Source organism: Catharus ustulatus, chromosome 10 (genome assembly GCF_009819885.2).
Source record: "Catharus ustulatus isolate bCatUst1 chromosome 10, bCatUst1.pri.v2, whole genome shotgun sequence".
Lineage (NCBI taxonomy): Eukaryota > Metazoa > Chordata > Aves > Passeriformes > Turdidae > Catharus > Catharus ustulatus.
Window position 1 is genome coordinate 16562029 of NC_046230.1, and position 59313 is coordinate 16621341.

At 50.6% G+C, this 59313-nt stretch overlaps 1 protein-coding gene across 1 annotated transcript; it reads left to right on the top strand.

Moving 5' to 3' along the window:
• The first annotated feature begins 25967 nt into the window (after nt 1-25967).
• MASP1 (MBL associated serine protease 1) lies at nt 25968-48780 on the top strand. The gene is given in 12 exon segments (XM_033069233.1): nt 25968-26013; nt 26016-26280; nt 28440-28665; nt 35251-35428; nt 35670-35801; nt 36261-36457; nt 36745-36892; nt 37381-37499; nt 38359-38437; nt 42660-42797; nt 43778-43852; nt 46243-48780. Coding segments are annotated over 12 exon segments (2499 nt in total). The 3' UTR covers nt 47139-48780.
• The last annotated feature ends 10533 nt before the right edge of the window (nt 48781-59313 follow it).

Consider the following 59313-nt stretch of genomic DNA (forward strand, 5'->3'; position numbering starts at 1 on the left):
AAATGTATCTTCCTCCGACAGCAGTTATTTCAACATTATCTTTCTCCTTTTTTACTTCAAATAAGACATTTACTTTCCCCCAGCTCATAATCTCCACATGGAGGAGAGCAGAGGGCAGTGGGGAAAGGCAGAGAAATTACACTTTTTAACACAGCCTAGACTGTTGGGATTTAAATCATGGGAAAACAAATGGAATTGAACTGCCTGGCTGAAGTCACATTCATGTTGTGGGTATTTATGACAATCATCACTAACAACAGGAAGAGATTAGATGTTGCTGAGAGCCCAAGTGCCAGCTGGGGAGCAGAGACTGGCTCTGTCAATGTGTGTGATCTTAAAAGCAAGGACAGGATGTGTGCCTGTACACACACATCCCTGCAAGTACCCACGTGTGTGGGGGATTGTGCTTGGACCTTGTATTCAGCGGCCATTCCAGAAAGGCCTTTGCTGGGCAACATCAATTTCACACTTTAATCTCAACTTCCACCTGAGATTTGATGAAGAAAAGGGAGCTCATTTTATTGGAACTGGCAGAGAGTGACTACAAAATTAACTCCAAATGTAGATGTGGGTGTACCTTGAATGTCTCCACCAGCAGAGACGTGTACTCATTTTCCAGCTAAGAGTGAGTCTAAATAGGAACTGTAATGGATATGGAGAGCCTTCTGAGATTGGAAAGGCGGTTTATCTCAGATCTCAGAGCAAGCTGTTTGTCTAGTTGACACATGCAAACACTGCTTAGGATGTGCAACGTGTGGTACAGCCAGAGAACCTCACCTCTAGCAACTTCCCCAGCAGCCAGGTGAGCACACAGCATCCCTCAGCTTGTCCCTGTCCCCATGCTTGGAATGGGTCAAGACCCAGATTACCCATTCCCTGCAATGTAGATTTGACCAGGGATGCTGCAGCACCTAAATACTGACTGCTGCTATTTTACTAACCTGAGCATGTCCCCCTGGCCAGCTGAGCAGAACCCTAATGGGTCAGTTCCCCAGAAAAACCAGCTCACTCTCACTCTAGGAAAATAAACCACAAACAGCCAGAGCCATGGAATTATTTCAAAGGATAAAATTCACTCAGAAATCCCCCTTTTCCAATTCCCAAGCAAACATGTCCATGTTAATAAAGCAAAGTGCTCTCACCCAGAACAGCTCTGACAGGGAAAAGCATTTTAATGGACTGACTGGGAGGGAAAATTGACTTGCAAGAAGGAGAGTCATGGCTGGGTCCCCTGAGCCTGGGCAGGGGCACAGTTTAGAGACCTGTTTTAATCAAATTGCTTTTAAAAAGCAGAAAGGGAAAAGCTCTCTGACAAACTTGACCTTTGGGCACCTCGAAGACGAGGGCACAAAATCTATGATATACTGGCTCAGAGAAAAGAAAGTAGGGTGGGAATAGATGTTGTCTCATTTTGGGAGTGGAAAGTAAAGGAGGGAAGAGGACAGACAGATCATCTCCTGGCTGGTAATTTTGGATTCAAACCCACCTTAAGGCTCTAAGTGGGTCCCATCCCCAGTGAGAGCAGCATCAGCATCCTGTTGGCCAGCTCCCTGCTGTGATCTTACTCCACACTTGGGTTTATTTGTGTTGGAGGCTCTGAAAGGAAAGACAAACATGAGAATTCACTGCACTGGGGGAATCAAACAAAGTAAGTAGCAACAACATCAATGAAAATAAATTCAACATGCACCAAAGGAATGGGAAATCTCCAGTGCCCACCTCTGCCCCTTGAACAGCACTTCACAATGGAAAGGTTGGAGATAGTGGCTGATTTAAAACTCTCTGGTGCAATGTGGATATTGAAATCCCAGAAGCACATCTGCCCAGATGGGAAAATCAGAAGTTACAGCACTTGGGTGGTATGATAAGCCATTTCTTTGCACCCCGAAAAACAACTCAATTGTGGGAGGAATGTGTCAGTTGTAATTTTGCAACTTAATGAAATAAATCAACCAGATGGAAAGACGAGATGAAGATGAGCCCACACAGTCTCGTGGGAACACAAAGGCCACATGAATCCAGCTGCTGGGAAACCAAGAGCTTGTCTGGAAGGCTTGGGAGCCCCCTTTGTGGTGATGACAATGAATTTCCCAAGAGAGGAAGCATCTTTGAACTTTCTCCAGTCACTGGGGCTGAGGTTTCAGGAGCACATGGCCACTGAGCCACAAAAGGGCAACTGCTTGCTCAGCTGAGCAATGATATCAGGGGACTGTAGATAGAGTTCTGCTCCTCCTTACCTCCTGGGATGTCTCCTAAGGGGAGCAAAACCTGAAAACCTAGGAGGCTGAAATTTGTGGGATGAGCAGGGAGCCGCAGCAGGAAGAGCCAGAGCCATGCAGAAAGGTTGGGAGAAATGGCATGGTTTAACCCTGCAAAGCTGAGGAGACACTGCTGGCACCCTCCTGAGTTCCAGCCAACCGAGTAAACCCAGACCTGAAGAGTCAGAGCGAGACTGGACAAACCCGTGTCGCATAAAGGAGGAAATGCATGGCAGTTAAATAAGGAGCATTTTTCCACAGTAAAAGTACAAGACAGAACATCCTTTGGCCAAGGATAGAGAACACAGCCATCCTAAAATAAACTCCATAGGCCCACAGCACCCAGCTCTGCAGAAAGGAGACTTTGCAGCAGCAAATTGATTTCCAGAGGCGCCCTCATTAATTTTCATGGCACCCAGAATGTGCTTTTAGAACAAGCAGAATTATTAATGTTCAAAGTTACCTAAGCACTGTCGGGAGCACAAGGCCCTCTGAGAGTAAAAGCAGGGCTAACAAACTGAGGAAGAAAAAGCCAGAATTGAGAAAGTGCATTCTTCAGGGTTCAGCTGGGCTTGTCCTTGGAGGCAGGCACAGGGAGAAAAGCAGGAACCTTGGAGAAAAGGTCCTGTGCCCCCTTGATGGCTCTGCTATTAGGAAGGAATAAAATATAACAGACAGTTAGCTTTTAAAAGGAGAGAAAATTGTCTAATTGCACTAATGCTTCTGAGCCACCCCAGACTTTCAGGGAGTGGGACAGCAGGCAATTAGGAAGGGCAAAATATTCACAAGGGGTAGATCTCACCACTGGTTGGAAACACTGCTCTTGCCCTTGAAATCACATCTGAGCTTCAGTGACATTACAGCTAATTAACGAGAAAGCCAGCCCAAGTCTCTCTGACTGAAGTATTGGTCCAGGACAGACAGAAGCCAGTATCCCGAAACTGTCCTGAATTATTTCCTGGCTTACACAGGAGGGAGGATGGGAGCCTTACAGCTGCAAAGGTATGTCTGCCCAGCTTTCCTCCCCCTGTTTTTGCACACAGAGCCTCATTCCCAAGCACCTCAGTGCTTTTGGGCTGCCCCATGCCTGCAGCCTCCTCCTGCCTGCCCCCAGCTATTCCTAATCCCAGCCACTTCTTTGCATCTCCAAACACAGGACCCAGCCATGGTGAGCTGAAGGATTTTGCTGTGCCAGGGGATACTCTCTGGCTGGCACCACATCGCCTCTGATCTCTCCCGGTTGGAGCAAGAGAAAATAAGTACCATTTGTTAACATGCCAATCGTTCTTTACACTGGCTGATTAAAAAATAATTACCCGCAGCCATTATTGAGCACTCTTGCAAATGAGCTGTGGGAAGCTGTGACCGTGTGCTTAGCACACAGTGTGTCTTGCTTGTTTCAATATTATTTTAATTAAGTATCTGGGTAAAAGGCCTTTCTAATGTAACTTTCTTTTCATAAGCAGCGAGCAGGGCTCCGTGCTCGGCTGAGCGGTGATGGACTGCTAGAGCCCAGCATCGCTCCAGGCTGCTCCCACTCTGGTGACACAGTGGGACACCCTGCTCATTGGAATTCAAGAGGACTAATCTTAGGCAGACCCATGATGGGAAGAGAGCTCTCTTTACCCGAGGCACATGGCCACAGCATGAGCTGTGATAGCTCTGACAGCTCATCACCCTGAGGCCGACCAGCTGGGACCACCTGGTTTGGTCTGGGATGTGGGCAGGATGGAGATGATGACCCGGGACATCATTTGGGATGAGGGACTTTGGGCCACCTCTCCTGCTCTGGCACACAGGACCAGAGGAGAGCTGGCCCTTTCAGCCAGGTGAGAGGAGAGGATCTCAGTCAGAAGAGCTCTGCAGGAGCTTCATCCTACAACAGGACCACAGACCTCCAGCACAGCCTCATTTGCCAGGGACTTCTTTTTATTCTTTCCACAAAAGATTTTGCAAAGGAAAAAACAGAAGAGGTGGAGGAAAACCCACGTGTTCTGGTCGCCCATCCACCTCCTGTAGCTGCCTTTATGCATGACTCAAAGCTATCACATCAGACAATTCCACCTCTTTCTTATTTACATGTTTTCCACTTTCTGCATCCCAGCTGGAGCTGTATTTAGCAGAGCACATGGCCACCATCCATTATTTTGGGGGGTGTTTGCTCTTTCACATCAGCTTACATTCTCTCACGTAGCATTTAAGCTGCAGCACTGGTGTCAATTGTCTGTTGTTTGCAAGCAAATTAACCCAGCAAACAGATTTCTGATCCTCAGCTGGTGTAGAATGAACATGGCACTGGAGAAATTGAATTACTGCACAGGTTCAAGCAGCACAAAACAGCCCTAAAACTTCCTCTTGATCTTTCTCTTATCAGATGAAATTCCCTCTCCAGGTATTTCTGGCAGGATAAAAAGAAGACCCTGAGCAGGTGCACTCTGAAGTCCCTCTCAGACCTGGCAACAGAGAGTTTAAGTTGTTGCTGAGGCCTGGGTTGGGTCTCAGTGACAGGTTCCATTTTGGAGGATGCAAAACCTGGGACTAAATAAGATTATTGGACACAAAAGGAATTTCTTTCAGAATGATAATAATTAGGCATTGGAATAATCTTCTCAGTGGCAGATTCCACATCACTGGGCACTTTCAACATTCAGCTGGAGGCAGTGCTGGGCCATCTTGTCTGGACCCTGCTTTTGCCAAGAGGGTTGGACCAGATAATCCCTGAGGTCCCTTCCAACCTGCTATTCTCTGATTCTGTGAAGTTGTGAACAAAGGTGCAGCCATAACAGATTATTATCACCTGGTGGGCTTGCAGAAGGATGGATAAATGATCTCTGACTGATTCTTTCGGAGTCAGACCGGTCGTGTTCTGCTCCTGGGGCAGTGCAGCAATAACACGGCTTTTTGATCAAATGGACACTTAACATTTCCCCAGACCATTCCTCTCTGTGAGCTGAGAAGTGCAGTAATTCCAATAGACACTCCAGCAACCTGAAACCCTGAGCTTCAGACTTGAATAGACTAAATAAAAATCAGAGGGTTTTTCTCTTGCTTCAACAAAAACATATGTTCCCACCAGACGATTTTGATGGGAAAAAAATAACACATTTCCCAAACAGCTCTAGTTACCGCCAACAACTTCATTTCCCATCTCAGACACTGCTGTGGCAGGAATGTAAAAAGCAGAATTGATTAGACCAGATTAGGTTAGATAGGGAGCCTGGTGATGAAAAGCTGCTGCTGTTCTCTTTGCACCCATTCAGGACCATTAGCAAGCTCCATCCCTCTCACCCAGGGATGCTGCCCCATCGCTGAATTCTGCTCTAAGTAGCTATTCCATGTCTCTCAATTTCTCCCTGCAGTCTCTGTTTTCAAGCACATTTTGCACCCATGTGTCCTTCCCCCACTGAAGGTGGAGCTCCAGAAAAATAGCAAGGAATTTCTGTACACACAATTTGGCAACACACTTTGAAATCCCTTGGGATAAAGATTGCTAGATTGGTCTACTTTACTATCACAAGGATGATGATGACTATCCATTTTCCCCTGAAAGCCTTTTTTTGTTTGTTTTTCGTTTTGCCTTGTCTTTTAATGCAATAACACTTCCTTGTAGCTTCCCCCAGGAAATCGATCTTTCCAGTGTCGCTTCACACTGGGTCACCCAAATAAGCTGGAAAGAGCCATTTTACCAGCCTCTCCTGTCTTCATCATAAAACTATAAACTATAAAACTATACCTTATTTGCCAGTGCATTAAGCTGGCTGAGAGTGGAGCAGGTTGTGGATGCAGTGCAGTTTGCTCTAACTCTCTCCTTTTTTTTTCTTTCCTCGGATAATTTCACGGTCCATTAGTTTCCTGTAGCTGCTTCCCACAAGCACACGCACATCACCGTGGTGTGTGTGAGCTTCCCTCTCACTATCCCAGGGCAGAATACACATGTAGCTGCCACACTTGCTCCGGGGGCACGGGAAAAGCAGCTCAGCCACGAGCAGAGCAGGATCCCCAGGGATGCTGATGTCCAGAACACCCAGCACACGCTACGTGCAGGTGCAGAAGCGCTGAGCTGAACCAGTGTGTGAGGACTGGTCCAGACCAACACTGTCCCAGCACAGTGTGGTTTACATGAGACCCATCTGGCACCCTCTGCACAGAAAACACAGCAGGGAGAAGGATTAGGGGGGGTTTTCCCACCAGTGTTATCCCACCATCCAGCCCTTCAGCTACAGCAGGAGCTGGAGCATCCCATCACAATCCCTGGCCAGAGCTACCCCTGGGCTGCCCCAGCTCACCCTGAGAAGGCAACAGGTCCAGTGCCCACGGCACCCTGCCCTTGCAAAGAGAGAAGCTGAAGCCTCATTAAGAGTCCTGCTCTGGAAGACACAATTTCTTGTTTCTTATTTTTAAATCACCTGGAGGAAAAAAACCAAGCAAACAAACCTGAGCATGAGGATTTTGCAGCTGCATTTCACCACCCTGAAACGTGCAGATTTGGGGAACCATTTGCCAACAGTGAAGTCTGTACACAGGAGAGATAAGACTGAATTTTCAGGGAGATACTTCACTGTCCCTCCTGGAAAGGCTGAAGGCAGTGGGGCGAGCTGCCCCCTGGACAGGCATGGTGTGAATGGAGGGGGACTGATGAGATTGGTGTCTCTCCAAAATGACAGCTTTTACTAGGAGTTCACTTCCTCCCTGTGACAATTGAACTTTGGGAAAGAAAAAAAAAATGGGGGGCAGAGCAGAATGTGAATCCTGCAGGGAAAGGATAAAAATAAACAAAAATACCACTCCAAACAACCCTCAACAAAACAAAGGTGGGGGGAGATCTGATTGGTCTAACAAACAAAGAAATGTTATTCACAGGCATTATTGATTAAGTTTTCCTCACCAACACGTACATAAATACTTATCTCTCAAATGAATAAGAGGCTCTGTAATGCTGGAGGGAAGGAGGAAAAAGATTATTGAAAACATGAGGGTCAGAGAAGCATCCGGCTGCAACAGATGCACGGAGAAGATAAACGGAGATGTCTTTGTCACCACATTGGTCTGCCAAAGACCAAATGTGATAGAAGGCAGACTTTCAGGGACTGGAAACCTTGGACTTTGATAACAATGAAATAGAGACTATGGAGCAGATCCTCACCTGGGCTAATTCAGTGCCAGAGCCCTCATCACAGGGCAGCTACATCAATTTACATCACCCGAGGATCCTGCTGGCTCTGGACAGCACAGGACAGCACAGCCCATTAGCAGCAGGGCAGAGGCACAGATTTATGACAAACTCTGTAGGGCACGGGAGAAAAGAGAAGAGCAGCGATGAATGAGATCAAAGGAGAAACAGAGGAGTGATGGTTCTGACCCATGAGCACCCCAAACCTGCCTGACCCCCTGGGAACTTCCCTCTCCAGCACTGCCTTTCCTGCTGCCACACGGTGGAGCACACAGCTCCTTCTGGGACAGTGGGACATGGAGGAATTGTGACAGATCCAGTGACACTAGACGTGTGGCAAACCAGGGCTGGGACCCACAACACCCCTGAAATGAAAGGGAGCAGAGAGGAAGGTTTGCTGCTGAGCATTTGGTGATATCAGCCCAGAAGCTCTTGAGCCATCTGAAGGCTATGAGGGACCATCAGGATAATCTGTTCTGGCATCCAGCATCCCCATGGGATCACCTCGTGCATCCTGCCTGGAATTCACTTCTCCATCACCATGGCTTTCTCTCAGGGCAGCAGGATTGTCTCGGGGATATTTCCAATACACTCAGCACAGCTCAGGTTTTACCTTTCTAGCTACATCTCTGCATCTGCCACCATGCAGGGCAGAAATGCCTGGACCCTACAGGCAGGATTTTTGCTGAATAGGACATTGCAATGGGTGTGTTAACAATGAAGTTAAGGAGAAGCCAGCTTCCCCAGCACAGCAGCTTAGCAAAGGGGTGCTGGGTTTGTATGAGTGCAGGACTGAAGGTGCATGTGCAGCTGCAGACACTACAGCTCTCCCAGAGAAGCTCTGGTGCTTCAGGTCCCAGCCATCAGCTCTGCCCAGCTGTTCCCCCAAGCTCTCCCAGCAGGTCTGCGGATTTTGCTGTTATTACACACACACACAGACACACACAGGGTGTGCTCCTGCCCCTTTTCTGGCAGCAGCCACACGCAGGCACTGGGCTCTGGCTGTGACAATGTCCCCACGCAGCTTCTCGTGGCTCAGTTCCTCTGCCTGTGAGCAGGGACAGGGTACATCCCTGAGCTCCCAGTCTGGCTGCGACACCTGCCAGTAGAAGAAAGGAGATAAAAAAACCCGCAGGTCTTTTCCTGTTCCTCAGCACAGACAGCCAAGCTGCTGTTATCCCGAGGAGTGGAAGCTCAGGAGCTGGAGCAGGGCAGCCTCTAGTGGCTGCGAGCCAGGAAATGCGGTCCCCAAACCCGAGCGGGGGATGTTTGCTCCCCACAGCATCCACTGAACGAGCCACAGCCTGTGCCGCTGGACTGCCCCACAGCCCAGAAACAGAGATCCTTGGACTCCCCCTCCCTCTCTTACATCCCTGCCTCCCTGCTGCCACAGCCACCTCTCAGATGCTCCTCCGAACACCTCTGAGCCCCGGCTCTGCCCAAGCAGACAGAGGTAGCAAGAGACACGTCCCAGAGCTCAGGGATGTGCCACCCACATCCTCAGCACCTGCAGCACGCCTGGAAGCAGCTCCATCCCCAGCACAGATTTGGCCATGCAGCTGATTGTGGGTAGCTATTGGATCTGCAGCTGTCCAAGTGCTGGAGCTGGCTGTGACAGCCAATCCATCCAAATTCATTAATGTTCCATCTGGAGAAGCCTGGCCTCTTCTACTGCAGGATGCTCTGGGCCTGGGGGCCTGCACTGTGTGGGGAAGTTCTCCCCAGGAGCTCTTCTGACCAGTCCCAGTCTCAACATTTCATCTATGGCCAGAATCACAAATGTCTCCTTTGCTGTCCTGAGCTCCCTATGCCAACAAAACTTTGTCTTCCAGGTCAAAGATTCATGCTCTATAACCATCCCAGAGCTTCATCCCAGGCCTTCAGCTTCCCCTCCCACAGGACATAAAAATGAGCAGAACAGCCAGCAGGACAAAAATCCTCCTGGCTGCCCCCAGCAGCTTTTTGGCTTCATCTCAGCATAGCCCCCCTCCCAGTTTTACTGGTGAGTCAGAGCTCTCCATTTCACATCTGAGCACTGGGGCAGGGATAAGGAAGGCAAACAGGAATCAAAGCATTTGTGGGACATATCAAAGGACAGACACCCAGACAGACAAACATAAATCTGCAGATAGGGCAGAAGTGGGGTTATTTACACACCAGAGTGGAATGGTTTCTTGCCATAATTCGGACAAAACATTTTCCTGCCCCATGTTTCAGGGAGTGACTGGTAACAGAGCACAGCATCAGTGTAACAGGCTGCCTGACTGCTGACTGTCAACTCTGCAAGCTATTCAAACACAGTTTATGTCAACAGTACAAGCCTAAAATGAAAAAGGAGTGGAAGGGAAACCAAGCAAAGAGCTTGATACTGAAGATGTGTGTACCTGTTCCAATTGCAGCTGCTGAGGAACCCACATCCGCCATCAACCTGCCCCACTTCCATTGGAGAGCTCAGTCTTTGGCATAAGATTCAGAGGCATGGCAAGAGTATATCAAAAGTAGAAACAAGGAAATCCCATGAGTACTGGAAATATTGGCAGGTAAATAACTTTCAAGAGTGCAAGAAGGTTTTCCTCCCCACCTTTGCTTCGACCATTTTACAAGGAGATGCAGTCTCCCAGCTCAGCAGCACAGGCAGAGCATCAGAGACTTTGCTGCTGCCCTGGATATCACATGGAAAGCTCTTAAATGCAGCAGTGCCAGGTTTTGTAGCTCTCAGAGACTCAATATTTAAGTTAAGGAATTAACAGCTCCTAGCCTACACATGTTTATGCATATTGTAATTTCCTAATGAGAAGGAGATGCTCATTAGTGGGTCTCTGCAGAGGAGACCCTAATCCTGCACAATGTCTTCTAGTTAGGAACAGAAGTCAGCCAAACTCAGTTTTGAAATACTAAAAAGAGAGTAAAGCTGATTGTTGTTTGGGACTGGCTTGTTACAGGGCTGAGAGCATCTCCTGCTACAGGCAAAGACTCCAGACAAGCTGGGCTACATCCATGGAACATGGATCACTTGGCCAGAACCAGTCAGGGAGCATCGACATATCAGACAAACATTTGCTTCTTCTTACTGAATATCACCTTGTTTCTTTCGACTGTTTCTCCCTTTTTTGGGGCAATAGAATAGCTAGAATTTCCCCCAAAGACTGCTGGGATTATTTCTTAAAACTCCAGCTCCTTCTTGTTGCTATTTTATTCTGTTCTGAAATAATCTCTGCTCTCAAAGGAGTCACAGATGGCAATCACCCACCTCAGAAAATGCACAGGGAAGTTAAGACAGGACAATGCCCAAAACAGCACTGAACAAGTTATGGGGGAGGAGATGAAAGCAGGACAGGGACAAGATAAAACCTTTCATCCCCTGCATTCGCCAAGACATTTGTCCTGTCTCCACTGAAGCAGATCTTCTCTGACCAGAAGCACCGGCACCAAAGGACCTGAGTCCAGCTCCTCCTGGTAGCATGGATAAGACAGCAGCTGAGTGGAATGGGAGGTGTTTTCAGCCAGACTTTTGCCTCCAGGAACACTCAACATTGTGCTGGCTCCTCAACACCAAGGCAACGGCAAAATTAATGGCTGTGCTTCTGAATGGGATTTAAACATTAATCATCCAGAGGGGACACAGCTCTGCAAGGCACATAGCAGCCATCCAGGGCTTCACTCGGCTCAGAAGGTTATGAAATGGTGTGTGTAACACCAGGGTCCTCTTGTGATAGACATCCATCTATTGGGAGTGGGATGGAGATGTGAGAGAGCCTGGCACAATCTTACCTCAGCTGTACCACACTGACTCTGCCTCCCCTTCACTCCCTTCCCTTAAAGCCATAGTGGGTACCTGGTTTTTCAAGAGCATGGAAAGATTGTGTTAGATCCACATCTCCCCTGATGTTGCACTGCTTTCCATATCACACACAGATTACGTGGTGTGTCCCCAAAATTTACTGTCCTTCCAAGACTGTGTTTGGCTGTTTGAAAGCACAGAAACATTTGTCTTGATCAAAACAGGAGAGGGGCCAATGCGGTTTTGTTTCCATCAGAGCAGCTATGAAGCTGTTCAGAGGAGGAGCAGGAGTTGCATCCAACTCAGCCCATTCATCTCATGACAGCATTGGGGCACAATAAAATCAGAACTTTGGTGATCACAGGGTCTGGCAGCTCCTACAACATCTTCCCCTGATGTCAGCACCAAGTCCTTTCCCCATTTAGTGAGACAAAGAACCCACACACCCTGTTCCCCTGTTCCCAGGAAGTTCAAGCTGCAGAGGCTGCAGACAAATGAGCTCCCCAGGAGGCTGCTTTGGTCACATCAGCTCACACATCCAACACCTTGGTGTCCCCAGGCACTGAGACACATTCATTATCTCTACTGCATTGTGGCAGAGGTGTTCAAAGGCCTGGATCTGACAAAGTGTCCTCTGAGTTTTCCTTATGCATTTTCTGGTTGCTGAGCTTCTGAAGTCAATCTCAGGCCACAATTTTCAAGCTGTGTTCTATGATTATAAGGCATAAAACATCCTTTTTTTTTAACTAAAAGCTTAGAGTAACAAGAATCTGTCTGAATCCAGATTCCAAAGCTTTGGAACAAATGCCCATTCTTGCAAACATCACAATAAAATTATGTGAGCAAGCAATACTTGAAATAACACCCAATTTATCTTCCTATTTCCCCTGTGTGATTATGGCTTTCATTTTGCTGGGGTAAAGAACCTTGAAAACAAATGAGTCAGTTTGATTTTTGTTTCATGGAGGAGTTCATTTCCTGGCTCCTTTGCTCACTTGTGATGTTCAGCTGATGGTCTGCAGTTCTCTGAAAAACTGAAAGACTTTTGAATCTCTGGGCTGTGTGGGACAGGAGGGTGAGTTCCCAGAAACCATTTGCCACCCTCCAATTCTGCAGTGTATTCCAGTGCCTGTGGTACCTGAGACAAAGGAGCACTGCCCTCCCATCTTTCCTTCCCAAAACATCCCCACCACTGAACTCAACACAAGAGATGACTGAGAGCCTCAAAGTCTAGCAAGATGTACCTGACACATTTAAATGTAAATAGCAAATAAACCACCTCAGCATCACGTGTTGTGCTATGGGGTGGCAGTGAAAGCTTCCAAGCCCTTACTCCTGCTCTGTAACCCTGACCACTGCCAGGACACAACCACAGAGCATCATTTCCCCCCGGGATTTTAAAGAGGACAGAGTCTCTCACCTCATCCTGAAGAACAGCCTTGCACCCTTGGTCTCAAGCTTTTTGACTTGCTTTTCAAGATGACTCCACCAGGCAATGGAGTAGCCCAATGACTGTGGAACCTTTCCCTTCTCCAGACCTTTGGCTATTTTCCTCCCTCCACTGGGTTTGTACTGCAAAGAGAAGCCTGTCACCCTTGCCAGGAGGTTCATGGTATCTCAGAGCCAAAACAAGCACTGAGCACTGCTCTGCATACCTGCAGGAGCAGCCCTCATATCTCCAGCCAAGGAGGCACTTGAAAACCCCACTCTCCTCTCCCAAATCCTCAGCACTTCTTTTCACCCTTGCAGCACAACCACACACTCACAGTCTTGCCCAGTCCCATGAGGAGATGTGGCCAATTCTGCATTAAAATGAATGTACGTATATAGAAGTTCTGATTCAAACACTTTCATTAGATTTAGTCACTGGCTCCCAAATACAAAATGATGGTGACACCAATTCCTCCTCAGCCCGAGTGACTAATTGTCACACAGAGGCAATTAGGCTTAGTTAAATGATCCATGTCCCTTCAAAATAATGGTCTGTCAAACTGCATTCGCCCAAAATAATCTGGGATTGACTTGACAATCAAAATATCTATTTCTTCAAAATTAATACAAACCCAGAGTTCCCTGTTTCTCCATAGTGCAGCTGCAAAATGAAAGGGCTTTCTCACTGTGCTTGGGGGAGGATGGGCCACACCAGAGAGGTGTGAACAGGCAGCAGAAGGAAAGAAAAAAAGAACTATCACACACTACTTGCTGCAGGCAGAACACAGCTTGAATAAAGCTGGATAGACTGCTCTGGCCTTTAGAAAATCTCCATCCAAAGTCTCCAGCACAAAAAAGTAGCTGGAATGTAGGAAGAAGGAACAGACAGGCATCTCTGGTCACCTCCACCAGAGCCACCAAGCCACCAACATGATCTTTCCTGGTTGCACTCTGGGGGTAACATCCCATTTCTGGGAATTTCCCTCTAAAGAAGGCCTGCAAACAAAAAAAAAATAATCTGTGGCCTTTGAGGTGATCCTGCAAAATCCAGAGCCCCTTCAGTCCTGGCAAGTGCATGGGCCATCTCATGGAAACACCTTGCAGAGAACACAGCACTGACAGGGACTGTATGACACTGCCTGCCCTGGGGACAGGGACACTCAGGAGATGAGAGCAGTTTCTCCAGGATTCTGACAGCAAATTCCAGAGCAGCCTGCACTTCCCCATCCAATATCCTAATCCAGTTTTAATAAGGACCAACTCTCAAGTTTGTTACCTGTCAGCCTCCACAGGGAGCTCGTACTAATTAAGTATAATGGGTTAATTGTAAGAACCCACACAGACCCCCTAAGAAGCAAGCCTCAGGAATGAGCTCCCCCCTATCCCTGTGATCCCATACCACCCCAAAAGGTGTTTTTTTTACCACACCCCACTACTGTGGAGTCACCCACGTCCATGGGACCCCAGTGAAGGATGTCCTGGCAGTTCAGCTAATTTCTACATCACCCCCAAATTGTGCCAATGCAATTTCCATCCGCTCTGCACAGCTCACTGCATCCAGCTCTGAAAAGAGAATGACAAAGTAATTACCCATGTTAATGGAAGGTAATATTCCATCCTGCCTGTCTTACTCCCTCTCCCCACCCCCGAGGGCCAATGGCAGAAGGTGCCACAGAGCCATCTAAGCACAGCTTTTAACTTGTCTGCATCTGCATCCCACTCACTCTCACCCAGCCTTCCACAGACAGCAGATACATAAAGGTGGCTTTTCAGGGGCTTTCCCAAGTGGATTCTCACATATCTGAGGTCGTTGAGTTCACCCCTTAGAGACACCAATTTGGGTCTTTCTCTTCCACCTTTCACTGAATGGAAGAGGAATTTAACATCTCTGAGACTATTAATTGGCTAAAGGTCCCTGGTGCTGGGGTGAGAGACAAGAGGCCAAGCCCCGTAGCTCATTCCTTGGACATGAAGTTGGAAATGAGGGATTTCACATCCAGAGCAAATTACCCCCTGGGAGGTAAGAAGAGTCACTGCCTTCTCCTGAAACATTGGTCCATCCCACACGATTTCCTCCTCTGTGCAAGTGTTTAAATCAGTGTGGACTGAGGACAGATGTCCCAGGGGAGACTGACACTTATGTTTATGTGCTGGATGAGCCCTTGCCAGCAGCAGAAGATGGGGGAGAGATCCCTGAAGTCCATGTGATGATGTGCATGTGACAGAAGGGAGTCAGACCTCGTGATGCCATAGGTCTCCAACTCCTGCTCTTTACAGTGAACTCAGCAGCACAGTCAGTAATGCACAGAAATAGCAACTTACTACTGGGAGAAATTTTTCACCAAACTGTCGTTTCATCTGTGACTGTCTGGGCTGATCTGCAAATTATGAGTGTAAAATACCTCTGAAGAGATGTGGGAATTGAAACAACTGTAAAGCTAAAAAGTCACTGACCTTTTAAAGGATAGTGAGTTATTCATGCTAGTGCTCATAGCATGTTATAATCACTCTCCCCCAGCATTACCTCCATGCCACAAGAAGATTAATTACTTGTATTCTCATTTTTCAAGGAAGAAAACTGGCCTATTACTTCTGTTCTAGCTAAGCCTCTCTGCTCCACAGGTACCAGCAGCTTTAGCTCTTAGGCTAAATGGATCAACATGCCCACGTAAGCTCAGGCTGGTTGCATTCAATTTACTCCTAAATCCAAGGCTTCCTTAAAACACACACAGTAACTCAGCCAGGCCTCCTAGCTCTGGGTCTCCAGCCCCTGACACCCTGGGGCTCCTACATCCTCCTCCTGAAGTTCCCAGACTTCAGCAAGGGGAAGAACCTCAGCTCCAAGCACAGATGGAGGTGGGCAGGAAGGTGTTAAATCGGGAGCTGTACTAGCTCTCCCCCTCCTGCAGTGGAGTCTTCATCCTTTATTTATGGGCCAGCCTTCTCTAGATACAAGACATTTAAATTTTTCAGCAAGGTCTATGTCCCATCACCCAGGGCAGTTTAAATTTTCACTCATCATGCACAGACATTGGCACAGGCATCAGCAGGGGGATAGTAATTACAGCAGGAAAAGGATGAAAATAAGAGTCAGTTCTGCAATGATTATCCCCTATGTAAAATGGAATGATGTACATTTTACAGGGTGAAAATGATCAGCCTGTTACACTCAGCCCTGTCTGAACAGAGCAGAGATTTTAAAGGAGCTCCTCATTAAAGTGTTGTCTCAGCCGAAGGACATCACTGCTGGAACGAGCCACTCAACATGAGAAAGCCCCAGGTAGCAATCAGCTGGTTGTGAGCAGGATGTGACCAACAACATCTGATTCCTCACCAAAAGGCAGCTCAAGAACAGAAAATTCTTTGGTGCAGAGGTCTCCAAACAGCTGTAACATGGAATGTTTGCATGTAGGGTGCTGGCATCTAACTCTCAAGGGGTCACATTTTCCAAGACTTGTGAAAACCCAGCTAGGAGACAGCAGGAGAGTTGTTACAGTCCACAGGAAGTCCTCAGGCTTGCTGCCCCCTGTCACCAGCCACACCAAGAGCAGAAGCCACCACTGCCTCAGCTGCCAAAAGAGATGCTGATCGCCAGACCATGTCTGATCATTAGGCGTGCTCAGACAGATTGGCTTTATGTGTCAGAAATGGTTCAGGCTCCCAGGAGAAGCTCCTGGGCAATTTGCAAGGCTCAATATAACAATTTGCTTGTGGATAATGGGAGAGAGAAGAAATGCTGGCTGAGTGCTGAAGAGGGGAGCTGGTCATTGCCTTGCCATCAAGGCATCACTCCAGGCCATATTCCCAGATTTTATTTAAGTGGCTGTTATTGCTGGGGGAGAAGAGACAGACTCTGAGCTGCACAAGGACATGTGCCCAGCCAGAAGGGAGGGTAGAGAGCACAAGGGCTCCAATTTCCAACAGTGAAATGGAACTTCCACATCACAGACCCCCATCCAGGAAACCCCAGCTGCTTTTCCTTGCATTCAAAGCCACCTATCCCCATCCAATGGAGCTGCACATTTGCTCTTTCCCATCTCCCCCAAACACTGCCCCACATTAGAGGGCTGCACAAGGGTTGTGGATTCCCTAACAGCACAGCCCAGAGGAGTCCTCCACAGAAACTTCTGCTCACAGGCCACCACTGCAGAGGGAAAGGGGATGCCCCTGGGAACCCCACTTGGCACTTGTGGAAGTGGAGGCAAAAATTTTGTTTGTTTTTCTTTCATGCACTGGAAGGCCTCTAATTGCACTAGACTGTTTCTATGAGAAGGATGTAATTAAAAGTGAATGGCTCCAAGTCTTTTATCATCATGAATATTAAATAAAGATAAACACTACATCAATATTAATTTAAGCAGAAACAGAAAATGAAAGGCAGGACTTGATCCTAGCTGACACTTCAGCATTTTATAGATGAAATTACGCAGCTGGGGGGTGAAAAAAGGACTCCAAAAACCAACCAAACAGAAAATAAACCCACAAAATATTTCTGACCTTGGCACAAAGCAGATGGGACTGGCTGGAAGTGACAACCACTCCATGCCATACCCTCCTTCATCATCCAGTTCCCAAAGTCAGCTGCTTCAGAGGAGGGTACAGGACATTCCCAGGCTGGCAGGTCCAGCACTAAGTGGCCCAGGAGCTGGGATTCAGCTCAGCTTTGCTCACAGCACTGGTGCACAATCGTTTGCTGGAGTCACTCCATGGATGCACAGTCCAAATTGGATACTGTCATTGACCTCACCAAGAGCCCATCGTGCTCCAGTGCTGCTGTAGGGGGAAGCCAACCCCTCCCCTTGCAGCCTTCTAATATGTTCAAGATTTTTCTCACTTGGAAATTGATCTAAAGTCAAATTTTTCATCCAGCTTCTCCTTCTCCATCCTCGCTCACACCTTTTGTTTCTCTTGTCAGCACTTCCCCAGCACTGATGAGACGTGAAGCATATCTCACCCCCAGCACCTGGTGGAGGCAGCTGGATGGTTCCTCAGTCTCTTGTTAGAGCTGCTGGAGTCTCATCAGCGACCTGTCTGTGTGGGTTTGGTGTCTTTATCACTGTTTATAGCATGGCAGCACACAGGATCTTCACCCACCTACGCTAGCTATAGACACAGCTTATCCCCTGCACACTGTACCCTCTCCTCATCACAGACTGGCTTTCCCCAGGGAGCCCAGACTGAGAGCTGAAAAAGTCAGTCCAGCCAGTCAGTCCAGTGAGTCCCAGTTCAGCCCCCACAGGTACTAAAGGATACCATTAAGGAGAAATCAGACATAGCTTGCTTGCAAGGAAGTCCTCCTTGGCAGGTCAAGCCTACATCCTTCTGCTGCAGGTCACAGGTGCCCCATCCACATCACCAGGCTTTCCTAAGGACCAGACACACCACACCTCACCCAAACTGCATCCTGCAGCTTTCTGAGCAGCTTCTCACACTCCTGTGTGCCCCAAGCCTGATGGAAACAGCAGAGGAGGGAGGCAGAGAAAGGAATAATGGGGAAAGTATTCCCAAGGTCCAGGATGACCAAACAACTCTCAGCTTCTCTGTAGCTGTTTATGCAGTTTCTAACTGGTCTGAAGGCAAAACCAGTGCCACTGTGTCAGACCAGTGAGCACCATTAACCCTTGGCTTCCAGCCATGCTCAGCACCCTGCCCTGAGATGGGAGCACAGTCTGGAGCATGCCCTGAAGCTGCAGAGCTTTCCCTGAGGTGTAAAACTGATGTTTAAATTTCTTCTGCCTGTAAGCAAGGGCACAGTGTGCCCTGATGGTGGCTCAGGCAGACACTGGCTGCAGACTTCTCCCTTGCCCAGTCTGCCCCCGCCTCTCCCCTGCTCTGCTGACGTGCCCTGGGTATCTGTACTCTGCCCCAGAAGTGGCCACATCCTGACAGCAACAGAAATCACCTGTGTGCAGTCAATTTGCCATGCTGCAAATGTTCAATATCAATTTTTTGTGCTCAAATACACTCCCAAAGAGCTCACTCAGGAATGAATAATGTAGAAATTGCTCTCCACAAATTCAGCCCAGGGCACCATCCCTCTCTGCCCACTGCTGCCCTCAGGACTAACAACCTTCTGTTTCTCCCAAACCCATGGCTCATCATCAGCTGAATTTTTATGTCTTGGAGGGTCAGTTGGAGCATGAGTAAGAACCAAGATGTGATTTGAAAGACATTGTAATTGTGGTTGTCCCTAAAAGCGCAAGCCACGGCAGATTTTGAAGATAACTAAAGGCTCATTGCCGGGTCTCATGTATCGAGGTGAGTTGTTGAAGTCAGCCCCCCACCCCCCGTATTCCTGTCTCCAGCTATGTGATCTATAAAGCTGTGTTCACCTCCAGCCCACAGAACAGGTTATGCATTGCCTGCTTTCTGCACACCTCCTAATGACCCACAGAGGGTGATTAACAGGCTGTAATGAGGGCAGAGCTGCTGCTCGTGGATAATCCTCCACAACAAGGCTCACCAAGCCCTCATGAAGAACTACAGCTCCCGAGCTGGTTCAGAGCAGTGCAGAGGCAGGCAAACAGCTCTCAGACCTCCCCTGCATCCCTCAGTCCCTAAGTCCTCTTCTACTCCCTTGTCAGCATAGCACGAGTTTCCAGTCTTCCTATTGCTGCTCCAAGGGATGGCCAATGGAAGGATTAAATATCCAAACCTTCCTTGGGTGGGGGGCTCACAGGGCTGCAACAGCTGGCCTTTCACTTGGCTACATGAGAGGCAGCAGTTTGGGAAGCACATTTACCAGTTAGTGACATGATGGCCTCAACATTTGTCAATACAAATGTCACTGCGTCCAGTGGCTCAGCCCTGGACAGTCACCCTCACCGTGAGAAATTGAGGTAGGGGACATGAGGCCTCTGCCATGGATGTCACACTGTGTGAAAGGTGCAAGGCACACACCCAGCTGTGGCTGTGGGGGCCTGGGGGTCTCCTCAGCAGTAACACAGTGTGCACCAGGGTCAAAGGATGTGTCTGAGACACCTTCTCCTCCTTGCATCACCCCTGTACTCCTGTCTTGCCTTCCAGCCTTAGCAACTCTTCAGCAACCCAGCTGCCATGTCCCACCCCAGAAATGGGAAGCAAGAGGGATGATCCCTGGAGTGACTGAAAGGCCCTACAAACATCTGGGTTTCCGTGCTGGCAGCAGCAGTTTTCCCTTGTGGCCAGGAGGAAATGAGTCACTTGGCACAGGTGTCTGTACCAGCTGCCTCATCCCTGAGCCAGCCCCAGCACCAGGGCTTTCCCAACAGTTTTGGCCTCACCAAGCCCAGAAGCAGTGGATGTCACCATGACATTTCCCTCTCTCTTCTTTGGGTCATTTTCTTTCCAGGCTGCGTTGCTTGAGATAGCCAAAATGCTTCCTACCTCAGACAGCGGCCTGAAGAATAAATTTGCATTGGCCATGGAACACAAGGGCAGTGTCCCCAGCACCAGTGACACACAGCAAACTGCCTGCCTAACACTGCTCCAGCAAGGACCAAATGGCACCCCCAGGAGCCACCACTCATGACAAATTGCTCCCCAGTCACCATTCTGCTTGGTGCCATTGTAACCTAGACCCCATGGAGCAGGTGGATCCAACACAACACTCAGGGATGGGATTGTTCGTTGCTGCAGCTAACAAAGACCTGCAGGCTTCCACAACCATCACATCCTCACCACCATGTCTAGAAGTAACTACAGGAGAGAAGTAACCACCCAGGAGAGAGGGCCTCTCTTCAGGGAGCTCCTGGTCCTGAGGAAAAATGGACATTCCATAGCAGGAAGCTTTGGATTCTCCAGGGCATTGATTCTCAGGCTTCCCAAGAGGAGAAAGAGGCTGCATTTAGGGTAGAGAGTGACACACCTGGAGCAGGAGCTGCAGACCTGAATGCTATGAGCTACAGGGAATTGCAGTGAACCCTGGGCATGTGAGCAGGAGCTGGTGCTATCAGGACCAGCAATGAGATTCATTGCATCATGTGCAACACCCACCAACTTCAGCAAGCTTTTGGAAATGAAAAAAAAAAGAGAAGGAAACAATGCTCTGGGATTTTTCTGTCTTTTTTTTCCAGCAAAGCAAGGCCCTGCAAACAAACTGTTGGCTGAGCTCAGTCAGCTCGTGTTATCTGTGCTCGGGAGCACGGCTCAGCCCCCTCCAGCGCCGTGGATTTGCTATCATTCCCTGCCACCCACACAATCACTTCAGTCACACCATGCTCAGTCCCACTGCAATTTCACAGCTGCTCTGTCAGGGAGAAATCACAGCAATTTGAGCTTGTCTGAAAGCATTACAACTGTGCTCTGCCTCTTAAGAGGACACTGGTTTGCACAGAGGGATTGGTTGTGGTGTGACTCTTACAGGGTGCAGAGCCCCCCAGTGACTCACTTGTCACCAAGAAAAGTGCTTGGACAAACAAAGGATGCTGAGTCTGGGCACCTGGGGATGGAAAACAGAGCCCTTCTTATGCCAAGTGCTCCCCTGAACTGGGGAGGGTTTGGGGCATCAGGTTATGAGGCAGGACCGGGTTTCAAAGCCTGTCCCTACCCCAGGTTTTCTCTGGATCACTCAAAATAAATTTCAGAGGTCTTTTGTCTCAAAGGTGTGCAAGTGATGCCCTGCTGCCTGCCTCTGTGAGTACTAAGTGCCTCAGCCCTTCACAAATCTTGTGCTTGTCCCTTCAACTGTGGCACAGGCTTAGCCAAGCCTGTATTCTGTCAGGTGGACGATGCCTCAGCACCTCAGGTCTCACACTCTCAAAAGCACTCACAGCTTCCCTTCCAGTGGAATACAAAGGGGAGCAATGACAAAACATCCATCAAAGTCAGGCCCAGCACACACAGTTGCACAGCAGCACAGTGTCACAGATCTGGCAGCTGTCAGGAGCCACTGATGCAGCAGCTGGGATCCAGAGGAGAAGAGAAATGTTTGACTTGGCCAATATATGACACCAAGTCACCTGACTTCTCTAGTTTTATTTCAATGTTATAGGCATTTATTTTCCTCTGTGCGCCCTTTTGGGGTCACCCAAGCATCCCTCAGTTCCAGCAGAGAGGGGAATGTCTGGTTGCTGAAACAATCCTGATCATCTCGTGCCAGCTGTGAACGTGCTGTGAGTCAGGGTGCCTCCCATGACCTCACAGTCTGCATGTAGAGGCAGAGGATGGGATAGAAAATGGGAAAAAGGGTTCAATATTTCCATCCACAGCATTATGAATCTAATTTTCTCTCACAGCCGAGCAAAGCATCGATTTATTGAATGGGCTGTGCTGCGAGTACACTAGGTTTTTTTGAGGAACCTTCCAGTGGAAGCTGTGTGGTTCCTCAGCAGGACACCCTGCAAGGGACTGTGAGCCTGTCTGCAGGGCAATGCCGCAGGAGGGCCAGCACAGCCCAGGGACAGGAGGGAAACACCTGTTCCAAAAGCCATCTCACCTGTACGCTTTCCCCTTTCCCAGTCCCAGCTCAGCCACCCGGGAGCTGCTGCCAGGAGCGCTCTGAAGCGCCCGGAGCGCAGCGCCCCGGGACCCCCGTGCGGCTCCGCGCCGCCCCAGGCAGGGGCTCAGGTGCCATCTAGTGGCACTGGGGGCCGTGGGACACACGGGTGTCTGTCCCCAGCTCCCGGCACCGAGCCCTGCCCTGCCCTGCCCGCCGCCCCGCACGCCGCTCTCCCCTCCTCTCCACAGCCACCCTTTGCCATCCCCGCACAGCCCCCTCCCCACCCTCCCCCGATCTCCACCTTCCTTCTTTTCCCCGTTGTCTCACACCCCCTCTCCCACACATCCTCCCTTTCCTCCACGCCGGGTCTGGGCTGTGGCCACCTCGCCTGGGCTGTGACACCGAGCAGCAGACTCGGAGGGCAGGCACTGCAAAGGACTCATCTCCTCCCAGGCAAAAAGCAGGGAAAAGGCTTTGGAACGGGACTGGCTGCCCTGTTCACACTCCTGAGTGTCTCTGTTGTCACTTCCGTGCCCTGTTTCCCCCTGGACATCCCCAGGGTGACTCTCGCCCCCTCCCCAGCGCTGGAGCTGCAGCAGCGGTGCTTGGGTCCCCCAGCAGCTCCCCAAGGGTGGCTGTGCTGGGACCTTGTCAGAGCCAGGAGCCACGAGGGGGCTCCAGGAACACATCAGAGATGGGGGAGAAATGCCAGGAGCAGAGCCTGCATCTCCTGCAGGACTGAGGAGAGGTGTTGAGAGCAAAGCTCACGTTTCCTGCAGAATGAGGTCTTCTCCAGCATCCCAGGTGGAGGAGGGCAGAGGAGATGCCGCAGCTCAGACCAGCAGCACTTTTGTTCCTGTCACATGCATCATGACAAGCAGCAGTGCACACATTGCAGTGTGCCCAACACAGGGCCTGCGAGAGGCTGGGCTGTGGGCTGTGCTGGCCTGACCCAGAGAGCAGCAGAGTCACAAACATTTGCAGGATATTGGCTTTCAGTGTATGACCATTTATAGCAACTATAGATTCACCCCACAGTCTTATTCCTGTGGGTCCACACTTATCCCTCACATCTGTTTTATCCCTGTCTAACTCCACTCAGTGTTGGGGTATTATTTCCAGGAGGTGAATCTGTCCTCAGCATTAAAGAAATGCTTTGGATAACACTGCTGAGCTCAACCCTTGGTGAGCATCATGAACATGTAGAAGTAATTCCAGAAATGTTCTCTCTGAGTATGGGAGACATCAGTGAGAAAGCAGCTCCAAGCCTGTTTGCTGACCTGTCACAGCCTAACTCCACTGTTACACCAGCACCTGGGGAAGAAAACACTCCTTCCTAAAAACTCAGTATGCCCACTCTGGTCACTGCATGGTGAGACCTCAGATAATGTTTTTGCCAGTGCCCCGGTAAGGCGGAACAAGGCTCCACAGCCCTGGCATCACTGTGAGCCAGCTCCATGTTTCAGGTAAAGAGCAGGTAACAGCACACATGAGACTCTTGCCTGGATAGCACCAGATCCTCTAATGATCTTTTCTGGCTTTACTCTTCATGGACACTTCACACAGCCATGTGAGTGGCCAGGCCTGACTATGATGGACCCTCCTCTCTATCAGATAGGAATAACACTGGAGAAGGCATTGCAGCCAGAACAGCTCCTGCATCGCCTTCCCTTTGCAGGTCCTCATCTGCCTCCCCACGAGCAGACACTGCAGCACAGGGTTTGTGTTGCTACAGAGGACAATCAGGGCTGATCTGCTGTAACCCAGGCAGGCAGTACAATTAGCCAGGCCAGCTCGTTAGGGCTCCAGTAGGACCCATTTGGAGAGTCGCTTACTAGAGGATTCAGCAATGTAGGTGTTGGGGCTGGAATTCAGAGCAGGAGGCAGTGGGGATGCAGGAGGCTGCAGGTATTTTTAAGCACAGCAGAATTGAAGCTGTGGCCATGCAGCCACTGCCCCTCAACTTTCTTTAGGAGCCCACAATGCCTCAGGTAAGATTTGGCCAGGAAAATATTGAGTCCTGAGCTGGTCAACATGAGTTTTCAGAAGGATATGATTCTGCACACCAGGGGATGGGAACAAGCACGGGATCAAGGAAAACCCCTAGGATTTTCCTTGGAGTTAGCAGGGAAATCAGCTCAGAGGAGCTGCCTCTCCTGCCTCTTGGGCATCCTCTCCTGCCTTCCAGAGCCTGCATGGTCAGCATGGATGCTCTAAGCCCATTCTGCATCCACCAACATGGTCCTGCAGAGCTTCTGTTACCACCTTACACTTCCCAGTCCAGCTTTGAAGTGACTTTGACCCAAGGTGATCTGTCCTGAAAGAAGTATTGGCAGGCAAAAAAACCTCCTCACTTCAGAATTAATATTACCCCTGAATCAGAGAAGCCATTCCAAAGAGCTATAGAAGGCTTCCGTGATGGAAAAATGAATGCGTGAAGGACCCACCCTGCAGAAGAGGCAGGGAAAAAATAGATCATAGTGTTTTCAGGGCTCAGACAAGACCACACTTGCCTGCAAAAATAAATCCTTGCATTTGACACATTGCTTACATATTAATTAGTTTGATCAGCTTGCCTGGGTGTGTTAGCATGAGTGAGAGCTCATGTCTGTTTAGTGATAAGCTGTTAAAACTTCCCAAATAGAGCTACAAATTATGTCAGTCTGAGATCTTCCCTTTATTCGGGCCTTTCTTATGTTTTTCTAGTGCTTTTCCACCCTTTTATTTCACCGTGTTTCTTAGTACCATTTCTTTCTCAATGCAGAACCAGAGACTCACAGGAATGAGAGAAGCAGCTTCTGCACAGGAAGCTAAGGAACCATAACCCTCCAAAACACAAAACAAGAAATAGAAAAAGAAAATTTTACTTTTTTCCTCTATCCCCTTCCTTTCCAGCTTCTCTAGGATGGCTGGAGGGGCAAGGCCTGTGCAGAGTCTGGAGGTACCATCGCCCTTTTAACAGCAGCGCCACAGCCTGACATCAGCGAGCTGTGGAGTCCGGGAGGGCTGGGAGCTGCTGCTCCAGGAGTGGTGCCAACACATCCCTGTCTCCCTGCCTCTTCCTGGCTCTTGTTTTTGTGTGCCTTTTAACATGCCGCATGTGTATCCGTGCCTGCCAGTGAATATCTGCGGGGTTTACATTAACCAGCTCAAGCTGAAGTTGGTAAACAGCTATTAAAGTTTGTTCCTCATGTGTCCAAGGAGATTTCTGAATGAGGGAGTCGCTTGCATCCTTTGACGTCCTACGTGCTATTCCCTTATTTGCAGCCCAGATAGATCTTCTTCCCACTTAGCTATGCAGACAGGGGAGTTTGGGTTGGTTTGTGTCTGGCACAGGGAGGGGAGATCAATCTCCCGTGGCTTAGCGGGGAGTGTTCATGGTTTTACCTGTTTCCTGAACAGGAGGGAGTCAGGCTCAAAATCTGAAACTTTAGTGTTTAAAGTTTTCACTCCTGAGCAGAGTCCACTTCTAAAGCTGCTCTTTTGCCCTGGGACAGAGTACTGAATCTGGCAATTCCTCAGTTCTGCAGAGGATGTAAATTAGGGCTTGATTTTATTCAGACTGTCACAACTCCAAAGTTTCTTGGAAGCCAGATCCCCATCCCAAACGCTTCTCGGCACTAAGCAGAGATGCTGAAAGCAATTCCCGAGCGCCGATCCCAGCGGCAGCACCACCACTAAAGCTATTTATCCCCGCACAGGGTTGGTTTTCTTTTTTTCACACATTCTTGCCTTCTGTTTTTGCTGGAGCCTCAGACCCTATTGAGAGGCAAATTTTAGCCATCTGGCAAAGCAGGCTGTGAGGGAGAAGGGAAAAAAAAAAAGAGAGAGAGAGAGAAAACACAATGTGCATGGGCACACACACTCACACAAAACTCTGGAGATTAGGGAAGACAAAAACTCGGCTGAATGCTGGAGCGCAGGGCAGCCCCGCGGCGGAGAGGAGGGAGAGGCGGGCGGGAGGAGGGCTCGGATGCGGGCAGGTCTGCCTGCCTGCCTGGATGTGGGGATCGGCTGCAGGCACGGGAAGGCGTGACCTGCATGGAAAATGCCAGACAGCTCCAGACGCGCACACACATAGGCGCACACACGCTCGCAAATCTCCGGACAGAGATAAGGCGGACAGCGGAGCGCTGGGAAAGAGGCGAAGCCGTTCCCAGAGAGCGAGCCGTCAGTCCTCCGCTCCAAACCCGCCGGGAAAGTGTCCCAGCAGCAAAATGAGGTGAGTGCCTGGGCTGTGGGCTGAGCCGGGCTCTCGGCAGGGTCAGGGCACGCCGGGCAGGGGGGGCCGTGCTGCTGGGGAAGGTTTGTGGGTGATGATCGCGGCTGCAGCTCCCCTGTCCCCGAGCGAACCCGGCGCTGCTCCCGCCCCGGCTCCGTGCCGCAGCCCAGCCTGCCCGCGGGCATCCCGGCAAAGCCACGGGGACATCCTGGCGTGGGCACCGCTCTGCCACGGCCAGGCAGGTACGAGCGAGGGGGAACTGCAGGCTTCTGTGCACACCACGGTCATTTATCACTTTCACACGAGGTTAAGACTCTCCTGTCATGAGGGAGAAGTTTGATGCTGCTTTGTCTCCCCTCCTCTGGGGAAAGCAGAGCTGCACAAGGAAACAGCCTGTTGAAATGGAGGAGGTGATGCCCATTTACACCAGCTCAGCATCCAGCCCCGTGCATCTACTCTGACCAGAGGAGTAACAGTTTTTCCCTTCACACATTTTTGTGGTTTCAGAAAAGCTGTCAGAAAAGGGCATGTTCAACCTCACTCTGCTTGAAAGAAAACTCAATCCAAATTTCACAGCTCCCATTTACTTTTCTTTGTAACGAAGCGCTGAGAAAAGTGATGGCACTACACAAATGAACCCCAGAAATTTACTGCCCTGCTTTTGAAAGAACACAGACAGGTTAAAAATAATCCACTAATGCAGCTTCAATTTCCTCACTAGCATACCTAAATCAAGCCCTGATTTTGAAACCAGGTGTACGTGTATGTGTGAGTAATTCCAATGTCTTTTATACACACCTACAAGCCTTTGCCAGGCCTTAGTGCCTATTTTAGAAATTTTCTTCCCTAATGGCTCTTATTTCCTGCATGTTTCTTTTCCTTTGTATGCTCCACTATGTGTTAAGACCCTGAGGTCTGCTCCTCTTTCTGGGTCCTATGCAATAGCATAGGCTTTTGTGTTCACACCTCCAGCACCAGTGGTGTTCTCTCCTTGCACAGAGGAATACCCAGGTTATGCTCCCTTTCATGTCAAATGAAGCTCGAGGCTGGCGTGAATTCAGCTGGACCACCACAGATTTACCTGTTCTCTATGCCCTCTTCTGGGATAATAAGTTGGTAACAAGTTTGGACAAACTCTTCAGACAGAGATTTTTTAAAAGATGGGATTGATGACAAAACATTGTTATGGATCTCAGCCTCTGCATGCTTCACTATTTTGGGTGGAAGAAAGAGGAGAAGAGAAGAGAAGAGAAGAGAAGAGAAGAGAAGAGAAGAGAAGAGAAGAGAAGAGAAGAGAAGAGAAGAGAAGAGAAGAGAAGAGAAGAGAAGAGAAGAGAAGAGAAGAGAAGAGAAGAGAAGAGAAGAGAAGAGAAGAGAAGAGAAGAGAAGAGAAGAGAGAGAAGAGAAGGAAAAAAGAAAAGAAAAGAAAAGAAAAGAAAAGAAAAGAAAAGAAAAGAAAAGAAAAGAAAAGAAAAGAAAAGAAAAAAGAAAAGAAAAGAAAAGAAAAGAAAAGAAAAGAAAAGAAAAGAAAAGAAAAGAAAAGAAAAGAAAAGAAAAGAAAAGAAAAGAAAAGAAAAGAAAAGAAGGTAGAGTGTAACATGCAGGGTTGCAAAGTGGAGGCCTAGTTCCATCTTTGCCTAGCTGCAAAGATGTGTGCTGTTTATTGAGAGCTAATGATCCCAATTTGGCAGGATGAGGCTCATCAGTAGTAATAATAATAATAATAATAACAATAATACTTAGCAGTTATTGCCATGATGCTTTCACTAAGTCGATTTAGAAAGCATCATTATTTTATTCAGCATGCTTATGTTTACTCTTCCATTAAATGAAGATTTGCCCACCAGAGCTCCATTAGTTAACGGCTGTGTTGTCAATGGCTGCTGCTCCCAGAAGCATGGGAAACACTGAGCTCCTGATGGCACTCCAGGCTGGCTGGGAGCTCTGGAGGTGCCTTTGCATCACTTATGGCACCTGTGGCACCCACCTTTCAAAGGGGCTTTCCCCTCATGGGAGCCACGTGCAGATCCCACCTCCACCTCCCAGGGGCTGCTCGTGGTGCCATGGTGCTGCACGACCCCCTTGGGAAAGGAGATGAGCCTTCCACAGGTATTGTCACTGCCAGAGTTCCATTTCATCTCCTCACATGTGTGTTGCAGGTTCCCCCTGGCCTGGCCCTTCTGTGCCTTGCTGCTCTGCGTGGCAGATGCCGTGGAGCTGACAGACATGTTCGGGGAGATCCAGTCTCCCAACTTCCCCGACTCCTATCCCAGTGACTCGGAAATGACGTGGAACATCTCTGTGCCTGATGGATTTAAAATCAAGCTGTACTTCATGCATTTTGACTTGGAGTCATCCTACCTCTGTGAATATGACTATGTGAAGGTGAGCTGTGACATGTCAGGGCAGATGGTGGGGTAGACAGCAGAGCTGCTTGGCCAGCTGAGAAAGGTTAGTGCTGGAAAAGCTGGGAACAAGACAGCTTTCCCCATTTTATTGGGCTGAGGAGCTGTTGGTCTGGTGGACCACGGGGAGAACACAGGTAAACTGGAGCATCCATTGGATCAACAATGAGCAGAACATTAGAGTCAGAGCTTACCCTGAGAGGAACAAATTTCTGAAAATATTTGAGCACCTAATTCTTACTGCACCCAATGGGATTTTCACACTTGTGGGCTGATAAACCACCTGTAGCTAAACACCAGTTTGTGCCACTCATGCCAGCAAGGAGAGCCCCTGAGCTGGGCACACTTTTTCAGGCCATGGCTGTGGGTGCCTCTTGCAGCCAGCCTGGATCCCTGGCCACACCTTGCAGGCTCTTGGGACACCCTGTCCAGCCCCATGGGAAGCAAAAGGAAAAGGTCTGACCTGAGCTTGAGGCTGCTATGGAGTTTTCCAGGGAGCTGTCATGGCCAAAACCTCCAAACATTTCAGTCTGCTCCACCACCCAAAACTGTGATGGCCATGTACTGCAGTGCATCAGAACAACCTTGCCTTTACACGCCAGGTTTCTCCAAGCAGGGCTCTCCTTCACATCCAGGACAAGGGCAGCTCTCCATATCTTTGAAAATATTCCAGTGTGGTGCTTCTGGCAGACCAGCAGTAGCAAGCAGGTGCTTTCTAGGTTGCCTGGCTGAACATACCTTACATCATCACCCAGGACAAGCTCCACCCTGCCCCTTCACACAGAGGCAGGTGGGGCTTTCTCCCAGGTCTGGAACCACAGAACTTGGCCCTGGTGCTAGTTGCCAGGTAATTGAAATCATTGTTTTATTCTTGTCCTAAGAAAACAAAGCAAACATTTTTGTGTTTTTTTTCCTCTAGGATCTGTTGCTCCCTGCTTAATTTCCCCTTTGTGCTGGCACTCACTCTGCTACTAACAGCTCTCATTGAGGTTTGATTAGCTCTTTCTGCTTCTCCTGGATCTTCTCCAAGCACAAGGGCCCAGGGACATATATAGAGATATATTGCTTTAAAACCCCAATAAGCTCAAGGAACAGATTTCTTGGAAACTTTCCCCATTCCAAGCTTTACCCCTCCTCCTGCCCTTCACCCCCTGCTCTGTTTTCCTTTTTCATAAGGCTCCCTGTTATTTGGCTGTGGTGCCAACTTGGCACCACAGCTCTCCCTGCCGCTGGATTTCCATAAGAAGGAGGTATTTTTCACAGGGATTTAGATCTCAGCTGTATAAATTTGCTCGGGGCTGTAACCCAGCTGGCGGAGCCTCCACCACAGAATTACATTTGAAAAGTGATGAAAATGGATGGATTAAGGGAGATCCAGAGGTTACTCTGCAGGGTTAGGGTGCAATCTTGATGCTACTAAACCACTGGCTTAGAAAACATTAAGGAGAGCAGTGAATGACTCCATGGCTGTTTTCATCATTGGGTTTGTGCAGCTCTGTCTGCACCAGTGCAAGGTGTAAAAACAGCATCAGCCCCTCTTTGACAGAGGGTACAGTGCATGGCTGTAGAATACAACTATAGACCTGCACATGCAGGTACTTCTCTAATATTCTGCTGGTGCCAGTGAGGAAGCTCAGAAGCACAGGCAGATCTCTGTGTTCCATGGTGCTCAAAGGATTCCCCATCTATGAACTTGTACCATTGCTGTTTGAGCTCATGAGTAACTTTAATCTCTGCAGCACCACTCACCAGATAGTTGGACACATTAAATATATGATTATATACCTCTGTATGTGTGATGAATCACCTTCTTGTTTGTTCAGGGTCTTCATCATCTTGACTGCCATAAGAAGGAGGTTAAAAAGGGGCTGAGCAGGTGGGGACTCAACTCAGGACAGGGAAAAAGCCCCTGTGCCCTGGCCTTTGCTTCCCACACTCTTGCTGCCCACACACCCGTGCTTTTAAGCGGTGTAGAAGCTCATCACAAGTGGCAAGCTCAGGATGATCTGAGCTGTAAATACACACAGACCTCTGCCTTCGGGGTGGTCTGCAGAAGGGAACAATTTCCAGAGCTCTGAAACAATGGCTAATTAAAACAATAGCTGTTTATTTATATATATGCACATGCACGCGTGCGCGTGTTGTATTTGTATAAAAAGAACGTGTTTCCTGAAGAAATGCTCACAGCATGGAAGGCTTGTTTGTGCAAATGGGAATGGCAGAGAGGGGAGCTGCACCTCAGTAAGGAAGTGAGCCAGGAGGAATGGGAGGAACAGCCATCTCCAAAATACCCACCTGGAGAAGCCCCCCATGCAGGTAGAAAACTCCAGTCACATGCTGGGAAGCCAACCTCTGGGCCTCAGTGCATTGGATACAGCCCCTGCTCAGGTTTTGGATGGCTGGTGGCAGGTCAGCCACCTGCCAGGTGTGTCTGGACAGGGATGGAGCAGCCACCCACCGTGGGCTTCCCTCTTTCTGCTCCTTCCCTTTGCTGTGCTGCTCAGCAGGCTCTGCCCAGCTCATCACCATCCACAGGGAACCAGTCTGGGGGTTCCTCATTTGCAGAGGGTTTCACCATGGCTTGCAAACCTGAAGTCCTGGTCCAGGGCACCCAAAAAGCCACAGGAAATCAGGTTAAGGGACTTGAACACTTAACCTGAAGTGCCAAAGAGGAGCACTGTGGTAGGGAGATGGGCAATGAAATCCTCACTTCTAAGGCACCATCATAAGTAAATCCCCAAGCTTATTATAGAGATCTGAGCCTGGGGACCCCTCTGTGAGGTTTTGCACATTGCTCAGTCAAGCCTTGGAATGAAATCAGCCCCCAAGAGCTTGGCAGCCAGCTACAGCCAGCTCCTTGATTGGAATGAAGATGAGGGGACACCTCAGCAGTGATTGATGAGACACTGGTGGGGGACATGCAGGACCAGGGAACAAGCTTGGTTTTTCATTCAGGGCAGTACATGCCCAGCCTGGTGCTACAAGAAGGGTGATCAGGACCCATGTACACCTTCATCTATTCAAACAAGGGAGAAAAAGCACAAACCAAGGTTTGGCATGAACCAGGGGATTCAGCAGAATGTCGTCTTTTGGTCCTGTCAGCCAGCCCCAGCCAGGGGGTCATTCATTCCCTGGGAGTGTGGGGTCCCAAAAGGAGCACTTTGAACCACAGGAGGCAGCTGGAAGAAGGGAGAGCCCAGGGTTTGCCAATTGTCTTTCCCATCCTGATATATCTCTGCAGAGGCGTCTGGTGGCACTGGCCATTCCCCTGTGCCACCAGGGACATTGCAGGGGGAGGAGGAAGACCAGGCATGGGAGCAAATCATCATTTCTTGCAGGACCCCAGCATCCTCCTTTCATCCCCAGCCCCTCCAGGGAACAAGCCTTTGCCAGAAATAGGGCATGTGGGTGCAGCTGCCATGCCACCTATGCTCCTACGGAAATTCAGGGCAATTTCATGTTTGCGTGTGAAAGGACCCTTGATGCATCTTGGGGAGAAAATCTCTAGGAGACTTAGAGGCTTTTGCAGGGGCTGTCCGTGTTCATTCCCAGCAGACAGTAGCAGCAGCATTGTGGAAAAAAAGCCCCATTTCTCTGGGTGTTGCCTTCTTGCCGCTCTGCAGGGCCGCTCGGCGGGGGCCGCTTCGTTCCTGCCCTGGCTCTGAGCATCTCCTCCCCATGTCATGTTCCCAGTGTCTTCAGCCCAGCACTGCGATTTCTCTGCCTAATGAGCCATTTATATATATTACAAGTGGTATGTTTGGCCTTCATCAGTCCAATTAGTGCATTCCTGGAGGCTGGAGGGGGGGCTGGTGGCGGCTGTGTTTCCGTATTTCTGACTGCCTGCTTCTCTCCGGAGCAGACACCAAACTGCCCAAACTGCCAGGCCAAATTCCCCTCGGTGGTTTTGGCATTTCATTAACCCCCATGGCTGCAGGAGGCACCTCCAGAGCACCAGTGCTGCCCAGCATCCCCATCAGCCCACACCCTGGGGCAGGTTTTTTTTCTGCCAACCAGGGCATCCCAGCTCCTTCACCCAAGGAGGGAATCAGTGTGGGGCAGAGAGGGGCCCCACAACTTGGGACACCCCTTAGCCACAGCACCAGCCAAAATGAAGAGGGATAGAGCCACAACCAGAGAGGGACTCCAGTCTGCCTCCATCCAGAAGGGCAGAAGTCTTAATGAGGGACTGAGGATGCAAGAAGAAACAGGGAAGACAGCAGGAGGCATTGGCAAGGATAAATTTAAGGCACAAGGGTGTCACTATATTTTATTTTTCAAAGGAGGATTCTTTCAGCGTATTTTTATAGGGAATTTCTCTGTGGCAATTGATATTTCCCTCAGGGACACATCTTCTCTAGTGAAAACGTCGACATCATGACCCGAGAGGGAGAAACTCCAAACAAACAACCAGGATTTAATTACCAGCCTGCTCGCTGGATGTAAATGATCTACAAAAAAGTATACAGTCCCCAGCAGAAGCAGCAAATATTAACCAGGGATGATGACCTCTCTGTTTAGTTTACTGCTGAAGGGCTGCCTCTGCTCCCTGTGGCTCGGGGCATGGGACCCGTCTCAGATAAGGGGCTGTGGATACCCCCAGTGAGGAGAGCACAGCTCTCCCGGGGCCATCCTGCCAATCCAGGGCTGTGTCCAGGGATGCTGGGGGCAGTGCTGGGGCTGGCCCCATGGCTGGAGCATCCTCGAGCCGAGGCACCGGGCACTGGGAAGATTTTCCCGCACTTTGGGAATGCTGCGCTGCAGGTCCTGCACTCTGTGGGGCCAAAGGCAAGGAATGGGAGCCCACGTGGTGGGTCTTGAGTCTGGGCAGAGGTGACAGCCACCAGCCCCACACAGAGCAGCTGGCTGGAAATTCCTCCTTCCCACAGATTTCCTTAAGAAAAAGCATTTTCTGTGGAAGAGGCTGCATCCCACGTGCTGGTGCAGCCAAGTCTGCGCATCAGGGCTGAAATGCCTTTTTCCTTGGCTTCTGGTGATGGCACTCCCGTTTTTCAGTCTGAAACACTATTTCATTTCAAAACAATCTTTCAGATTTAAAAGCAATTCTAAAGCACCACAGTATATTTCAAAGGGATTGAAAACAGATGGAGCCCAAATTACTTGTTTTGTTTTTTTGCCCCAGTATGCTGTTACAAAAAAAAAATTCAAATGGGTTTTTGTCCCCAAAGCAGGGTGCGTGTTTTTTCTCGAAACTCCCAAAATTTATCATCGGAAAGTGTCTCTCTTTTCTGACCAGCTTCAGCTTGTATGAGAGGATGGAAAATATCTGGAGGCAATGTCAAGGCATGCTGAGTTGCCATTTCCATGTTGGCTTTCCCTGGTGTGAACGAGTTTCCGCCTGTTTGTTCACTCTGGGAAATTTCCCTTTCAGCCCCAGACCCTCCCCAGCAGGCACATCCTGAGGGTCTCTAGGTAACAGGGATGGAGTCAGAGGAGGGTCTCATCTTGCTGAGGCCAAGCAAGCCAGGGACAGCATTCCAACACCTCCAGGACCCCATGGGCCCCCGAGCAGATGACTGTTTTCCCCAGGCATGTGCTGGGGGGCTGCAGACTTCATCACAGCCTCAATAGCGGTGGCTTGGCTCCAGCGGTGGCGGGCTGGCTGGTGGTGTTCATCACATTCCTCTGCCGAGGCTTATTCATATTCAAATCCCCTGGGGGAAAGCAGGCAGGGTGCTGGGAACTGCCTGGGAGAGGTTGTGGTTGAGACTTGGGGATGGGATGTGTAGGAGAAGGAGGTGGATCAGTGCTGGAGAAAATGGCAAGGAAAAAGGAACTTAGAGGGTTTGAGGGAAAACTGAAGGGTTTTCTGCAGGGATTACAGTGCTTTAAGGCACAGATAAGGCTGTGTTTTAAAGGGATGCACTCAGAGACTACTGGATGTGCTGATATGAGAACAGGGCACTCTGGCTCATCACTCCTCCTCCTCAGCCCTCTGGGTACAGGGTCAGACTCCCAGCAGTGCCTGGAACCACAGCTCTGGAGCCAGACAGAGAGCCTGGGTGGGAGGGACAGGACCAAGCTTGTCCAAGGCAGCCCAAGGGACAGAAATTACAGCTGCTGCTTTGAGCTGATGCAAAACCAACATGCAGGGACTCCTCTAGGCCTCTCACACAGATGCTTGCTGTCTGGATTAGTGTTTGAGCCATGGGAAGAGGTGAGGGGAAGCATCTCAGGTACCACCAGCTCTGAGTGGGAATGACACAGCCCAGGGCTGATTTTCACACCCTTTCTTCTACTCTGCCACCCCATGTCCTCATCCCACCTGCCACATGGGCTCCCACCCTGCATCCTCCCCTTGCACCCCCCAGCTCCTCTCTACATCCTGGATGCTGCTTGCTCTTGTCATCTGTCTCAAAGGTGCCTCCAGGCAGAACAGGCAGACCTGAGTCCCTGTGCCCCATGGAGACACTGGCAAGTCCTGGCAGGGGACAGCCTGGGCAAGCACAGGCAGAGGATACAGAGGATGGTTCCAATCCCAGCCTGGCCTCCCCAGGGAACACACAGCAGGCTCTCCAGGCTCACCCCTTCTTTCTGCTAACAGATTGAAACTGAGGACCAGGAGTTGGCAACCTTCTGTGGCAGGGAGACAACGGACACAGAGCAGGCTCCAGGACAGCAAGTGATCCTGTCCCCAGGGCCCTACATGGGGCTCACCTTCAGGTCTGACTTCTCCAACGAGGAACGCTTCACTGGCTTCGATGCCCATTACACTGCTGTGGGTAAGCAACATTTGAGCCTGCAGGGCCAGCTTGGTGGGATAGCGAACCAGATTTGCAGGGACCACATCCCAGGTCAGCCCTGGGCTCCCTGGCAAGAGAAAAACTCGTATGCAGCCCTTGGGGCATGAGGGACTCACCATGTGGGATAACAGATTTCTCGGTGTTGTGGCAAATGTCTCCACAAGGAGTGACATGTGGAGAGCTGCAGCATGACCTGCCTTCCTTGTTAACTCCATTCTAGATGTGGATGAGTGCCTGGAGAAGAGTGATGAGGAGCTGGCTTGTGACCACTACTGCCACAACTACATTGGCGGGTACTACTGCTCCTGCAGGTTCGGCTACATCCTGCACTCTGACAACAGGACCTGCAAAGGTACCACAGGCACAGCCCCGACACAGGGATGGGCACACAGGGGGTCCCACACCTATCAAGCACAGTTTACAGGGCTCTTTTCTGCTGCCAGGAGGGATGAGGTGCCTCTTCCCCTACAAACCAGTAGTCTGGGACTCCTTCTCCCAGGGGCTGGGCTGCTCAGCTAAGCTCTATACACCTCAAGTCAGAGAAATGAAAAGGTTTAGTCCCTGTGCTGAATCTGCATCCTGTATGTTAGCTGGGACTAGCTCTCAGCCCAGGGCTTCTGTACCATGGGCATATTTGGAAGTTGGCTGTGTGAGATTTTCCTTGCGTGGACATGTATTTGGGATCCTTGTACCTGTATTTGGAATCCATAGATCCACCCAACAGACCCCACTGCACTGGGAGGATTCCTGAGTATGGTCAGGGTTGGGACATGACTGTCAGGGCCCTGATGGAGCCACGGCTGTGTTTCAGTGGAGTGCAGTGACAACCTCTACACCCAGAGGAGCGGAGTGATCACCAGTGCTGACTTCCCCAGCCCCTACCCCAAGAGCTCAGACTGCCTGTACCGGATTGAGCTGGAGGAGGGCTTCTTCATCACCCTCAACTTCGAGGACAGCTTTGATGTGGAAGACCACCCTGAGGTGACCTGTCCATATGACCACATCAAGGTGAGCTGGGGCTCTGCACACTCCTCCTCTCATACTCACCTTTGTGTCCCCAGTGCTCTGGTGATGGATCAAAATCACCCCAGTCTAAACAGGGATGATGCAGTCAGCAGGAGCCCTGTGCTCTATTGACCCCATGTCTCTTACCTCACCTGCTTGTGACCTTTCTAGCCAACACTGACGCTCCTTCTGGTCAGATCTTAAGTGCTTAAGCACCACTCCAGCCCCATCCATTGGCCATAGGGATCAAAGAGCCCCCTCAAATCACCCACTCATCTTTGCCTCGGCAGATCAAAGCAGGCCAAAAGGAGTTTGGACCTTTTTGTGGAGAAAAGTCCCCAGGACGCATTGAAACCCAAACCAACAGCGTGCAGATCCGCTTCCACAGTGACAACTCTGGAGAGAACAGGGGCTGGAAGTTGTCATACACTGCAGTTGGTAACTCCTGCTGCTTTCCTCTGTTTGCGGGACTTGGGAGTGGGAAGGGTTTTATAAAGCCTGCAGGTGGGCACCATGAGTTTGGTGGTCCATGATCCTGTCTCCAGAAAGGATTTGTTCCAGAAATCACAAGAGGAGAGGCATAAAATAACACAGACCCCTCCCTCCAAAGGGTTCTTTATTTCCCTACAGCAACTGGGCTCTGAAACAAGACCATATTGCAAAGCAGAGCAATTTTGGGCAGGATAATTGAACAGGGTACTGTTATTAGCTCCCAGATTTGTAATGCTCAAAGCCAGAGATTTACAGACTGAAGGAAATACATGGAGCCTCCATGCCTTCTAAAAGAGCCTGGTTGAGCCATGCCAGTGTAGGCTAAGAGTAAAAGCAGGGCAGAGATGCTCAAATTCTGCTACATGGGCTGGGTGGAAGAGCTCCATTTGCTCCATTTATTCCTCTGTTTAGCTTCATTTGCTTCTTATTCAAAGGAAACCCATGTCCACTGGTGCAACCACCAATCAATGGGAAAATTGAGCCTTCTCAAGCCAAGTACACCTTTAAAGACCAGGTTGTCATCAGCTGCAACACTGGATACAAAGTGCTGAAGGTATGGATTGACAACATGGAGCTGGGAATATGGGTAGGAAGAAGAGGATACTTCCTCTCTAAGCCATTGCATCTCTGGGGTAGTGAACACAATCACACATCATCCTCACCCCCTTCCCAGGGACAAGGAAAACACTTCCTCTGAGAGCCAGCACCTTTCCTTTCCAAAGAGGCAAAGGAAAAGAGGAGGTAGCACTTCCCTGAGCCACGCTCCCAGCATCCCTCCAGAGGCAGCAAACACATAGAATGTCAGGCTGGCACCTCTGCCAGAGAAAAAGTCAGAAAAAGCTCTGAGGCAGCTGCCAGGACTCCCAGCTCAGTGGGCATTGGCTCAGCAGCCCTGCAGAGTCCAGCCTCCACTGACTGGGAGCTCCTCAGGGACTTGGGGACAGCTTCAGTGAGTCAAAGGGAGCAGGATTTTGGCAGGCTCTCTCTGGGAAGCAGCTAAGAACCACAGGAGTGTGGCTGACTCATGGGGTGGCTGTCTTTCCGCCAAGCCAGTAGCCCACTTTGACTTCTGACACGGACTTGAGTATTTCTCTGATCTCCTCCCAGTCCCATCCTTCATGCAGAGATGCCTCCTTGCCCATCTCATCATTTAAAACAGGAGTAAGTGACTCCAGTTCTTTGGCTTTCAGCGTGCCACTGAGTTGCTGGCAACAAGAAAACTCAAGTTTTTCATTATGATTTTATTGCAATTTTTAGCTACAAAAACCCTCTTCCAGGGGGTACTAGATATAACTTGATTAAATCACCAAGAAATTCCATTTTTATTGAGAGATTTATTTCTTTGCCTTGAATATTGATAGGTTGCTTTTTGCTTTGTTTTGTTTTGTTTTTTGTTGGTACCTTCCGCACAGGATGATGTGGAAAGTGACTCCTTCCAGATCGAGTGTCTGAAGGATGGCACATGGAGTAACCAGATCCCTATCTGCAAAAGTAAGGACACTCTTCCCTACCCTGCCAATGTCCTTTTTCTTGCTAAAATCATTTCATGCTAATGGGAACTGCCCTGCCAGAGTGGAGTTCCTGATTCAGAGACACAAATCCAGCCAGAGAAGCTACATAACCCTGCAAAGCTCTTTTCGTGTGTTCATGGACAACATAACAGGGCTCAGGCCAAATGCCACAAGCAGGAGATTGGTGCTTTTATTTAGATCACTCATTTCACTTGATTTGTGAGCCACTTTGCTGTCTCCCTGTCAAAGAAAGAGCAAGCCTGGCTCTGTCAGTAAGCCTGGCACAATGTGGGATAATCTAGGTCCTGGTCCAAATTTCCTTCCCAGAGGAGGCTATTGAAGTGCAGAGCATTAGAGAGGTCCCAGTACCAGCCTAAACTGGGCACTGCTCAGGTGAGCGAGAGGGGAGAGAAAAATGCCCAAATATTTACAAACCTTCAAATGGGAGAAAATGAGAGAAGAAATGCCATATGGAAGGACAGGCAATAATTTGAATAATCTCTTCTTTCATCTAACCCAGCTCTTCTCTCAGCTCCGCTTGGGAGATGTACCTGATCACACCTTTTCCCTTTCCCCCAGACCTCTCAGAGCTCAGGGAGGATCTCACTGCTGCTCAGTGCTGTAAGGCTGGCCCAGAAAGGAGAAAAGCAGCATAGTCAGAGATTGTCCCACGTCCTTCCAGGAGAGGCAGGAGGGGATGCTTTCTGGGGGTGTTGGGATCCAGGTTTTCTTCATCGGGGCACACTCTTTTTCTTTCAATAATATTGTTCATCTTACCTTGGAAGAAAGAGTATTTCTGGAGTTCTAATTCTTGTTTACTCAAGCCAAGAAATTGGAAGGCTCTCAGACTTGCTAAATAGATGAATAACTGAAAGGGCTCCTTAAAAGCTGTGGAGTCAGTGATGTCTCTGCCCTACTGAGGAACTCCTCTTCCTACACTCTCGCTACCACAGATTCCCATTGATTTTATCCAACTTGAACAGTGATCAGAGAAAAATTTGCATCATCTAAAAATTAGAACAAAATCTAGGTGAGTATTTTCAACACCAAAAATTATTAATTTTTTTAAGAAATTGAAATGATTACCTGCATTGTTCCAGCTGGGCTGGAACTGATCCCTTCTTGTGTAATATGGCTCACTACACTAAATTTCTAAGACCTTTTTGAAAAGCCAAGAAGCCCCTAAATGGGCAATTTAGGCCTTCAGACTAAGACTCTCACCTCCCTGGGATGTCTGTGAGAGGCAGGGCACAAATAATGCAGAAAATAGAAAACTTCTCAGCAAAGTGGACAAAATCCATCTCCATAGCCTGGAGAGGCTAAACAGAGACCTGTGACAGGTTCTCCCAGCCACCATCCCCAGACTGCCCTGGCTGAGCAGAGTGAGGGGGTCCCCAGCAGGGAAGGATGTCAGTGCAGCCACAGCACCCTGGCACGGCTCACTGGGAGCTCATTAACGATTTCTGGTGTTTCGGGGGCTGGGTTTCCTGCATGTCTCTCTTTGCTCATCTACTAATTGGGCTTTCTCTCTCTGCTCTCCTCCTTCCCCTCTGCTTTCGGTGCAGCTGCAGATAGAGCCGACAACCAGACAGAGGGAAGAGCCGGTTCGGAGCAAGTGGCTGCGTGAGGCTGGCGCGGCCGTGCCGCCCCGACGGGCAGCCTGTCTCGGTGCCCCTCTGATCTGTCCAGTACCCAGGGCAGGTTCCCTTTCCGCTGGCCTGGCTGCCAAATCCATCTCTGTGGCTTGTCTAACCGGCATGGCACTCTTAACCCCCGCGCCTGGTGCTTTCTTAACTCCGTCTCCAGAAGGGTGAAGGAAGTTGGCGTCGAGCCCCCTTTCCCGCTGGCACACTGCCCCACATGGGGGGAACATGCCTGGGGACCACGTGCTGCTGCCAGCTCCCAGCATTTCTGCATCCCTCCCTCTCCACTCAGACTCCTGGGCCGCCTCGGCTCCCCCTCCAAGGCAGCCGTGCGAGGATTGTGGCACGGCCGCCCGCTTGGTTGGCTGGTGGGTTGGATTCAGTCTCCCACTGTCCTTCCTCACTGGCCCAGCATCACAAATAAGAAACACTCTTTCCTCTCCTCTCTCCAAGAGTCCTGGTGCCTTTCAGACCCTCCAGACAAGGCCTGGAGGATGGGTTGGCATCACCAGCCCTTTCCTGCAGGAACGAGCCCTGGCACCAAGACAGGGGGATGGATGTTCCTCCACTTCCCCTTTGCTCCCCATGGCTGGCCTGGCAGAGGTGAGGACAGACTGGCCTAAGGCTGACTGCAGCTGAAGGAGGTCAGAGCCTGGTATCTGGCCCTATTCATATTCCCAGGAACTCCTGGAGCAAATAAAGCCCCTGTACCCTCTGGGAGGAGGAGGCTCCACTAGGCTGATGTGGGGATGTGGACCAGAGGCTGAGAGAGAAGGAAGAGGAGGAGGTGTGTGCTGGGGACATCAGTCCTCTTCTGGTCCTACAAAGACAGAGATACTAAATGGCTCCTTTCCTGAGGGAAAACTCCAGAAAGGCTCACAGAACAAATGGCCTGCCCTCACCCTTTCAACAGGACCTGGGACACTGGTGCAGCAACACTCCAGGGATCAGGCCTGCCCAGGTCTGAGGAACACACAGGGATGAGACGAGCTGTGAGGGCCAGTGAATGCTGCCCTGCAGCCATAAACAATCCCAGAGTAGAGATGCAGGCCAGGATGGTCCCCTGACATTCATTCCCTCTTTCCTGCAAGGAAACAGGTACCCAGAGTCTCCACCCAGCCTGCCTGCAACTACACACTCATCCCATCACTTGCTGTCTCTACAGACAGTGGAGGGGACCCTGGTGAATGGTGAACTGCAGTATTTTGCCATAAACCAGGGGTTTTTTGCACCCAAGGAGTTAGGCAATCCTGAGCAGTGGTACATATCCCTGGTTCCAGCTACTATGTCTAGTGAATTCTCTCTTTGTTAGGCTGGATCAGTTAGGACTGCTGTCCTCATTCCCTTCACATCCTGAAGCACATGGGAACCAACAGACCTCACATCGTTCCTGATCCACAGGACCTGCTTACTGCAAAGTCACCATTTCCCTACTCAACCCCTCATCCTAAACATAGCAGAACCCAGCTGCACAGCACTGCATTTCTTGGCTGGATCAGACTCTGGTTCCTGTCCTCCACTGGGACAGGTCACCCAGGATGGGGTAGGGGAGGGCTGCAGAGCATCACCCAAATGTGCTGTGAACTGCCCACATGGTAGGGAGGCTCAGCTCCAAGGAGGTGACTCCTGGATTTGGCAGATGATCCTTCCCACAGCCTGGGGTCCTCCCTGGAGTGTTGGCACAAACCTAATGTGGGGGACAAGTTGCAGGGGGAGGCTGGGCAGAGCACTCTGAGGGATCATGGGGAGAAAGGGAACCATGGACAGGCCATGGGCAAGGGCAATGCACCCCAAAATTCTTTCCCTCCATCACACCCTGAGTCAACACTGGGGACTGATGAAGCAGTGCCAACTCTGCTGATGTCTTGGGGGATGGAGCAGATTTGGTCTCACCCACATGTCCTGGCCTCACACCTGCCTGCAGAACTGCAGAGCCACACTCTCAATGTCCTTCATCTGCTGCTGTCATAGGACAGCCAGGACCAAGGGTTGTTCCACCTGATCTGCAAATGCTCCTCAGCACTGTTTGGTGAGCAAGACCAGAGCAGGAAGGACAGGCTGTGCTCTCAGCAAAGCCTTGTGCATAGAGGAGCACCCGTGATGCACAGTTGGTGAATCGCTGCCTGCCCCTCCCTGCACACTTTTACAGTGCAAAGACACACTCTGGGACCATCTCACAACAGACCTCACCTGCCAGAACAGGCTTCTTCCCCTCTCATTGGTGTAGCAGAGAGATCTTACACTACATGGAGGGGTTCCCTGGCCTGGGGTCTCCACCACTGTGAGTGGTGTTGGTCACACAGCCTGTGGGTGGGACATGCTGCTGGTGTTCCGCCATGTGCTCTGTCTGCAGGGTGGCCATGAGAGGGCCAGGCTGCCCTGCCAGGATAGAGCCTCCTGCAGTGCCATAGAGAAAAGGGATACAGCATTATACAGGCCCTTGGTCTGCCCCACAAGACCACCATCCCATGCCAAAGCCCGGCACTACCTGCCTGCTGGCTGGCTAGACACCCCAAGATAGAGCACAGGGTTCAACCCCCCTTCTGTGTTGGCTTTCAGTTGCTGACTGCAAAGCGCCGCCGGAGCTGGAGCATGGCTTTGTCACCTTCTCCACCAGGAACAACCTGACCACCTACCAAGCATCCATCCAGTACCACTGCCAGCACCCCTACTACCACATGGCCCCCAACAGCACCGGTGAGCAGTGGGGCCAGGTCACGTCCCCACAGCACAGTGAGGGTGGGAACATGGGGTGCAAGAGGGGGGAGCTTGGGCTGGCAGCTCCAGGGTGTTCTGCAAACAGCAGGCTGTGGTTGTAGCCTACACATACCAAACCCTGTATTCCCTGCCTGGACTGTTAGACTGGACAAATCCTGCTCCACAACAAGGTAGGATGGAGTTGGCCCTGCCGGCTGCTTTGCCTGATTGTTTCACAGCCTTGGCAGAGCAGTGTGGGTGTTCTGCGTTCTGACTTCTTACCCTGCCATCTGCTCCCTGCAGACTATGAAATTTCCTGTGTCTCTCTGAAAGGAGCTGCTGCTGGAGAGAGCACCAGGTCCAGCAGCCTCTGGAAGGGCTCTGCAAGCTCTCATCCCAGCACAGAGGAAGCTGAACAGATAGCAGTGGGATCATATCAGACTGAGTTTTTCCTGCCATTCCCCCGTGGTCCACAACCACAGAAAAACCACAAGGTGGTTTATAAAGCAGCACGGTTCTCTGTACCCTTCAGACCCAGTTTTGGACAGTAAAAAGGGTGAATACAGAGCCCAGCCCTTCTCCCTTCTCCTCCCTCAGCAAGCAATGCCAAAAGAATTCCTCGCATTCTTGTCTCCCTGCTTTTATCTCCCTGCATATGGTCCCAGCATCACATATGAATTAGCAGAATGGGCATTGGCAGCATTTTTATGTGGATGCAGCTGCCAGCAGAGGCTGAGGCTACAGCACAGTCCTCCAGACAGCTCAAGGCAATGAAACTGAGGATGGAGACATATCCGTGCATGGGGGCAGGGCTACCATGGCCTCCCAGCAATGGAGCACAGAGGGCATTAAAGGGAGGTTGCTTCCTGCTCTGAAAAAAGGGTTCAAAGGGCCCTGACAGCTGGGCAAGGTCTCCTCACTGGAAAGGACAATCCCTCATGCCAGGAGCAGAGCCCAGCTAACACTTTACTCTCTTCCAGCCACCTACACGTGCGATGCCTTGGGGCAGTGGAGGAGTGAGGAGCTGGGCACCAAGCTGCCATCCTGCCGACCAGGTACTGCTGCTGGGGTGGCTGGTGCCCACAGCGAGGGGTGCTGAGCAGGGAGGGGATGCAGGGACCCTGTTCCTGGTGACAGTGCCAGCCAAGTGCCACAATGCATGGCCAGGAGGGTGGTGGAGACAGACACTTCCTGCTATCCCAGCAGCTCAGATGTTAGAGTGCAGTGGTGGCACCAGGGTCACAGCCATCCCAGCTGTCTGGGCTCCCCAAGCTCCCCACTCCAGCACACAAGGAACCCAGCAATCCACTGGACATATTCAGCCCCCAGCATCCCTGGAGATGTCAGCTCCTGTTGGCAGTGTGTAGACATCCAGTAGCAATTATCACCTCTTCAAGCCTTCCAGAAAAAAACAAACTGCTTTACAGGGAAGGAAAAGTACCAAGTCTTTGAGCAGTGGCAGAAATGTTTGCAGCCAGAAAGTTTCCAGGCCAGGCACTTGCTCGGGATTAAACAAAAGTCTCTGGGACTTGGTCATAGCCAAGTGTGGGGCCAGGCTGGCTGGCACGTCAGGGGCCTGGAGGCAGCTTGGGTGTGGATTGTGGTGGGATGTGCAGGGATGGCTCTCCAGAGAGGTGCAGGGACTCAGACACTGAGGTTCAGACACTGGCCCAGTCCCATGGAGGGTATCTGCTCTCCAGCTATGCTGAGAACACTGCAAGGCTAGAAGGACTCCTAAGATTCCCTGCATCCCACAAAACTCCAAGACCAGGGCTGTGGCTGCTCTTGTTGTGGCAGCTGCTCTCTGCATCTCTGCTTGATGTTTCAGCCTGAACTAATTTGAGCTGGGAGCATACGGGGACAGCTTTGGGGCCATAGCTGCTTTCATGGGCCATTTCCAGGCCTTGTGATTAGTGACAGGAGTCAGAGAGACTTCAGGAAAATGGAAAATCCCAGAGAGAGGGTGATGCTCTCCTGAGATCGGCATCTGCAGGCAGCAGCTGGCCAGCTGCTCTTCAGATCTTCCCGTGTCTCACGCACCTCCCCATCAACAGGAACCTCTCTTCCAGGCTGCTCCATGCCTGCCTCTGCCATTAGTGGGAGCATTTGCAGCCTGGTCAGCATTTTTAATATGTAATTTAATAGAATAAATATTTGGCAGTACTTCCTCTAAAAGCATCTCCCTGGGACAGTCATCAGCTTTGGTGCAGCAGAGCAGCTGGGCTGGGACATTGGAATTCTTTTCCTGAGCATGTTTTCTATTCCTTTCAGCACTGGGAAAGACAGGAGTGCAGAGCATATGCATAGACACATTCGCCATATTCCCTCCTTCCTAGGGTTACATTTTTCCTAAAGACAGACCCTAGCCTCAACAAACCCACATTAGCAGCTTCCAGTGCTCCTGCCCTGGTTCCAAGACTGATTCTTGCCCTGACCCCACCACCTGAGGGGTCAGAACCTCTGTTTGTGAGGCTTTGCATCCTCCCCTCCCAGCACAGGTGGCATTGAATCAGTCCCAGCACTTTCCATGGAGGATCTGGGGTTTTTTTGCAGACTGAGAGGGATGAGACCAGCACCTGAGTTACTGTGATTCAGAACTCTTCCAGATGTAGGACAAGCCCAAACAGGCTCCCACAGCCTCCCAGTGACATCAGCATCCCCAAAACACCTGAGAATGCCCCTCCACAGTGCTGCCACAGGCAGGAATCAGCCCCACCACCAACAGCCATGTCCCAAGGCTTAAGTTCCCTAGGGACAGGATTGTCCCTCCCCACCTTGTCCAACCCCTCATAGCCACCTTCAGCATCCTGATTCCCTCATCTTCCTAACACCATGCCGAGATAAAGCTCCTGGAAGCAAAGCAGGCACCACGTCAGGGCTCTTCAGGCATTAATTCTGGGTCAGTTGAAGAGCTAAGCAGAGAGGTTCTGGTTTGGCTGCCAGAATTGTGGCTGATGAGATGCAGGAGTAAAGCCCGTGGTGCTAGGCAACATCCCATGGCCAAGCCTTCTCCAGCCACAGCAGCTCCAGGAGGGCAAATGCCATGGCTGTGAGAACACAGACCTCGTGACAGGTCTCAGAGTGAGGGGTGAGACCGGGTTGATGTCAAGCTCCAGCCCTCCCACCATCATTCCCCTGGGTCTCTTGGCACACTGAGCAGGAGCCAGGCAAATGCCTGAAAGGTCTGGGAAGGGCTGGGTGATCTCACAGGTCACAGTGAGGCTATAAGATTACTCATTTGGCCTTTCTGCTTCTCGAGTGGTGTGGATCTAGCCAAATCACTCCAGAAAATGGAAAATGGAAACAAAAACAAAACCAAAAATGACAAAAGAGCATTTGGTTAGAAGATTACCAGCCACATGGTATAAACTACAGGGATACCCCTTTCCATTTGTTCCCTAGATAAATAATCTGGAAGTAACTGTCCTGTCTCTTCTGTCCCCAGTGTGTGGCCGGCCAGCTCGCCCTCTGCCTGGCATCATCAAGCGCATCATCGGCGGGCGGAACGCAGAGCCCGGCTTCTTCCCCTGGCAGGCCCTGATTGTGGTGGAGGACATGTCCCGAGTGCCCAACGACAAATGGTTCGGCAGCGGGGCCCTGCTCTCAGAGTCCTGGGTGCTGACAGCCGCCCACGTGCTCCGGTCCCAGCGGCGGGACAAGACCATCATCCCCGTCTCCAAGGAGCACGTCACCGTCTATCTGGCCCTCCATGATGTGAGGAACAAGATGGAAGCTGTCAACAGGACAGTGGAGAGGATCATCCTCCATGAGGAGTTTGACATCCAGAACTACAACCATGACATCGCGCTGGTCAAGCTGAAGGAGAAGGTGACCATGGGGAAGTATGTCATGCCTGTCTGCCTGCCCCAGTTTGAGCACGAGCTGGAAGGGCCTCACCCCAACACGCTGGGGCTGGTGGCTGGCTGGGGGATCTCCAACCCCAACATCACAGTGGATGAGATCATCAGCTCAGGCATGAGGACCCTGTCTGACATCCTGCAGTACGTCAAACTGCCCGTGGTGCTGCACGCCGAGTGCAAGACCAGCTACGAGTCGCGCTCAGGCAACTACAGCGTGACCGAGAACATGTTCTGTGCCGGCTACTATGAGGGGGGGAAGGACACTTGTTTGGGAGACAGCGGGGGAGCCTTCGTCATCCAGGACCCAGGAACGCGGAGGTGGGTGGCCCAAGGGCTGGTCTCGTGGGGTGGCCCGGAGGAGTGCGGCAGCAAGCAGGTGTATGGTGTGTACACCAAGGTCTCTAACTATGTGGACTGGGTGGAGCAGAAAACAGGCTCCTCAGAGAGATGGACATTTCTGGACCCAGAGCTGGAGAGATGAGTGACTAAGCAGCCTGCTGCCACCGCGGCTCCCTTTCTTCTTGTTGTTATTGTTTAATGTGCTCCAGACTCGGGTCTTTCGCAAGCAATAGCCACGATACTCCGCGCACGCCAAGCCCTTGCCAGGTCATTTGTTTCGCTTGGTCCCGCATCCCTTCGCTCGCGTTCTTAGGAAATGCTTGCTAGGGAGCTGGAGGGAGGGGGTGAAGGACAAGATCTCAGCTGGTGTCCTCTGCATCTGCTGCCCATCTTCAAACCTCACCCACACTCCAGGGAACTTCCCTCCAAGCCAGGAAAAAGGCACAGAAATTGAGGCAGCATTTCCCTGTCACCAAAGCTTTGTGCCTTGCACAGGGAATTTTCCCCATCCCCAGGACTCTCTGGCCAGATCTCTCCATCAGAAGATGCAACTACAGAGCTTCAGAGCCTATGGACAGTGCAGCAAACCCATGAGGGCAGGCCTGGGCCCCACAGGTTCCCCACGTGGTGAGTCCCTTTTCTGTGTAAGGAGTAGTGAGAGAGTCCTGGGAGTTTGCCATTATTTTTATGTACAAAAAAATATCCAGTCCTGGTGGGATCTCAGGTGATATCCACCTGGCCCCAAAGAGGTGAGAATGCATCCACATTCAGCCCCAAACTTCAGCCATGGCTGCCAGGACAGCACCAGCCCAAACAGGACACCTGTATCCCACCATGTGGGATGAGTGATCCACAGAGGACACGAGGACACAGAGCAGGGTTTGGAGAGCATCACCCTGACCTCCAGCCACAAAAGTTTCTCCAGTCTTCTATCACCTGAAGCCTTCTCCAGTCCCACCCCAAGATCAGCTCTGTGTTTCAGCCACAACAGACCTCCCAAGGAAAGTTTTCCATTACAAGACAGCTTCACATTGGCTGTATCTAAGCAATACTTATTTTCAGCAGAATCATTTCATGTAAAACACCCTTCCTTGGCTTTCATTTCTTTCTCATGGGCCTGGTTAGTCCTGCATGACTGTATTCATTCTTGCAAGAACCTAGTCCATATTAACTGCTTTTGAGGCCACTGATTTAGCTGATTTACAGGTTACCAGTGGTGTTCAGTGTTTGTTCATGGCTCTGGTGGCCTATTGCAGGTGTCCAAGTCCTTCTAGACTGATTCAAACCCACCTAACACACCATAAGTATTCATATCTCCCCAGCTTCTCTCAGGCCCATGCAGACAAGTCCCAACAAGGTCAGGTGAGCTGTCCTTCCTTCACCAGGACACCTTCTCCTTCATTTGCCAGCAAAGCCCTCCCAAAGCTGTAAGCAACATGCAAAAATTGCGTGCTGTGCTCTAGCCTCCTTCAGGCCTCTCTTTCTCCTCCTCCTCCTTTGGTTTTTCCATGAAGGGAAGAAGCCAACAGTGGCTGAGCCACCCTGACATTTTGCTATCATTCAAAAAGCCATTTGTAGAACTTGTAGAGGAGCAGAAGGCCTCAGGAAGGTTGAACTTACAGATACACTATGAACTGTTCTCTTGGCTCTGTCATGTAACTGCAAGGTATTTTTTTAATATATATGTATATCTTTTTTTTATATATTACATTCTGTAAAATATCTGATGTCAGGTAAGGATGGTTCTCTCAGTCCTCCTCCTGAGAACAAAATAAAACTTTTTTATGTACTGAGCTTGTGCCCTGTGGCTTTTATTCCAAGAGGAACATAATCAAAGCTGGTCGCTGATGTCTGCCATGCACGCCTGCACTCCCAGGAGAATCCTCACACCATCCCTCACTCTGATGGCTGCTCAGCCTTGGCCTGTGCAGTTTCTTGGGCTGAGGCAGACCCTGAGCAGCCCCTGAATACAAATCACAAAAAAAGGGTAACAGAGGAGATACTGTTTTCAATTATTTATGGCCTTAGCACATCACTGAAGGTGGGGATAGTGGCAGGAGCAGAGGGCAGTAACCTTTTTGCTGAGAATAGTAATTAAGTCTGAGTTCAATTGACACAAGGAAAAAAATGTGAGGTATGTGATTTTGCTTTAAAAGGTGTGAAAAATCAACCCATCCTCACTGGTTGTTGGACTGAGAGAGCACGTCCTCACAGCACAGGACCTGCACTGAGCTCAGGTGTGAGCTGAGACGGGGACAAAGCTCTGCCGGACATCTGTGCATCAGACTGTGAGAATCTACACTCTGGAGAGAGCTTGAAATAATGGGGACTGTTTCCTCCTGTGTGCCAGTGTCCAGGGCTGGGAGCTGGTTATTGATCCCTATGGCACAGAACTGACAAACAGCAGCAGGCTCCTCTGTGCTGATGGCAGGCAGGAGGGTGGTGGATCTGGTTCTCTCACAGGTCTGCTAACACATCCAGAGATGGGAGTGAAGGAGAGGAGAGAGAAAAAGCAAAATAAAGGCATGGTCCCCTGAGCATTAAACCATCATCTGTAGGATCTGAGCCTAGACAGCCCTGAGGCACACTAAAAAATATTGCTGCCCTTTAACAGATCACTGTAAATCCCCGCCTCCCGTCAATAGCTTTGCCGGGAAATCCCCGGGCCAGCAGCCCTCGCCCCCTGCTCCCGGAGCTGCCGAGCGCCAGCCCCGGGTCCCCGGGGCCACTGCGGTGGCTGCAGGGTGGGCTGGGAACACAGAGCCGAGGAGAACAGCGAGACCAACAACGGGCTGTGCATTTTCTGGCACCTCGCAACCTGCCAGCGTGGGGAGAGCTTCTCTCCAGGGAGACAGGCGCGGAGACAGCTATTTATCAGTCTGGCTGTGGTGAAAAGCCAACAAAACATCCCTGGGTGAAGTTGTGCTGCGAGTGCCAGACGCGAGCTGAGAGTTGGCTGTAGCAGAGCCCAATCTCAAACACACTGGGGGGACAGACAGGACCTGCAAAGAACCCACAGAGGGAACATCCTTCTTCCCTCATCCCCTGGGATGGCCTCGTTATTCCCATGACAGCAGGGGCCTGGCCAGGCCGGGAGTGCTTGCTTTGAACCCCAAAAATGCCAAGAGCCACAGAAAGCAGAATTTTGAAAGCAGTTTGCCAAGAAACTAGTAGTGGGCACAACCGCATGTTGGAAAGGGGTATCCTGGAAAGGGCCCCAGAAATGAAGCCATGGCTGAGAAGCTCATGTAGGCACAGGTGGCTCTGAGTGCTGGGGAGGAGATGAGGGGGCTGCATGAGTGCTTGCACAGGGTGGGGACACAGGCAGGCAAGAAGGCAGCAGTGAGGAGGGGCCAGGAGAAAAGGAGCGTATTCACACTAGGCCATGGATGGGGGAGCACAGCAGGTGTGTAGAAGACTTGCAAGGGAGCAAGAGGTGGGTCAGCCCTTGTAAAAGAGCAGAGAAACTCAAGCAGGAAAATAAGGACCCCTGCAGGGATGTAGTCTCCACCAGAGCTGGCATCTCATGCAGAGGCGAGGGAGTTCCCACTCAGCAGCTGGGTGGCTGGGGAGGCTGCAGACAGCCCAGACATGGTAACTGGGGCTGGGAGAACCTCAGCATGGAAAGAAGAGGGCTATGGGCAATGGCCGCAAGAAACTTGGCCGTATCTTTGCTCCATGACATAATCTCGGCGGGGAGGGGGCGGGCTGCTCCCAGCGCAGGAGGGGAGGGAGCTGGTCCAGGCTGCAGCATCAGCCTCAGAGAGCCTCAGCAGAGCCACTCCTGCACAGACCAACCCCGTACCCACGAGATGGGCTGGGGGGGACCGTGCTACAGGGATCAGCCGGACACAGAAATAGGAGGGAGGGCATCCCCCATGTGAGGAATGCTGTCCCATCCCAGTGCTGGCGGGTCACTGGTCCCAGTGGCTCCCAGCGCATTCCCGGAGATCTGCAGCTCCATCTGGTGGCTCCAGGGCTGCTCAGGCTGCAGAGAGAAGGCGCTGGTGAAGAGTTGGTGATATAAAAGCAGGTCAGAGCATTTAAGAAAACAAATCTACATGGCGTCTGGACCACACAGCGTTTTCTTGTTATATTCAATTTTTTAACCAATATATCTGAGAATACAGACGAATCTTACAGTAGCAGAAAAAGCAGCATGAAGGGCTACAGGCTATTTCAAAAGTTTATTCAAGTTGCTGTGGTTTAAGCCCAAGCCAGCAACTAAGTACAGCACAACCTCTCACTCAGTTGAACCACCCTGCCTCAGAGGGATGGGGACAAGAACTGGAAAAGGGTAAAGTCTGTGATTTGAGATAGGAACAGTTCAGTAGTTGAAATAAAGTAAATATTAATAATTATAACAATCATTAACAGAGAGATAGTGAGACATAATAAAGACAAGAGATGCACAGTACAGCTCTTCACCACCCTCTGACCGATGTCCAGCACATCCCCTGGAGCAATCAACTCCTCCTGGCCAACTCCTCCAGTTTATTCACTGAGCAGGATAATCTATGGTATGGAAAGTCTGGTCAGTTGTCCTGGCCATGGTCCCTCCCAGCTCCTGTGCACCTGCTCCACTGGGAGAGCATAGGAAACAGAGAAGTCCTTGACCTAGAGTAAGCACTACTTGCAACAACTGAAACATCAGTGTGTTATCAACATTATTATTCCCATATTAAATCCGAAGTAAAATGCTGTAACATTTACAAAGAAGAAAATTATCTCCATCCTGGCTGAAACAGGACACTAGCACTTACAAACCAACTTAACCTCATTTTTCTGGGTCAAAGTTGTGGCCACAGGATATTCTGTGCCCATGAGTAAGTTCTGCAGGAGCCCAGCTCCCCTGAAAGGAAGGTAAGAGTCAGGATGTTAGGCTGCATGGGGATAACATATTTCCTCCCAAGCTTATGACACCCAACAGATCCCTAAAGCCCTGCAGGGTAAAGTAGCAGAAGGCAGGAGTCTGCATCTTCCCCTTTGCACAGACTGTTTAGCACAATATTTCAAATTTCCTCACAACTGGTGCATAGACTTTTGACTTGCTGCCACAGCCTTCTTGCACTTGTGAAGTTTGGGGACCCTTTGCCCCCTCTGCAGGGTACCCAGACAGCTGGCCAAAGGCAGGGCAGTCTGGGGACGTGTCTCCCTGGAGGGGAGATAAAAACAGCCCCCAGCTTCCCTCCAAGATGACCACACACACCTAGAAAAGGCTTTTGAGAGATTAAAAAGCACAAATGCATCTTTGGGCTGAGGAGAAGGGGCTTGTTTTATTCTTGCAAGTAATGAACCTTATCCTGTGTGTGGGGTAGCTGGGAGATTCATCCTCATACAGAATATGTCCCATAAGAATCCATCAGACCTATCAGTCTTCCAGAGGCTGTGGGACAAGGTGCTGAAGCATGCCAGTGCATCCCCGAGCCACCAGGAGCTGGGGAGCTTGCTGAGCCGAGAGCAAGGGCTGACCTTGGGTACCCAATTTTCCAGGCAGTTCATCAGCTTCGCTAGCCATCACCCCAGTTCCTCTTTGTGATCCCCAGGTCTCTCTACATCAAGGTAAAATAAAGCACAACAAAGATGATCAGTGCCAAAACACAGAGCAAAGAGCTGCCGATGCAGCAGCAGCGTTTCCAGGGGAAGTTGCTGTTGGAGGGTGAGGGTTGCTGGGTCGAGCCTGTGTGGGGCCTTAAGCCCTGGCATTTCAGGGTCTGAGAGGTCCTGGACACATTTGCATTCCGAGCAACCCGTGCTGGGGCTGGCTTCAACTTAGTGCCATGGGTCCTGGCCTTGCCCACACTAATCAAGGGCTTACAGTCATCTGATGCCAGGGAAGGCCGTGACTCAGCGCCACGGGTCCTGGCCTCCCCCATGTTTGTCAAGGACTTCCAGACATGTGGTGCCCAGGCCAGCCATGACTCGGTGCTGTGCATCCTGGCCTTGCCCTCATCTGTCAAGGGCTTCCAGGCATCCAGAGCCAGGGCCCTCTGGGACCTGCTGCAAATGCCCAGCTGGCACGCCTCGCAGTGGGCACAGTCATGGGGTCCTGTCACCGGTGTATCCACCACGACTTCCAGGAGATCTGAGGGCTGGACAGGCCTTTTGTAGAAATACTGGAGGATCTTTATCACCAGGTTGTGCAGAATTGTCTCCATAGTCTCCAGGCTGAAGTCAGGATCCTCCAGCTGGGAGTTGGGGCAGCGCCTGCATTTCTGGCGAAAGATTCTCATCTGTACCGTGCCCCAGCCTTGGCAGTGGCACATGTGGAACAGGATGTGCACTTTGGCAGAAGACCACTTTTGAAAGCACTGGGAGCACTGAAACCTGTCAGGGCAAAGAGAAGACTGGCTCATCCCAGGCACCCCACGCTGAGGCAGGGGCTTTCAGTGCAGTCAGTAGGGACGAGGGTTAACACAGGTCATGGACTATCGCACCAAACTGTCCTCCCCCTAACAGCATGATCCCAGTCTGGGAAGTTCACCACAGATGTGAGCTGAAGGCTGGTCCCAGCATAGCAGATTCCAGAAGCCAGGCTGGGATCCTGGCCCCACTGCCAAAAGCAGGGGCCCCTGGAGTGGGAAGCAATCAATCCCTATTTGGGATTCCAGCCCCTCACCCATGCTGACTCATCACAGCTCAGTGGAAAGCCAGCATCAAGCCTAAGACTGGGTAAGACAATAAAAAAAAACAAAATAGAAGGAAGGTGTGGGTGGAGGGTGCAGGGCAGGTGAAGAGAAGGTGTGTAGCCCACAGCTCTTCATCTTGCACAATCTGTACAGGGACTGGCGACCTCCATTTGCTGCCGCTCAGGCAGGGTGTCTGAGCAATGCCCAGGGTGGAAATGTTTGGGATGGGCTCCTCATCAGCAATGCAGAGGCACAGCCTCCCTCTGCCCAAGGCCCCGCAGCCTGGTGCAGGTGCAGAGGCTGCTGTGGCATCACCCCATGTCCTAGCACACAGTGGTTCTCCCTCTCCTCATCCTCTGGGGGCAAACCCAAAAGATTTGGTTCTGGTGAGGTATAATTTCCCCTACTTGCTGAAGGAACACTTTTCATCTTGATAACAACACGAGGAAATTCTGGCCAAATAGCAGCTATCCTTTCGCCCTCTTGAGCTGCTGAACTATTCTCCTCTCCAATTACCATGTTTTCCAGTTTGGCAATTACCCACTGAGATTCAGACAAAAATTAAGAAACCATTCACAGCCTCATGCACCTCCAAACTCCCCCTTTTGCTCAAAACCCTGTTTCCTGCAAACAAATTTCAAAAAAGGAAAAGGTCCACATGGCAACTCATCAACCCTGATCCCAATCCAACAGGGACTGTGAGCAGCCCCCTACCTCCCATGAGCACGGCGCTGCACAAACTCCTTCCAGCCAGGCCTGCATGCCTGTACCTGCAGGCAATCATCCTCCAGAAGTGTCCAGGGATCCGTTATGTGCATTTCTTCAATCTTCACTGCAAAAAAGTTCTGCCACGTGCTCATAGTTCCACTTGAAGCTGGGGAAGAGGTAGTGACCAAGCCTGCAAGTCAAGCTTTCAGCTTCAGAATGCTAATACACATGTAACTGCCTTTTCCCTACACTTTTCCTCTTTGTACAATGCTTTTGTGCTTGGAGAAGGGAACCTTTGCTCCTGCAGGAGCAGCACCGCCCCATCCCAATCTCTGGGTCAACAGTCTCTGCTGACACTGCACCAGTTCTTGGCCAGGTGAAATGTCCCCTAAAGCTTGGAAAGCCACAATGCTGCTCTGTCCGTAGGTAGAAAATCTGGAAGCAAAACCCCCTGCCAGGCTGCCCATGCCCATCACATTCATGGCAGTAGGGAGAATTTAGAAAGATTTGCCCGGCTTAGGAATAATGAAAGTGAAACCCATCGAAAATGGAGGACTCAGCAGCTGATAAAGCTCCAGATAACCTTATCTTTCTCAATAGCTGCCACCAACTATGGGCTATTTTTACCAACTTTCAAGTAATTTGAGCAGTAAAAGGCCTAACATGAAACTGCAGGGTGGAAAATTGGGGAGGACAGCATGGTACGTAAAACCAAAAGAGATGAGGTGTGCTCTGAGCTGAGTACACCCAGGCAAGGTGTAAACAGCAGGGTTGGGGCTGCTTGCAGCCCTCTGCCTTCCAGCTCACCCTTCTTGGGGTGCACAGGTTCCCCAGGAAATCCCACAGAGAGCAATGCAGGACAGAGACCAGGTTAGATAAGATGCCAAATGATAACAGGTCTTGAGTTTGAGGGAGATCTTGATAAGGCAGGTTTAGCTCCAGGCAGTCCATGTAGGTAAATCCCAGGAACCACAGCCTGGCAGGGAGGCCCTGATGTTTGCTGCTGGAAGGGAAAAGCAGCAAGTCATTTGTACCAAGAGCTCTAACCTTCACAACGTGTGCCGCCCCTTCTGTGAGAGCAGAGACAGGTGACGAGTTCCCAGGGCAGAGCAAACCTTCAGCTTCCACATTTTCCTTCTTTGAGCTTCCTTCCACTCTCAGTTACACCTTGATACCATCATCTAGAGCTGGACTGGAAGGAAAGAAAGTGCTTGGAAGCAGAGGAGCCAAGGAGGCTTATGGAGCGGTAGAAAGCTCTAATCTATGGATAGACCCTGAGTCACCCCCTTGCTGAGACCCCTGTTGTGGGTTCATTGGGCTGGGGCAGTGAACTACAAGCAGAACAGTGAAGGAGAGACCATCCCACCAGTGTTTTCAATGTTCATAGATGGGAGCTGGGGGACATCCCTGGCTCAGGGCTGGTGCATGAGGAGAAAGAGACAAAGCAGCAGATCTTCCCAGCCTCCTCTTATTCTTATCCCTGAGGCCTCATATCTATAGGTGTATTAAAGAAGACCCCTTTATGTACCCTGCCACAGAGGGGTCTTCAGGGCTGCAAATTTCATGGTACAGAAGGTGGGAGCTAAGTAGGGAAAGGGCTGGCCTCACAGCTGGCACCATGGCCCAGCACAGCATAGGAACCCAGCCAGCAGCAGGGTGACCAGGATGGGGCCCCCACCCTGCAGCATCTGCCTGTCCCCTTGACCTCTTCTGTGTTATTGTCCAAGATTTACCCTGAGGGAGGTTGAATGGCTGAAAGACCTTCCCTTTACATCTAGGGCATGCCTGTGTTAAACATCTCCAGCTGTTTTGAGGAGGAGCCCCCCAGGGACACAGCCCTGTCTCCTGACACTTATATTCACCCAAACAAACCAAACACTTCATCTGGAGGATCTGTGGTTTCAGCCCAGCTCTTCCTCCTCGAGGCTGCTGACACAGGGTGGAGGGATTCTCCCCTCGGGACAGGCACCTCTCCCCAGACTTCCCACCCCAGGGGCCAAAACACTGCCCCTCTGGCACACTGCTCAGCGGGGATGCAGCGGTATACCTGCTGTGGGAACGGGTCCCCGCCTTCATAACCTGGCTGTGATGGAAACCAGTGCCCTGTTACGTCATGGCAGCACAACTCAAATCGTGACCCACAGTGCGCTGAGATTTCACAGTCATCTCTGAGACAGTGCTGGTCCTTCTATTAAAGCTTTTGACTTGCTTTTACTAAAGGGACTTTCCTAGAACAACCCACAGAGACGAAATTGCTTTGACATCCTGTTCCATTTCACACACACCTCCTGGCTCTGCCCAAGCACCTTGCTGCGTATCATACCTGCCTGGAAAAACAAAAGCTGTTCCTACAGGATCTCTCCACAGCCTGGCCTCAGCAGGGACAAGCTCTGTCCTGCACACAGCATGACCTCGTTAGGCTGAGGGGTCAGACCCTGCCAATCCTCTTCATTCCAGCACACTGGTCATGGTTTCTCCGTGGGATGAGTGAAGGAAGCGCACAAGGTGCAGCCTGAGTGGTAATTTCCCTGCTGTTTTTGCACAGCACAAAATTATTTTTGACTTGAGCTCCCACCCCTGGGTGAGCTGCCTCTTTCCTGAAGTTCTTTCTCCTCCTCTTCATCTCTCACTATGTGTCAGCCTCCACATTCCCACTCTTCCAACCAAGGGACAAAGTGCCCACATTGCCCATAAGGACCCCCCTTGGCTCACATGTGTCCCATTCCTGCTGGGACATCAATCCCTTCCTTTGGAATTGGTCACCCCATACCCTGGTGGCTCCATCCTGCCAGCAGTCCCTGGAAGGGGCAGAAAGGGACATTCAACCCCAGACCCCATGCAGGACTACAGAGAGAAACATCCCCTCAGCAGTGGGGATGCTGTGTCCATGGGCACATCAAGGTTTGCAGGACAGATGAATTGACATCTAAGCAACAGGGCAGAACCCTAAACACTTCTCACTGCTTACTTCATACTGAAGTTTCTTCCCATTCTGAAGACATCCCTCACTTTTTCCTGTGCTGAACACACCCAATTCTTTTCCATCAGTCATTCTTTTAGGAAATTTTTGCTCTTTTCTCCAGGTCATCAGCATGAATTCAGTTTCTAACCCTCCACCCAAACAGTCCCTACACGCTCCTTCAATAGCATCTTGCTTTCATGTGAGCTAGGCTTCCCCAGAAAATCTCTGTTGGATGTGTCTGCTGCACAAGCTATTGGTAACTGCTCATGGCACAGAGCTTCTTGAGAATCCATCCACCCACAGTGGCAGAATTTCCCATTTTCTCATTTGCTTATGAGAATGTAATGTAAGACAGCACAAAGATAGCATCACTTCCACTTTCCCTGTGGTACCCAGTCTGCCACCCTGAGGAAGAGAAAATAAGGATGGTTTGACACAAGTTCCTGCTGAATCTGTGTTCTCAGCCCCAGTGCTGCAGTGTTTACCACTTGGTGGTAGTTTGTTCCAGCAGCTTTTTGGGTACTGAGGCAGGTTGACTCATCTAGAATTTCCTGGATCCTCTTTTTTTCCACTTCCATGAAGCAGATGGTGAATTGGGTATTCGTATCCTCCTGGGACATGGCTCCATGACAGTTCTCTGTGCCTCAGACCCCCTCCAGTCTTGATGCAGTTGACAGTGAACGGTTGTCAGCCCATCATCACCCCACCAGCTCTAGGGACAAACAATGGCTACAGGTTCCCTTCCATGCTGGACTGCCTGCACAGCTGAACCTTGGAGCAGAAGGTTGCACCTATCTAAGGGTGGATTTGAGGAAAGGAGGATCAGTTCCTCTGAAAATGGGGCTATGCCCAAACTGGACTGTAGAGAGGGCACTTTGCCCCGTCATCCTGGATTCTGGGATGGAGAGGGATGTTGAGCAATAGGGAGAGATTTAAGGGGGCAAATGGATATGAAGATATGGGCAGGTATCACCCCACATGGGTTTAGGCTCCTTGTTCACCCAGTGAGGCTTTTGATGGTCCGTCCAGGCATAAGGACTGAGCTCAACACCCTCCAACAAGGCTCTGCTCCAGTGCCATGGGCAGTGGGTTTGGTCTTGGGACAGAGGAGCAGGCAGGCACGGGGCTCCTGCCTGACCCTCCACCCCCATGCACCAGGATCCAGACTGCCAGCTCCCTCATTGAGCATCACATCCCACCAAAGGGAAGAAAAGAGAGGAGAAGAAACTCCGAAGACAACTCAAAGCAAAACTAGAGAAAGCAGAATTTGAGGGTGGTAGGAGGAAACACAGATACTCTGTGAGGCTAGAACAGCTCAGTGACAGGTAGGGTGAGACTCTCAGTGGGACAGGATGGAGGAAATGTTGTAGACCCAGATCTGCTAGGACACACCAAAGCTGTGCATGGTTAGGGGTCCAGGCAGCCTGAGCAGCAGCCTGCTGAGCAGCAGCCCATCCCTCCCACCAACCACAGCACCCACCAGCTCCCTCCAGCCTTTCTCTTCCAGGAACAACAGTCACTTTCCCAGACAGTCAAGGCCATGGCAATGCTCCCTCACCGCAGTTCCGGACAGACCAGTCCCACCCACAAGCCATCCCATTAACCCAGGGGATAAATAACCCACACACCTGATGCATCACCTCCAGTCCAACCTCTCCTAACCAAAAATCTCTGAGACATCCCAGCGACCAGGACAGTGCTCAAACTGACCCTACTGTCCTACAGCCTGACCACCCCTTCTCCCTTCGTCATCTGCAATGCCCTGGTGTTCAGGAATGGTGCCTTGCTGCTCCATGGCATGGCTCTCCTCAAAGACACAGCTGCAAAATGCAGGAAAGGATTTCCTTTCCATCTTCATCTCCCTGGCCAGTTTTCCCAAGACAAGGTTTATGAGTTCAGGTTTCTTGAAGAGGTGTTTGCTCACATGTTGTTCCCAACCACATTTAATCAAGTCTGGGGTGTATAAGAAGTCAGGCTGGCTCTCAAGCATCATGTAGGGGGGTTTTGCTTGCTTAGGT